At 47.8% G+C, this 71,766-nt stretch overlaps 1 protein-coding gene and 2 long non-coding RNA genes across 3 annotated transcripts; 2 read left to right on the top strand and 1 right to left on the bottom strand.

The window, feature by feature from the left end:
- Positions 1–6,155: 6,155 nt before the first annotated feature.
- Positions 6,156–15,516, bottom strand: LOC125107806 (uncharacterized). Its single transcript, XR_007129661.1, has 2 exons — positions 15,351–15,516; positions 6,156–6,864 (listed from the first exon to the last, which is right to left on the bottom strand). It is a non-coding gene; the product is annotated as an uncharacterized LOC125107806 (long non-coding RNA).
- A 307-nt stretch (positions 15,517–15,823) lies between these two features.
- Positions 15,824–35,830, top strand: ISX (intestine specific homeobox). Its single transcript, XM_047743236.1, has 4 exons — positions 15,824–16,979; positions 31,960–32,111; positions 33,761–33,874; positions 34,757–35,830. Exons 1-4 carry the CDS (start codon positions 16,787–16,789, stop codon positions 34,994–34,996), a joined length of 699 nt encoding a protein of 232 aa, XP_047599192.1. The 5' UTR covers positions 15,824–16,786; the 3' UTR covers positions 34,997–35,830.
- Positions 35,831–36,235: 405 nt separating this feature from the next.
- Positions 36,236–37,690, top strand: LOC125107807 (uncharacterized). Its single transcript, XR_007129662.1, has 2 exons — positions 36,236–36,492; positions 36,970–37,690. It is a non-coding gene; the product is annotated as an uncharacterized LOC125107807 (long non-coding RNA).
- The last annotated feature ends 34,076 nt before the right edge of the window (positions 37,691–71,766 follow it).

The following is a 71,766-nucleotide window of genomic DNA, read 5'->3' on the forward strand; positions in this document are numbered from 1 at the left end:
CAATTCTTGTGTGTGTCTTGTGGGTTCAGAGGAACTGCCAGGAGGTTTGTGCAGCTGCAGAAGGGGACCATAGGGGTCAGACTTCACAGGTACTCTGGGGCTACTAGTTCTCCTCTGGGGGGTGGGCAGGACAGGGGCTGGAGTAGGGACACCAGCCATGGTGTCTGACTGGAGTATACAGACTGGAGAGGAAAGGAGAGAAGCAGGGAACCTGATGCAGAGCTGTCGGGCACAGTTGGCTCCACCCAGAAGGCAGCCAAGGAGGTGGTGTGAAGTGTTGGGTTTCCAGACATATCTGAAAGATCTAACCAATAGGATTTGCTGATGGATTAGATGTGGGACATGAAGGGAAGGAGTTGGATAATTCCTAGGTTTGGGGGCTTTGGCCAGCTTGGGCTCAACTCTGAAGCCTAGATCGGTTCCCCAAACTGAAATGCTGCCCCCCAACTGGGCAAGCAAACAATGCCATGATGGGGGTCAGTGTCTACCACAATAGGGCCACCCACCAACTGCAGTCTTGAAACACAGGATTTTCTGTGTATTGTTTGTATGGTCTCATTTAACACTTGCAACAGGTCCGTGACATAGGCATAGTCGGTCCCACTTAAGAGAGGAGGGACACTGAGCCCAGAGATGTCACTAGACAAGGTTCAGATAGCTGGTAAATGCAAAATTAAGACATGAACATGGCATTGCCTGACTGGATAGTCTGTGTGTCCTAAGCCACTGGGTGACAGCTCATTTCTCCTCTCTGGCCTGCTGTCATATGTGAGAGATAACCTCTAAGGGTTCCCAGCTCTAGCATTTTCTATGCTATGAGATCAGGAGTCAAGAGACTCAGGTGTTGGCCGTCTTGGCTTTTCCCCTAACTGACCCTGGGACCTTGGAAAACTTGCTTCCTTCATAGGCTAAACTTTCCCATCTGAGCTAGATGGTCCCTCCAGGCCTTTTCTGCTCAAAACCCCTCTGTGTGAATACCACCATTTCCAGAAAGTTCCAGAGGGCACCATGGACCCTTTCAGAATGAGTAATGGACCACACTGCCCTTGACACAGAAAACCTCCCAGAGCAGCCCTGTGAGGCCACACACCCTCAGGGCTCCTCTCAAACCACCTCACGTGTGCCTGCTGAGCCCAGGCATCCACTCCCTTCCTCTCTTCTGTTTTCCCTTAATCAGACAATCAGGAAAAGAACAGCTCAAAGTCAGGGCTTCATTCCAACCACAATGAGGTCCACAAATGCAAGTCACCAGTGCTCCTACAACAGTCACACAACACGTCTTGGCTGGCTCTCACAACAACCAGGGAGGGAGAGTATTTTCATCCCCATTGGTGCTAGAGAGGTGAGGACATGATATGGGGAGTAGCCAGCCCAGAGCCCAGGGTCCTTAACAGATACATTCCACCTCCCTCCACCCAATACCCAGCTCCGGGCAAACTTTCTTCAGCCAAGCCCCACCCTCTGGGTTACTGTCCCCATCTCTATGACACCTCCTCCTCCCCATCCTCTCAGAGACTGCTCAAGTGCCACATCCTCCAGGAAGTCCTCCCTGATTTCCGGGAGGGGGGTGGGGGGACAGAATCTAATCTACTTGAGGTCACAGAGGTAATTTCATCTTCTTTTTTTTTTAAATAAAAATCATATATATTGAAGGTGTACAACATGATGACTTGATATGCATATACATAGTGAAATGATTATTAGCATCTAGAAAATGAACGTGTGTCCTCACATTGTGTGTGTGTGTGTGTGTGTGTGTGTGTGTGTGTGTGTTGAGAGCACTTGAAATCCATTTGGCTAGCATATTTCCGGTATTCGTGATGGTGTTATTAACTGTGGTCCTTGTGACGTACATCAGACCCCTCGACTCATCCATCCTATATAATTAGCAGCCCGGTACCCTTTGACCAACGTCGCCCCACATCATCTGCCTCCCCACCCCAGGAACCACCACTCTACTGTCTGCTTCTGCATTCTGTGTGTCCTCAGGATCCATGTGTAAGCGAGATCGTGCAGTTTCTTCTCTTTCAGCTTTCGTTTTTAGTAGGACAGCTGGAGGTGAGGTGGACTCTGTAACGAGGTGGGGCTGAGTTCACATCCCACCGCGCTGTTTCTTTGCCGGCAGCCTGGAACAGGATGCTCTCTGGACGTCCTTTTCTTTTGAGGCTTTCAGGGGACTTCAAATAACTGATCAGTTTAGGTACAGTGCTGGTTGCAGCAGCTACTATGACTGAGGACTTTCTGCAGGCCGGACACTGCCCCTTTATGTTCAGTCCTGGCGGCAGTCTGTTGACCCAAGATCTACCAATAAACCCATTTTACAGAAGAGACTGTCTGGAGAACAGTGTTGAAGTTACTTGCCCAAAGTTTCCTACCTCCTCTCCTTTGCTGTGTGGCTTTGGGCAAGTCACTAAACCTCTCTGATCTTGGACAAGTTATTTGATTGCTTTTGTGTCCTGGTTTCCTTCTGAAAAATCTCGCATGTGTTAATATTTAAAAACGGGATTTTCAAAATCATTATCACCTTCATCATCACTACTCATCACAATTGTACACTTACCCAAAGAGATAAGAGGGTCTTGATAAACATTAACAAAGGAGGGAGGGAAGGAAGGAATAAGTGAATGAAGAACGAATGCAGGAATGAATGACTCAGCATCATCCATCCAGAGAAAGCTCTGGAATGCAGAAGGTGGACAAGAGGGTGTGAAGAGTATTTAAGTGATACACCGACTGTAGATGGAGCCTGAGGCTGCAGAAAAGTCAAGGACCCACGTAGCCGTAGCTACTACGTAACCCTCCAGCCCTTGGCTGATACCTCCCTCCAACCCACAGAGCACGAGTCCTAGAGTTGTTTGTGCCCTGATGGATGGGGTGCAGGTGGAAATGTCAATTGATCATAATTGGTCCATGAATGGACCCCATAACACAAGCTATCACTTTCAGACCCCAGGGATGTGTTATTAATATTTCTAATTTATGGGCTCATTTGAGAAGTCATCGGGGATGACAAACCTAATAAATCGTGGGTTAAAAGGACTCCAGATAGCAGCGCATGGGGCCTGCCGCGCGATCGGTGGTAGCCGATGAACTTTTGAGACAATCATAGCAACTGTCACCAGGGAGACCGGCTGCAAAAGGGAGTCTGGAGTTGGCGGCAGTGACAGCTGGAAGCAGATTATCAAGAAAGGACAGCATTTCCTGGTCCAGCCGGGGTGGGAGGGGGAAGAAATCGCTAACAGTTGTGGTCCTACTCCACGCAGGCACTGTATTGCCTTGCCTCATTAAGCCACCACAAAACACACACATGCAGCGGCCACCCTTGTCCCCGTTTTATAGACAAGACAGGCGAGGCTCAGAAGAATTGTTTTTAATTTCTTTATTTTTTAAGATTTTATTCATTTATTTGAGAGAGAGAGAGAGAGAACATAATCAGGAGGCGCTGCAGAGGAAGAGGGAGAAGCAGGCTCTCCACTGAGCAGGGAGCCCGATGCGGGACTCGATCCCAGAACCCTGGGATCATGACCTGAGTTGAAGGCAGGTGCTTACCCGACTGAGGCCCCCAGACGCCCCGAGACTCAGAAGAACTAAGTCGCCTGCTCAGTTAACAGTCTGGGATCCAGAGGTAGGCAGCACCCACTCAAAGGTCTGTGCTCTTCATCATTGCGCTCCTCTGGCCACCGGGTCCAATGGCCCCATTCCACAGAGAGGGAGACTGATCCCCAGTGACACAGCCGCACACAAGCATGTCCACAACAGAGCTGGAATGAAGACTCTGGCACCTCAGTGTCTGTTCTCTCTCTCTTTCTGGTGGGTTTTCCTGATTCTCACATGCTTTCCCTCCCTTCTTGTCTCTGTTTTCTTTTTTTCCCCTTCAGTGCATTTCTCGCCTGCCATGCCTACATTTATTTGATTCCCAGCATGCTCACTTTCATGAGCCGAGGGTGTAAGTTGTTCAATTTTACAGCAACTTGTACCCCAGGATGAGGATGTGGGCTTGGTAAGCCACTGGTTATACTCATATCTCAACGGTATGGTCTTCCCAGTGGTACCAAAATAACCAAATCCTCCCTAAAATTCTCCCCCTGGCCACACTCCCTAATTCCATGGGTCAGGAATTGGTGGCACCGCCTGCATTTGCACTTGTATGGGCTTCCTCTGCCCCCGAGGGGGGGGGGGGGGCGGCTGACCAGCCACTTTCATACCCATATGTTCCTGACGGGTTACAGGCTTTGTGTCTCCCCTTGCCTCTTTGAACATATTTGCTTCAGTGATTATGTGTTCATAATTAAATTCGTCACCAAAAGTCCATCTCACTTCCTTTCTCCAGGTTTTTAGGGGACTGGCTCATCGTGGCTCCCAACCAAGAGCTGTAGTGCAAGCTACAGGCTATGTGCCCCATATTCACGCTTCCCTTTTTATTACCAATAGAATCCTGATTTTTTCAGGGTGGCGATATTCCCAGGTTTTTAAAGACTGCATTTCCTAGCCCTGCTTGCAGCCAAGAGGGAAGATTTAATGAGATAAAAGAGAAAGTCACTTTGTGAGGTTTCTTCCAGAAAAGCTCTGAAGAGGGCTGACTCAGATTAAAGACTGCTCCTTTTTCCTTTCTGCCTGGAATTTGAACCTGATGCCTGGAGCCCCAGCAACTGGTTTGGACTGTGAGGCAACCCTGACAATGGAAGATGATACTAAGTTTGTAGACCCTGATGACAGGGAGTCTGCCAAACATGGCGCTGGCCTGAAAACCCAGAGGTTCTATTCACATATCAGAAAAAATACATTTGTATTCTTTAAGACATGCATTTCTGTATTCCGTGACATACAGCCAAACATAATAACATAGTGTTAATGCACGAACACATGCATTTTCTTTTTTTTTATACTTTTTTTTTTCAGCGTAACAGTATTCATTGTTTTTGCACCGCACCCAGTGCTCCATGCAATCCGTGCCCTCTCTAATACCCACCACCTGGTTCCCCCAACCTCCCACCCCCCCGCCCCTTCAAAACCCTCAGATTGTTTTTCAGAGTCCATAGTCTCTCATGGTTCACCTCTCCTTCCAATTTCCCTCAACTCCCTTCTCCTCTCCATCTCCCCTTGTCCTCCATGCTATTTGTTATGCTCCACAAATAAGTGAAACCATATGATACTTGACTCTCTCTGCTTGACTTATTTCCCTCAGCATAATCTCTTCCAGTCCTGTCCATGTTGATACAAAAGTTGGGTATTCATCCTTTCTGATGGAGACATAATACTCCATCGTGTATATGGACCACATCTTCCTTATCCATTCGTCCGTTGAAGGGCATCTTGGTTCTTCCCACAGTTTGGCGACCGTGGCCATTGCTGCTATAAACATTGGGGTACAGATGGCCCTTCTTTTCACTACCTCTGTATCTTTGGGGTAAATACCCAGTAGTGCAATGGCTGGGTCATTGGGAAGCTCTGTTTTTAATTTCTTGAGGAATCTCCACAGTGTTCTCCAAAGTGGCTGCACCAACTTGCATTCACACCAACAGTGTAAGAGGGTTCCCCTTTCTCCACATCCCCTCCAACATATGTTGTTTCCTATCTTGCTAATTTTGGCCGTTCTAACTGGTGTAAGGTGGTCTCTCAATGTGCATTTTCATTCATTAGACCCTCCCTGAGCACCTGCTATGTGCAAACCACTGTGTTAGGTGTATGGTATGAAACATGAGGAAGTTCTAGTCCTTGCCCTACAAGGGTCTCACAGTGCAAGGGATTCCACGAGGAAACTAAGATATGATAATGGTGCCAAAAGGAAAACTGAGAGAGCTTTACTTGGTACGAATATTTTATTGGGCAAGAAACAAGCTGTTTGTGAGCAAGCATACATCAGACCCAAACCTGGTATGAAGCTCAAAGTCATGATGTTACAGGACAGCTTACAGAGCAGAAGCGAGGAAGTCGTTCAGCCTGTGCGGCAACTGGTTTTCACAACAGGGTTTCCAGAAGGCGTGTGTGTTTAAAAATGATTATCTCCTACCATTTCAGGAAGATGCCCTACATCTCTTTTATGATTATCAGAGACATTTACAAGTAATAACCAAAGTTAATTTTGCTCGTGTTCCTGAAGTAGACTAGATTTCGTTTTGCCCACGTGGCATAAGCGGTTTTGTCTGAGGGTTTTAAAGCCGTTTTGTTCTAATGGTTTGAAGAGCCGAGGGACACAGAGGGGTAACAGCATACAAAGGAGGGGACGTGACCTAGCCAAGGAGAGCAGAGAAAGGCATCCAAAAACGTTCTGCCTGCTCAAGAACAAGAAGTCATCCATGCAGGTTTGAGGCAGAGAGACGGAGGCAGATAATGGAAAGGTCGCTTGCTGGGCTGAAAGGTTTGTGTCTCCCCCTCCCACACCCAAGCCTACACTTACACATGCACACCTCACACACACACACGCATGCATGCACACACAGACCGCAGCTATGCTGAACCTCTTTGTGGTTCTTCCTATGACCCAGGCTCCCTCCTGCCCCCTGGCCTTTGCACAGGCTGTTCCCCCTGCTGGAATAGTCGCCAGTCCCTTCCCTCGGTGAGCCCCCAGGCGAGTGTGACTGGAGGTAACTGTCCTCCCTGGGTTGGGCTGCTGCCATCCCTCACGACGACGTACTTCCTCATGTAATTTGGCTCTTCACTAAAGTTTCACACCTTCTGCTGACTTTGGTGCTGCCTCTGCTGAGGTCCCTCAGGCTTCAACACCTTGAGTTTGAAGTTCACCAGTGTGTCAGAAAACCTATGGTTACATTTTGTCCAGGATGTCTAGGTGTTGGAGCAGGAATGTGTTGCCTCCACGACAGCTAACCTCTTCTTATTAAACTCTTGTGCCTAGTTTGCGGTCACCTAGGAAAACATCAGTGATGCCGTCAGGAGGCCCAGGACCCAGTCCTTCACTATACTCACCAGTTGTTTGAGGATGACAAATGGATTGTCTTGTTCCCCACACTAGTGTGTATTTACCTCCACTTGGAAAAGATTCTAAGGGACTCGTCCAAATACAGAAGACCCAGCACATACTTTATTTTTTTTTTTTAAAGATTTTTATTTATTTGTCAGAGAGAGAGGAGAGCGAGCGAGCACAGGCAGACAGAATGGCAGGCAGAGGCAGAGGGAGAAGCAGGCTCCCCGCCAAGCAAGGAGCCCGATGTGGGACTCGATCTCAGGACGCTGGGATCATGACCTGAGCTGAAGGCAGCTGCTTAACCAACTGAGCCACCCAGGCGTCCCCCAGCACATACTTTAGAGGAAGGAGTGGATGGAGAAGCCAGGGTGAGGGGAAGCAAGCCCGGCACACTCTAATGTCCAAGAAGCCAAATGAGTTTCTTAAACGCCTTCTTAGGAGCCACAGAGAAAGAAACACAGCCATGTGCAGGTGGTCAGGGTGACAGTGATTCTAGAAGTTAGAGAACTACACAGCTGCTCAAGAGACGCGGACTTTTTCTGACTTGGCAGTCAGAGAAGAATTCTACTGTGGGTTCTCATAAGGAAACACAAGGCAAGCCTCAGCAAGAGCCCCTTCCTCAGGGGAATTCTGGTAAAATTATTGCTCTCTATCTCTTTAGGTATGTGATGTGGACAGCAGACAGTTTGAAGTCACGGACTGTAGTAGGAACCAATGTGTGACAGAGACATTTGTTACCAGCTGAAGGAAGGTCTATGTGAGTTAATAATCAAGTGAACCAACCTCTGCATAAAGAGAAGCTGAGGGAACACCTGAGGGTACACCTGTGGCAACACCTGTGGCAAAACCTGAGGTAACACCTGAGGGTACTTCTGTGGCAACACCTGAGGAAACACCTGTGGCAACACCTGAGGGAACACCTGTGGGAATAATGCCATAGTTCATCAAGCTAATCCATAGTTATTTTAGTTTTAAAATTTTTTTCGAAGTACATTTTACAAATCTCCCAGGAAGGCCTTGGAAAAACCCTAATCTGCACCCCAGACACCTAATGTTAAACAAAATACCACCTCCTGGTGAGTCCCCCAAGTGGCTCAGTACGAAACCGTAGACCTACGTGACTAAATGAGTGAACGTAATTCACAGGTTGTTGAATAAAAGCCAACTCAATGTTGGAGGACATCTGCCAAAAATGACAATTGGGGGATTGGAGTAGTTCATTCTGAGCCATTTTTTTCTGACAGTAATGAGGCCATTCCTGATTCGTGACAATAAAACCATGTCATCTGCATAGAAAAGACTTTTAACTTTCTGCTCCTCACTGCAAAGGGCAATTCATTCAGCTCATCCAAAAATTCTTCCAAGCCTTAAACTACCTGTTAAAGGGTAAGATCATAACCTATCTCACCCTAAAGATAAGGAGCCAAAGCACATGGCTCTGGCATTGTGCTGGAAATTATGGTCTGGCTCCTCAGGACACAGCTTCTCCCTGGGCTGGCCCTCACTCCGCACTAAGGTGCATATTACGTAGAAGGGCCTGTGGAGGGATGGGGGTTAGTACCGAGTGCCCGTAATCTAGCCCGTAAAGGGTTTCTCTCCACATAATTAGCTTCCCTCCACCCAGTCAAAGGCCAAAATCAGTTATTGCTGTTGAAATTTTTATATTGTTCCTGACAAATTTTTGCACAAGTAACATAAAAAGGTCAAGAGTGGGGAATAAATGTGCTGAAAACCCAAGGGCTTCCTCCTACAAAATATCAGCCCAAGAAACCCAGACTTGTAATTTATAAAAGAGGAAATTGACAGATAGCTTAGATGGAATGTCAAGGAAACCAATCAGTCAATCCCTTGAGGGGGAACAGAAGATGGGCCTTTACAAAGTAAGATAATCCACCCTTTGGATCTTCCCAGACAAGACCATATAGGTAGAATTAAGGAGAGCGGCAACTTAGCTATTGAATACTTGAAATGTGGTGAATCTCAAGCTAAGATGAACTATGAGTGTAAACTACACATCAGATTTCAAACTCAGCACAAAAAAAAAAAGAATGCAAAATATCTCATAAATAATTTTATATGATTACATAGTGGATGTATTGGGTAAGTAAAATATACTATGAAAATTAATGCCATTAAATGTGACTACTAGAGAATTTTAATTAACTTGCATGCACACTGTGGTAGACATCTCCAGGATGGCCCCCCAATATCCCCTTCTCCTAATGCTCACCCCCTTGGGTAGTCTCCTCCCACAGTGTGGGAGGGTTGGTCTGTGTGACCAACAGAATAGGTCAGGAGTAATGACATATCATTCCAAAAGACCCTGCAATTTCTGCTTTGTTCTCTTCCTTGATACCAATCTCATTCTCTCCCTCTCTCTCTCTCTTTCTCTTTCTCCTTCCCTCCCTCCCTCCTTCACTCTTGTCACTTATTCCAGGGGAATTTAGGTTCTGTGTTGTGAGCAGTCCTATAGAAAGGCCTAGTGAGGAACTAAAGCCTCCAGCCAGCACCCATGTAGGTGAACCACCTTAGAAGCAAATCCTCCGACTTCAGCAGTCCAGCCTTCATATGGACCGCAGCCCAACCCCCATCTTGACAGCAGCCCCCTGAGAGACCCTGAGCCAGAATTACCCAGCTACATTATTCCTGGATTCCTGATACTTAGAAGTCATGTGACTTAACCAATACTAGGTCTCACATAATTTATTATACTACAGCAGATAACTAATACATGCATTATATTTCTATTAAATAGCACCAATCTCAAACTAAAAACTTGAAAAACAAACAAACAAAAAAAAATTGTAAGCCTGTAGAGCAGAGGTCCCTAACCCCAGTTGCACATTCAGATCACCTGGAGAAGTTGTTAACATTCCTGATGCCCCAGACTCACCCCCACAACAACTGAATTGGAGTATCTAGGGGTAGATCCCTGGCACTGGTGTCTTCTAACAGTGTTAGAAGTGTTGAGACCACTGCTCTGAGGAAATGCTTCTCCAATATCATGGTGCTTAATACCACCTATCACCCAGGTCCCAGCCACTCCTGGTGTGCATCCAAGTTCCTGGGGGCTGTTAGAAATGGCAAGTCTCAGGCCCCATCCCAGGAGCACTGAATCAGAATCTGCATTTCAATAAGCTCTGCAGGGAACTGGATAAACACGGAGGTTTGAGAAGCTCTGATTTTGGGATTCAGTTCAGAACTGATCATCAGAAACCACACACTCCAGATTCCTGCTAAGGGAACCATATTGCAGAATCTGACCTCCCATAAGCTTTTAGTAGGCACAAAGTTGTCTCTGCACTCCCTCACTAAGGGATTCAGACATAATTGATGCGGGTAGGCCCCCACCAGGGAGAATTCTGTGAAAGATCCCCTCTCGGGATTCTAAGTTACAGCCAAGGTTGAGAAGCACAGCCCAAGGCTTGGGACATGGGAGATGCCCTCAGCTGCCTCTCCGTGGGTCTTCCCAGAGTCTTCCCATCCTCTTCTCATGTCACCATGCCAGTGGGAGTTGGGAGTTTAAATATATTTTTCCATTCAACATGAGGCACATGTAAGCCAACTGCCCCTTCTAGAACCTACCTGTAGAAACAGCAAATTTCTTCCAACCCTAGAGAAAAAACATGCCACGCGGGTCTTACCCAGAGCCAGTTTGTACATCTCAGAAAGGTGCTTTCCCAAGCGAGTTTCAAGAATATGGAAAAGATCTGCCAGGCTCACCTGTATCACATCCTTGAGGTCTATCCCCCTATGTGATGTCCCACCACTATACAGCAAGATTTAAACTTTATAGTAGCTATTGTGGTTTCCCCCAAGTCCCCTCTTCACACATCAGCTTGCTTTCCTGGCCATGGTTTAAGACTTGTATTGTTTCTAAGATCATTTGGGTTTTTGTTGTTGTTGTTGCTTTCTGACAGTCTTTATCAAACCAGAAACCACAGTGACAAAAGCTACATTTACCCAAGTCAAAATGAAACAACAAAACCAATTTTAACTTGCCAGCAACCCGTTGATAATGGATGAGAAGGTAAATCCAAGGCATCTCTTGACATTTCAAGAGATTCTCAAACAAGCAATTTTCACCAATATGTAAGTCCCACTCCCCTCTTGGCAATAGCCCCAACCTTTGAAGTACAACCATGAGTCCTAAATGCCTCAGGCATAGCAATAACCACAGTTAAGGTGGGAGGAATATTATCACTTTGTCCCTGCCTGAAAATCACCTTCCTAAACATAGTACTAAATAAGGCAGGCTAACCATAATACAATTTACAGTAATTATTTTATCTATTTGTCTGCATTCTAATCATCTCTTCTCTCTGATCTAGAACTCTATCAGGCAGGAGTTGGCCTTCATATATTTCTCCTACCTAACCTCGTATCAACACACAGTAGGCACCTAATGAAAGTTTGCTGAATGAAGGATCAAAGGGAAAATTCCCCCAGATCCATGCCACACACTAACACCCAGATTTACTAGACTCCAAATCCATTGGTAAGGAGTTGTCCTCTTGCTGGATACAGCTATCTGTAAGGAGATGTGCTTTAAATACACGGAACGGTTACATATATATGAAACCATTTATCGACTCCAGAGTGATTCAAGCAAGACCTTACAAGACCTATGTCAGTCCTGGTATTCTGGTCTTCAGAGATTATGATGACTGGCTTTAAATATGTGATGTAAATGAAGGGTTTTAACCATCACCCACAACCCAAGGTCCAAGCAGACTCCACATACCCGACCAGGGAGATGTAACTCAACTTGACCCCAGGTCCAACCTCACTGGTTACCAAATCCTCAAGGGAAAGGGCTCTGTGGTTTATCCTGCATTCTAAGTGTTGCCTTCCCAATGCAGGTTGCCTCTAGGATCTGCCAGCCTGCTCAGAAAGACAAGTTCTCATCCCCAAGTAAGGAGGCCTAAGGACCTGATGGACTATGAAAGGGCTTTGAGTGCCCTCAACAGAATCCAGAATGAAAAGGAATCAAATGTGAGCTCAGAATGGCAGATCTAGGCATCTCCTTCCCCCACAGGAGGTCATGGCAGAAGCAAGTCTCAAGGGCAACTAGTGCAAGGATGAAGGTGGGAGGGGTCCACTAAGAACCCCTGATCTTCTCACCACCAGACCATCCCCGTGGCAGAACACCTTCATGTTATTGTCCCTGAACAGGCCCTCTTCTGCTCAGGAAGCCAGCACCACAGAGGGAAAGACCCAGAAAAAATTGCTCTGGAAGGAAGTAATAGAGCAGGGAGTCCCTCAGACCTCAAATCTCTCAACTACCAACCCACTAAGGTGTCTGTAGAGATGCTTCTTTGGGAATTCCTTCTAAAAACTCAGACTGTTTAAATAACTCTAGGAAGCTGTGTGGAGTGATAGGAAGAGATTGCATTCGGGTGACAGCAAGTTTACCTCCAAGCCATGACTCTGCCACTTGCTAGCAACTAACAGAGAGAATTTGCATGAGTCACTTCCCTCATCGTGCTTTAATCCCTTCAACTGCACAACAGAAATGACTCCCTGTTCCATGGAGGCTGGGAGCGGCAGACAGCGGAAAGTGGTAATGGCTTTGGGAAGGGTCTCACTGTGGATATGTCCAAGCTGCCCAAAGGGAGGGGGGTGGTCCTTCCTTCCTAGCTGCCTCTCTTCCTTTTCTCCCTGTACCCCAGGAGGGGCCTAGCCAATGTGCCGGCTGCTCAGGAAATGCTGTCCTTGCACACCTGGGTACACGCCCCCTCTTGCACAACCTCCCAAAGTAAAACCCACTTGACCGGCCACCCACTCCCCGAAGCAGACACGGCTGGCCTCTCTGTGACAGCAGTCACTAGTCCTGTGAGCATTCGGCTCACAGACCCCAGTCTGTGGAACTGAGCAGTAGAATGACCAGGAAAGGCAGCTCCAGCACCATCGCAGGGAGTGAACCCTGAATAAATTATCAGTCATGGCCACTTCCTTCTTTCTGGAAGGGAGTGGTTTAAGGTTGGGGACTCCGTCCTGGCCAAGGGGAAATAAAAGGAATCTGCTTGGAGGCTTCTTTGGAAAGGCTTTTCTCCATGAGAAGAAGAGTGGGGGATGGCAAGCCCATTTGTGTGTGTCTGAGGCCAGAAGCCTGGAGCTGCTGGAACCATCTACCAGCCACGGGGACAGGTAGAGAGACAAAACCAAAGCACTGGAGACGGATGGCAGAAGAGAAAGCAGGCAAGTGCCTGGCCCTTGACATTGTTATCACACCTGAATTAACCAGCCCTGGGTCCTCCCACCTGCACACATCACCAGGCGAACAAACACCTAGTGTTTACACCGCTCGTGTTAGGTTTTGGTCACTTACAGCTGAACACATCCTGATACACACTCCCTCCCAGACGTCAGCACACACAGCCTGTAACTTCTCTTCCTTTTGTCCCTGATGTTTGCCTTAACCCTATAGCTCGGTTCATGAACCACGGCTCACAGAAACACCCCTGGTTCTGTATTGGCCCAGGGGGATGCAGTTCACATCTGAAGAAACTAAAGCACCCTCCCCCACCTGACCACTCTCCCTGGCTCATCATCCTGTTTTATTTATAGCATCACCACGCATGGAAATTAGATTAGGCATTTATTCGTCCTCTCTAGTCTCAAGGTGAGCTCCTGGGAAAGAGGGAGCGTGTCTGTTTGGATCACGACTGCTGTTCCAGCCCCTGTAGTCACTGCCGGGCCCCTCGGAGCGTGTGCTTCAAAAATATCTGAATGGTGCATAAGTGAACCAACGGCTCCAACCTACTTTTCCAGCACGTTCTTCCTAAACGCCTCTCCAGGAAGTGAGATCCCTCTCCCATCAATGAAAGTAGGAAGAGTGTACTATGCAGGTGCCTTTATTTGCTTGTGTGTTTTCAGTAGAATAAATGACGGAGCTCCCGTGCCATGACTCCCCTGCCTCTCTGTTCTTCCACGTCATAGCTGCCTTTGACCCAGGCAGCCACCTAAGTTCTGTCTCCTCTGCAGTCCCACCAGAGCCCCTCCCAACTCCTAAGCACTTTCCGCGTTGTCTCATTGGCCTGCCTGCCCCGCAGCCCATCTCCCCTCCCCCACCCCAGACAGTGAGTCCCCCCAGGGCAGGTTCTGTGTCTCGTTCATGCACCCGTACCTGGTGGTTGGCACACAGTGGCTGCTCGAGGCACATGTGTGGAAGGAACACAGCATGAATGCCAGGGCTATGGCCAGCTGCGGGTGATGGACTGGAAGGAGGGCAAGTGTCCCAGTCCACGTGACAAGGGGTGTTTCCTTAATCTGCTGGGAGGCTCACCCCAAGAGAGGCAAAATATAAGGAAATCAAAGGACATGCTGAAAATGACAGGTGTAGTGTCTCCGGCAACTTCTCTCTCTGGGACTCTGGCCATCTGTACAATGACAGGGCTGGACCAGATGGTTTCTGGGGATTATGGCAAAGGGAGCAGGGTTTGAGAGCAGGACCAACTGGGTCTCAACACTGCTTCTTTGCTGGTTAGCTGTGTAGCCTTATACCCAGCACTCCACGTCTCTGGGCACATCTCAGCAGTAAACCGGCGTGGATGACAGCCGCTTAATAGGGCTGTCGGGTGGATTAGATCCGGCAATGGGTGCACAGCCCCGGCTCCACGGCCTCTCCTCCTGTCCTTACTGCCTCTGCTGCTTCAGCCCCTAAAGTCCCTGTCCTCACTCTTGACCCGCCTCCTCAAGCACCCTCACATCTTTCTCTGTCCCCAGTGGGGGGAAACAGGTCCTCACAATCAACGACTCCTTTAGTCAACCAACAGTGGCCTGACCACGGTGGGACTCTAGCCTCCTGATCAGCATGGTATACAGCAGGCATTTCACTGTGCATTCACCAAACTGGTTCATTTTCCTCCAGGCGCAGGAAGAACTCCATTTCCCAGCCCCCTTGCCTGGAGGCAGGGTCATGTGACTCATTCTGGCCACAGTATATGAGCAGAAGTTACATTAAGTCACACTTCCCACTTCTGACTCATTAAAATTCCTTCCTCTTCCGGGGAAAACTTGGAGGGCGGTAGCATCCCCGTTCGGAAGGACCCAGATGTCCAACTACATCAGGCTTTGGCATGGATGTGCAAGGATGCTCCGAAGATTGTAGAGTTGGCTGGTTACTGCCTCGGAGCCCAGGCTCCCGAGCTCCATCGAATAACCTGACCCTCCCAAGGGGCACCACTTCTAAAGCAGGACATGTGATCTCTACTTGCTCCCCATCTCGGGGCGAGTCCCTCGCTCTCTGCATTCATCCTCCACAGGGAGTGGGGGTTAGCCTTCCCCGCCCCCTCACCCTCTATGAGAAGGTCTGGCTTCCAGTGTCCCAATGCAAGTTCACCGTCTCTCCTAGGGCATCTGTCACTCTCATGCCAACTGAGTCTTGTGCCCAGCCCAACCTGGAGCTCCCCGGTGGACTACTCACATCAGACTGCCATGACATCCACTCCAACTCCTTGATCTGGGCCTCAGTTTCCCCACATACACCATAAGAACTCAGAAGCGTCTCCTACTCTGGTATTTGCAAGCCCAGGGAAGCATGTCTGACAGGGACACCCACAGCTGACACCCAACAGAGGGCATCCTGGCCCAGCCTCTAACCTCCACGTGACCCATAAACTCTCCTAGCTGAGCAAACACGTTTTACTGGGCCCAGGGACACTTCCTGTCCAGCCTGTTCCCATCCCTCATCCTGCTCCCACCTAGCCAGTTCCCCAGCATGGCACCTCCCCAGGCCCCCCTTGCCCACCCTTCAACTCCACTCTGCCCTCTGCCCCTTCCTCCCAACACCTGTGTCCCCGGCCTTAAGGAGGGTGGAGAGTTTCTTCTCTTATCAGCTCCTCCTCCCTGATTACACAGTAATTGGGAGCAGAATTCCCCATAAGGACAGGTGGATGCCTTGTCAGCAACCAGCCAACAGTTTACAGGACAGACTGAAAGGGTTCCCTCGGTGCTATCTCGGGGGACATGTAAGGGGCATACCAGCTGGGGAGAAGCAGGACACCAAAAAGGACACCAAAAAGAAGGGAGAGTCACGCTGGGCCTGGACCCTCTGGAGAGGCTTGTGAAGTGAGGCCAGGGAAACCGGAAGGAAGGCCAGAGACACCGGCACTCAGTCCAGCCCTGACACGGACAGCCAGCCTGCAGTGCTCAGATACTCTTACCTAAGCCTGCACCTGCCAGAAGGCAGAAGCCCAGGTGCTCTGGAAAGCCTATTCCGGAGTCCAGAAGCAGCAGAAATCGAAGTCCAAAGGGTTTCTGGAAACACCTTTCAAGGCTGCAGGTGGCCCGGATCAGAGTTGGCCTCCTGGGGCCCAAAGGTGGCACTTCAGCCTTCCAGAAGCTGGCCAGAGCCATCAGGCCAGGGCCACAAGCCAGAGAAAAGACAAAGGTGGACATTCCTCTTCCTTCCAGCTCTTTAGCTTAGATGGCAGTGACATCAGGGACCCCGACCTAGCCCGGGGATTTTGAAAGCAACCACCCCAGAGAAGACCTTTGGCAGTACAACCAAACCCAGCGTGGTCATGGCGGCTCCCGTGACATCAAGTCTGCAAGAGCTCTGAGCCCACGGGCCTAGGATACAGCCCACTCCAGCTCTCCCAATGTGACCTGCTTCCTTGGGGCAGGGGGGCAGTTAGAATAACCCATGGGAGTCCGTGCAGAGACAGACTCGTGCTTGGATAATCTGACATGAGGCTCCCCGTGCTCCACCTCCGCTTACCCTTTTGATTCCAGAAGTTCCAGGGGAGGAAGTACGCTACCGTCCACCAGCTTCACACTGGGCGCACACAAGGTCCCCTTCTGCCCCTCCTCACAGCCACCCACAGAGTGCCCCAAGGCAAGCCCTGCCCTCTGCAGGGTATGGAGAGCAAAAGCTCGGGGTGCTGTGGGGCCCCCAGGAAGCTGGGACTGTCCTTCTCTATCGAGGAGATCTTAAAGAGGCCCACCGAGAGGAGCCATGTGGTCAGGTCGGAAAGAGCAGGTGGACAGGACACTGGGCCAGCAGCAGCTGTGAGCTCCGGACCAGAGAGGCCCCCACAGGCCCAGCCCCAGGGTAAGTGTCTTCTGGTCATTTCTTTTCCATTCCCAGGGCCCCAAGAGCCAGCTGGGCAGGGAAAAGGTGCTCCATTTCCGTAGAAAAAAGAGCCCCCCAAATTAAAGAGAGGTCAGGTGCCGGGCCAGTCCCTTTCAGTCTAGCCAGGACTCGGGTTTTTCAGAGGCAGACCCCAAGGTTCCATCAGCGGCAGAGGCAGGAACACGGGCTTGCTCCCATCAGCAGGCCACAGCTAAGAATGCTGGTGTCCATTTATTCTCATGGCATCCCCGCGGCGGTAGGGGCTGTCCTGGAGTCTCCTCTTTCCTGACCGGAGAGAAGCATGATTATCGTAATTGACAGACAAGGAGACTTGGCTGCGAAAGAGACGAGGTGCAGGATGTCCTCACATCACACAGCCGGAGAGCGGGTCCTGGCTCTGGCTGCCCCCAACCACCTACCTGCGCAGTCCGACCCGGCCTTCTTCGTAAGCAGAGTCCAGCCCGCACATCTTCCCACAGCTGAAGCTGGGCCTGGGATCTGCCCACCCCGATCCCCCTCCCAGGCCAGTGGCCCAGCCCGGGGCCTGTCCCCACACAACAATGATGAGGCAGACCTCACAGCTGTCCTTGAAACCAGTTTGAGGAAGGGCAACAAGGTGGACACATGCACCTGCTGCGAGGCAGGAATCCTCCTCCGTGTCACTCTCCGGCCTGCCCCGGACTGCCGCCTGCCCTCGGGAAGGTCCCTTCCTCTCTGGTCTCAGATTCACCCTCAGGGAATCGGTTGAGTGAGGGAAGAGGAAGGCAGCTAGGGTGGTCACGAGGGTCTGCGGGAGCCTGGTTGTCGGTGAGACTGGAGTATCTCATTCGTGGGGTCCCCAGTTCTCTCTGCTTTCAACCCCTTGAATCCAAGGAAAGGCTGGAAAGGCAGCTCAAGGGAGCCCAGGATGCCTCCTCCTACCATCACCGAGCCCTGCTCCCTCCCCCAAGTTCAGTCTCCCAAGACAGGCTTGTGTTCAGTGCAGGCAAGGGGGAAACTCTGGAAGGCTGCCTGTCCCCTGGAGCTGAGTCTATCATGGGAAAAGTTCAGCTTCATTTCTGGAAGCTCACTAATATCTTCCAGTGAGCTGAATGAGCATTACAGACTAACCTGAATCTCTCCTGCTGCAGCTACATGAAATCTGTGAGTCCCCTCTCTGTCCTAGTGAGAGAGAGAGAGGTGGGAGCGGGGAAGGGGCAGAGAGGGAGAGAGAAGAAAGAGGGAGAGGAGAGGTCCGATCCCCCTACCAGGGAAGCTTCCCTTCCTCTAGTCTGAAAATGGCTGATGGCAAAAAGGGAGCCAGTCATTCTAAACTTCCCCCTGAAGATGCTGGCGTTCTCCACGCCCGCTATCCTGTTGGACGAAGAACAGACCATCTTGTAAGGGTTTGTCGAAATAGCACACATCAGGATGGGTAGTGCCTTGTGGCTCTCGCAGCACCCCCCTGGCTCTTTCCCACGGAACTGCCACAGTTGTGAGCCCCAACTTACAAATGAGGGACCCAAGAAGAGCAGTTACCCACAGAAACCACATGAGTGTTAGCACTAGAACTGAACCCCAGTGGCCTGCGACGGTCCACTCGAGACTATTCCCGAATGCGGCTGAAATCTGTACATCTCCCGCCACGAGCATTTCCAAAAAGCCAGTGAAGATCCTGCTGGTGGTTTCCAAAATGCATTTGGGGACTACGCAGATAGCTTATTTATGTCAAGAGTTCTGTAATGATTCCTACCCTCACCTTCCATTTCTGACACGTAACACCGGTTATCCGTTTATGGTCATGATGGGAGGTTTTCTTTTAGAATATATTTATTTATTTAGGTAAAACAAAAAGCCTACTTGGGAAAACGCTAAGCAGATAATAATACAGATGGGAGGTCACCGTGTCAGAAACCACAAAAGCAACTTGCAGACGTTGCCCATGAGCCTGAGACGTTGAGACTCTGGGCGTGGAGGATGGGGAGCCAGACTCCAGAAATCCGGCCTCTGAGAACCCATCTGGTACTGCTAATTCACAGGAGGACCTCGGGCAAGCTGCTCCCCTCCCCAGGCCCCTGTTTCCCCATCTGGAGCATGAAAGAGCAGGACTAGAATATTCTTAAGGTCCCTCCCAGCTCAAGCATGCCATGACTGATTCCATGGCAAACTGGTGGCTGGAAAGCCTCGGTGGTGTCACTCGTGGTCCTTTTCTGGCAGAGCCTTCCTCCCTGAAGAGAGGGGTGGAGGCTGTCCATGCCAGGCAGGAGCAGGGTAGCCAGGAGCTGTGGGCAAGAGGGCAAATGGCCTCCTCAGGATCTGTCCCCTCTTCCCTGCCGCCTTCCCAGGAATCTGCATCCTAGCAAACTCCCCCAAATGACCCTGATATAGGTGGTCTGAAGACCACTCTTGGGGGAGGCTGAGGCCCAGGGAGGCAAATAGCTTGTTCCGAGCTATGTGCATGTGTGGGGCCAGCTCGGTCACCCAGGCCAGGGCCAGTGCCAGGCCTCTCTCACTTCTCATGGAGGTGACCCTCATAAGGGTTTGGACCCTCCCACATCTCAAGCCAATGGAAAAACCCAAGAAGGTCTCCCTATTTGAAAGGAAGCCGAGCCCAGCTGTCCGCTCACTCCTGAGAGAGGCCGCGCCTCCACCCCCCAAGCCCAGGACCCTCCAAAGGCATGGGAGGCTCAATCACAAGGAAGCCAGACCCGGGGAAAAGAGAGGTCATCTGTGCCACAGAGGACACTTTGCAGGGAAATCGTGATGCCTGGGGCAAAGGGGAGGGAAAGATGAGAAAAAAAGCCACCCCAATGGGTAACTAGAACAGGGCTTCTGGCTGTGGGGGACTCAGCTCTGTTCTCATCCATCCTTGACCCGTTCAGTCCCTCCCCGGATGACTGCTGGGTACTTACCCCAGTGGGGCTGGTCTCTGAGGAGATGAACAAAGCCAACCCAGTGACCATCCCCCTGGAGCAGGGGTGGGGTCAGCAGCTTGAGAGTCCTGGCGACATCCCCTCGGGGCAGTGCTTGTGTGGTACAGCTGGCCAGGGGTAGATGGCATCCTTGGGTTTTGAGGGAACCCTATTGCCGTGGTCAGCAAAGGTTTTCTGCAAAGGGCCACTGGAATCTGCCTTCACAACTGAAAAGTCAACAATGTGTGACTTAGTGGGTGTGTTTGTGTTCCAGTACAACTTTATTTATAAAGCCAGGAGAGGGCCAATTGGCCTCGGGGTGCAATTGACCAACACTGAACCCCTTAGTGTGACAAAGTCCTTCACAGACCTGTCCTGCTGCCTTGGGCTCACCCTCCAGGCACACAGAGCAGACTGACTTCTGATTTTTCCCTCCCTTTAAATGCCTCCACACCTTTGCCCTTCAAAACTTCTGCTCCTCCTCCCCTTCTCCTAGCTCCTTTCCCGTTTCTTTCTGCTCCCTTCCCACGCCCACCCCTTCCTTTCCTGGTCCTGTTGTGGCAAATCACCACCATAGACAGAGTGGCTTAAAACAACAGAAATGGACTCTTATCGGTCTGGAGGGCAGAAGTCTGAATGAGTCCCTGGTTTTCCTCTTTTTCCTCTCTCTTTCCCATCCTCCCTCCCCAACCACCCCAGTCTGGAACCCAAGGAAGCAGCACTGCTCTGCTCCTGGTCCTGGGAATTGGGAATCCAGGCTCAGGCTGTGGCCAGACCCATGGGTGTCTCATTGCCTTATGATGAACAGCTCTGATACTCAGAGAGGTAGACCCAGGGGCTCCCATCAGAGCAGACAGGAGTGGTGCAGAAGGAGGAGAGCTAAAACCTAGAGTGCCCCAGGATAAGTATGGTTTTGGTCACCCCTCAGCCTCTCTCAGTCCCTGACACCAGAGCCTCACCCTAAGGAGACCATGGAGACACTCCTCTAGGGCATCGGGAGGCTGATTCTAGAATTGAGAACCTGGCTGAATGTTAAGCCCTGTAGCAGTACAAGGAAGAACAAGGCTTGGTCCCAGCTTGCAAAAAAGCATTGTCTTCCTGGGAGCTCCCACAAAAAACAGACCAGAAGGAAAAATTGGAGCACAAGGGGTTTATGTGGGACATGTAAAGACACAGCACGGAGGTAGTGAAATCACACAAAGAAGGCATGTGTGATTAAGCCAGTGACCACGGTGGGAAACTGAAGCTTAAATCCTTTGGGAAATGGAGCAATCATACTCCTCAGAATTATCTGAGCTTTTGAGTGCAGAAATACACATCCTGGCAGTAGGAAGTTGATCTGGAGCACAGAAAGCTCTGAGGGTTACAAGCAGGGCACTGAAAACACTACTCTAATGATAGGACACAGAACATCAGAACCAGGAGAAATCAGACCAGACAGAGGACACACAAAGCCCTGGCTGTCATTTAAATTTGATTTATCCATTGTAGTCCTCATCCAGGCAAGTGTCAAAGAGTGACTAAAATCCACCGGGTGGCTGGCATATCTACTGCTGCACAAGGAATTATCCCCACACTCAGTGGCTTAAAATAACAATACACATTAATTGTCTCACTCAGAGTCTGTGGACCAGGAATTTGGGAGTGACTCCATTGAGGAGCTCTGGCTCAGGGTCCCTCATGGGATTGTAGGAAAGATGTCGTATGGGCCTGCAGCCTCCTGAAGGCTGGGCTAGAATAAAGGATCAGCTTCCAAGGTGGGCACTCCACGGCTGGTGAGTTGGTGGCAGCTCAGTCGGCTGACCAGGAGACCTCAGTTTCTTCCTATGCAGGGCTCTCCCCCTCCCACTACAGTGTCCTCCCAACTGGAGGGGTCGTAAAAGGGCGTCCTTTACGTCCTTTTTACGTCCTTTTGTGTCCTTTTATGACCCAGACTGAGAAACTTGCTAGCAGTGTTGCCATTGCATTCCCTTTGCTCTGTGAGTCACTGAGTAGGGCCATGTTAAAGATGAAAAGAATTCCTGGTTTGAGAGCCACCCAAGAATTTGCAAACATATCTTAAAGCCACCAGAGGTGCTTAGTTGGGAATGGGACGATGTAGAGAACAAAACACAAGCCCAGCCTCTGCCCGCACACAGCTTCTAGTCTAGTAGGGACGACAAAGAGCCACCTGATTATCATAAGTGAAAGCAGAGTGACAGCTGTGCTAAGTGCCAGGGAGAAGTTGACATGGTTCTGAGGGCCTATGCCTTGAGACATTTAGTCTGCCAGCAAAGGCTTCCAGACGAGCCCATGGTTGAGTGCAGTCTGAACACTGAGTGGGGGGAAGGTGGATCCCCCCATTCCATGCAGAGGGAACCCCCAGGGCAAGGACTTGGTGTTGGACAAGATGTTCAAGGGAGCAAGGTGAGGGCTGAGAGCTGGAAAGGAGCCCAGCCATGCCGGACCATCAAGGACATTTCTGCTTTGTATCCCAAAAGGAATAAAGAGCCACCGTAGGGTTTTAGGCAGGAAAAGGTGCAATGATCATATGAATGAGAACTCTCAGTTCCAAATGACAAAAACCATCTTGGGTTTGCTGAAATAGAGAAGGAAATGTGTTGCTTTGAGGAACATTAAGAAGTAGTTTCTCATACTGAGCCAAGGGACGGGCAGGATCATAAGCAGGCTTCAGCCATGATGGGAGCCAGAATCAACACCACCATGTCCGTTCAGCTGCTTCTCTGCACTGTTCCCAGTGACACCAATCACTCTGAGAGTTTTATCAGCCTCCAGCGACATCCCTCAAGTTCTCTAAAGTCCCAAGTCCAGGAGTCCCAGAGGAAGGACCCACTGGCCGGGCCTGAGTGAGATACCCACCTCCAGACCAGTCAGCCGAGGCCAGAGTGGGTGGCAGAGAGAAGGGGGTGTGTTTGGGCCATGTCTGGAGGCTTCTTCTTGCTGATCCTCGTCTTCCCTCACACTGTTCTATGCTGGGATGATGGTTTCTCACTTCAGGGCCCTTATAAGCCTTCATAGGTCATCTTCAGTCTCCAGACCTGGAACTCTCTTAAGTGTTTCTGTTTGTCGCTGCTCTTTAATCACTGGTGTGTTCCCAAAGACTTTTGCCTCCCCAGATGTTCCTCAGAAGATAGCAGTTGTTAACCCATTTTCATCTAGAAACCGCTCTCCCTGCCGTTTACAGGGCCCATGGCTTTGCACACCTCTCATCTGAGCACCCTGCAGCCCTGCACTTGGGTTGGCCATGAAGAGAACAGTGAAATTCCTCACCCCTGCTTGGCAGGAAGGGTAACTAAATATGGATCTCCCCATTGCCTACGGGCTAGTTCTGTGACACTTCCTGTGTCCCAGCATGAAACACACTCCGGCTGCACAGCCCGTCAGGTCAGACTACGCCCCCGCATTGCCACTAGTACAGATTGAAAAGAAATGGCCACAGGAGGGGAGGACACATACGCAAGTTCTGAAAGCCCATGAAATTAGCCCCTTGCCGCCCTGTCCCAGTTCTCAGTACTCACACCATCCCCCTCCATGTGTGAGTCTCACCAGACCTACTACACACGCTGTCACGAGAGTCATGTCATGACAAAGAGAGACCATATGAACCTGACCAAGTGCTCCGAGAACAAAGACAAGGGAATAGTGAACTGTTCGAGGCCTTCCAGGAAGGCTTCAGAGAGGAGGTGACCTCTGAGATGGAGTCAGGCAGAGAAGGGGAGAGGACATGCCAGGCAGAGGGAAGCACGTGCAGCAACCCCAAGGGAGAAAAAGGAATTGAGAAACAGAGAAATCCAGCGCCTAAAAATCTGGCACCTAAAAATCCTGGAGCAATGGCAGAGGGCTGGAGGGAGATAAGGAGACTGAAGGTCAAGTGTGCCAAGCCAGGAACTTTGGTCTTTATTTACGCACATCAGCATCTTTAAAACCTATGTTTGGAGGAGTGGCGGGCTTCCAGAGATGCAGGGCCAGAGCTGCCTCAGACAAAGGGGAGCTGAGCAAGCTGCACTCCCGGGGTACCCCACATGCATCAACAAAGCAGCTCTGCCACTATCTGTTGTGTGGGGCTCCCCACACAATTCCCTTTAAACAAAGGGCACACCTGCTGTTAAAAAAATATATATATATACAAATGGAAAGTGCAGGGGAGTGAGTGTATGTGTGTGTGTGTGTGCGAGCGTGCACATTGGCTGAAATCCATACATAAAAAGCATGAATATAAGTCTGTGCACGAGAAAACTAACAACCCTCGCTCTGCTGGGAGAGCCCTCACAGGTCCTCCCTGGCAGTCGGCAAATCCTTCACCAAGAGGCTTCTCAGTGGTCTTCAGGCCAGTTGTCGCCCTTAGTGATTTCTTTATTTTCGTGTCTTCCCTCCCTGGCTGTATTCTCTTTGCTGTTTTTTATTCACACAAATAATCCATGTGTATTATAGGAAAAATAGAAAACACAGTTAAACAAAAAGAAGGTAAAAAATGTAGCTGTAACTCTACCATCTCATCATCTAGCATTAACCACCATTAACATTTTGATAGAAAGATACATATGCACAAAGAGAAAAACTAAGATAGATTTTTGTTTTTACAAATGCAGAGGCTGAGGGTGCAAGCCAAAAGTGCTCTTTACTTAAATTTATTTAAAAAAAAAAAAAACAGTTGTGTTTCTACAGAGATTCACAACAGACCTTGCAGAGAAGGAAAGATTGGATTGATTTGAGCTTGAATAGATGAGTATCTGGTGATGAGTGTCATCTGGTGATGAGTATTCACCAGACAAAGAAAGAAGACAAGTATTTTAGGCAGGGGGAGCTGTGAGACCAGGCACCTAGAGAATAAAAGGGCATGACCAATTTGTGGAATCTAGAAATGATCAGGTGGAAAGATGATGATTCGGGAAAGGGCGGACTTGAGGAGCCTTGAATGCCATGCCAAGGAGTTTTCCTTGTATGCTTCGAGCACCAGGGAACTGTAGGAAGTCCATGACCAGGCTAGCGAGAAAAGCCCAGCCCAGCTCTACCCTGGCAGGCTCCTGCCTTGTACCCCGCCCATCATGTCCAGGCAGTGTCCCCAGCCTGCAGGAAGGCTCCAAAGTGTGCCCTGGATCCCCTCCATGCTGCATCCACTGAACAAAGTCCATTTCCAGAACCTTCCTCCAGTGGCAAAGCCCCCCGGGGCCTTTAGCTGAGCAGCCAGGGCCAATTAGCAGACCGAGGAGAAGGAGCAATCAGGGAAGGGAGCCGAGCGCAGAGAAACATCGGTTTATAATTAGGTGGCCTAATCACCTGTGTAAGTTGTGTATTTCTTATGATCGATGTGCTAAACGGCTCAGGTTTAATTAAGTTCTGCTGACGCGTTCTCTTTGAAGACTCACTGAAGTGTGATTCACAGCTCACACAATTAATAACAGGGAGAGGAGCAACTTGAAAGGGGCAGCAGCCCTTGCCACCTTCTTCCACCCTCTCCCTGCCCATCCCCTGCCCTGCCCTGGTGCCCTTGGCCCACCGCAGTGGGTGGGCTGCGCTGTGATCACCGGCTCCTCAGCTTCCATGCCAAGAACATGGTCAGGAGATGCTGGGCCTGGACAGGAGCTTAAAGATTTTCTCACTCCCAATCCAGTGCTCCTTCCAGAGCTGGGAAAAGGGGACCCAGCAATCCCATCAACCTCCCCTCTGGAGCGTTTGGGACATCCCAGTCCTTCCTGATGATCAAGAACCTCATCTAGTGCCTAGGCCACTCTCACATTTAGCTCCTATTTCCAGCGTCTCATTGAATGAAGTTCCTTCTGGTTCCAAAATTCCACAGGCCAAGTTCTGTGTTCTACATTCTTCTCTGCTCCATATCTATCCATGCTGTTCTGACTTTTCTCACCTGCCTCCTCTCTCTTATCATCCACTGTGGTCTGTAACCCATGCCTGCCTTGCTGGTGCCTCCCACCCCTTTCCTGGAGCAGCTTCTGCATCTGGAGGGAAAACTGAAGAGTAGCCTTTCATCTCTCCTTAGTCAGCCTCTCAGATACTTCTCAGAGATGTGGGCCTGACAAGTCCACCCTTCTTCTTGTTTACCCTAAACTTCCCATTTCCCCAATGCCATCAGAATTGGTGCCCCAGGAAACTGAATTTTTATTTGTTTTATTTTATTTTATTTAAATAACCACATGGAGATGGTAGCTACCATCCTAAACACTGCAAACCTAAGGAGCTAAACTTTTAACAAAGTCTTGCCCCTGATCCAAACCTGTTTTCCTGAAGCCAGGTCCAAGTCTATCTGACTCCTCCCAAACTGCTCTTCTGGTTCAGTCTCATGAGTTAAATTTCAGGGAGCCCCAGTCACTGGGAGTGATCTCAGCCCCAGGACCCCTCCATACCTACCACTCCTTTTTATAGTCCTCCAATTTGAGGCCGTTCAGTCTAGACTAACATCACAAAAAGGGCTGGGGGACAATCAGTGTTGACTTATGGGCACCCCAAGAACCCACAGTCAGACTTGAGAAAGAAACTTTGGCACCCCGCGTCCTGCAAGGTGGTGGGTTTGAGGCTCAGCCTCCATCTCTCCACTGGTGTGGATTTGGGATGTGTCTGTTTATTCCCTGGAGAAGTCACTAGAGCCATTGGACACAGACACATGCACACACACACACACACACACACACACACACATTCATTACCATCATCATCACTATCATCAACATCATCATCATCAACATCATCACCACAATCATCACCATCACCATCATCACCATCATCATCACCACCACCGTCATCATTGTCATCATCATCACCATCATCAACACCATCATGACCACCACCATAATCATCACCATCATCACCATCACTACCATCATCATCATCATCACCACCATCATCATCATCATCATCGTCTCCATCATCACCATCATTATCACCATCATCATCACCACCACCGTCATCATTGTCATCATCATCACCATCATCAACACCATCATGACCACCACCATAATCATCACCATCATCACCATCACTACCATCATCATCATCATCACCACCATCATCATCATCATCATCGTCTCCATCATCACCATCATTATCACCATCACCATCATCACCATATCATCATCATTATCATCATCTCTCAAAGACAAACATCTGAGAATGTGTAGCTCAGAACTAATATGAAAACATATTTTTCTTTTTTTTAAAGATTTTATTTATTTATTTGACAGAAAGAGATCACAGGTAGGCAGAGAGGCAGGCGGGGCGGGGGGGGGGGGGAGCAGGCTCCCTGCTGAGCAGAAAGCCCGATGAGGGTCTCAATCCCAGGACCCCGAGATCATGACCCGAGCTCAAGGCAGAGGCTTTAAACCACTGAGCCACCCTGAAAACATATTTTTCTAACTGACCAGCAATTTGCCACTCTCCACAAAGTCAGAGGTCACTTATTATGCAGAAAAGAAGTAGATCCTTTCTTTCTCCAAATTATGCACTCCAGTCCTGCCAGAAATAGGGAAAAGCCACATATATCTTAAAAGTTTCTCCTTTAATTACACAAATGGAAGCATTGAAAAAATTATTCTATTAAGGAGTCTATTTTTAGTCATAAACCCTTGTTTGCCTAAGTTTCATTCTGGAGAGAATGGAGAAGGTGGCTTCTTTTTGTCATCATCTACATTGTTTCTAATCCCCTGTTCTCCATGGTGCTTGCTTTCCCATGTTCTGGTTTTGCACCCTACATTCTCTGTCCAGGATCCCCCATTCCATAGCTCTGTACTCCCAGAAGAATCCTAACTCCAAACTGTCCCAGACACCACAGTTTGCCCAGGAAACCTGGAATCTTCCCTCCTGTGAATTTTTTTTTTTTTTTGCAATGTCCCCTAGAACTGCACAGTATAACTATCACCTAAAATGCTGGCCTTGTGATTGAATGAGCGTGATATTGTCGTCATGGCTTGTTCGTTTTCGTACTCCTGCAGATAGGCCCCCAGTGCCTACGAGATGCTGGGCACAAAGGACATATTCCTTAAGACTCAGCAATGTGTTGACATTGCCATCTCCCTCTGTATCAATTCTTACTGGCTTCAGTTCTACCCTTAAACACACTGCTAGCTCTAAACATAGAATAAATATCTCTTCTTAAAAATTTTTTTTAAAGATTTTATTTATTTATTTGACAGACAGAGATCACAAGTAGGTAGAGAGGCAGGCAGAGAGAGAGGAAGGGAAGCAGGCTCCCTGCTGAGCAGAGAGCCCGATGCGGGACTCGATCCCAGGACCCTGAGATCATGACCTGAGCCGAAGGCAGCGGCTTAACCCACTGAGCCACCCAGGCGCCCCTCTCTTCTTAAAAATTTTTAAAAAGAAGGTAGACCTGGGAGGGCAAAAGAGATAGGGAAGGAGCTCTCTCAGGTCCTATCAGGTGGTTCACAGTCCAAGAGCTTGTTCTAGAAGGTGATAATGTTTGAAACCTCACTGTCTGTGACTCCCAAGAAGCTCCCAAGAGTTATCGAAATGAGTCAAAGTCCTCTGAGGGAAGAGAAAATTATTAACAACAAGCTTGAGGGGTAATAGAGAGGGATGAGACCAAAGGCAGACTATGAGATGCCATTTCTACCACTGAGGTCAATGGGCCTGGTTAATCCCAGAGACTGAGGAGTAGCTTCAGCTATAGGAGTAGCTTCTCCTCTCTGGACCTCGCCTTCCACCAAACAAACGGCTCCTGAGGCAAGCCCAAGGCAAGGTGTTTTAGGCCATCCAGCCTCCACGTGAAGAAAAAGAGAATTACAGGATGTCAGGGTGCATTTGACCTGCTCTCTTCACCCATTCCACAGATGGGGAGACTGAGGCCCAGAATGTAAATGAAATGTGGCCCAAGTTGTAGAGCTCAGGTCTCCTGATGTCCAGTTCAGTGGGTTTCCTTCTAACAAATATTAGGATAGATAACAAGTGTGCACACACACCACACACACACACAAGACATACATGCACACACACCACACATCCGCATACACATATACACATACCACACATGCATGAACACACACACACTCTTCAGTTGTTAAACAGTCACAACTAAGATCCACTCTTCACCCAATGTCTACTTCAATTCATAGCCTGTAGTGCTTTTACCTCGTCTTTTGAGGGGGGTGGGCGGGGTGGGAGAAAGGAGACCTCAGGAGGATTTCAGATCCCCACCCTCCCTTTTAGTCATCCCATCTGGCCTGTGACATCTGACATTGGTCCCCAAAAGTGAAGGGGAGGGGCGTTCTACCTTTCCCACAGTTCCTAGAATTACATCATGTAGACTTCGTTTGAAGTAAAACTAGGTTGCAGCCCTGTCCTTGGAAGTGCATGGTCAGGAAAACAAACCCACTACCACCTGATTCCATCCTTCCTCCATCATCTGTGACCCTTGTCCCCTTCAGGATGTACAGGGAAGGCTGCACATGGGAGATCTTCCTTACTCTTCATGCTTCCCTGGTCCTTCTCCAGAACAGCTGTCCCAAAACCATTCTTCATCCCTCCTGCCCTGACCCCTTCACCCCACTCACTCTCTGCTGGAGACCCAACTTCTGGTTCACCTGCCCCGAAACTCACATGGTACCCTCACCTGTATAGCGAGTGTCTCTGACAAGTCTATCCCACAGTTGTCCCTTCCAGCGCCCCTCCAGAGCCCTCTCTCTCCCCTTGGTCTCCTGACATGCTCCAGGCTACTGTCTGAAACTTCTCCCCAGCCTCCCCCGCCACCTTCTAACACCTTCTCAATATATGAATTCTTCTCCTACTTACTGCTGTCACTTCTCCCCAACCACTCACGCCTCAATCCACTTTAATTCAACCTATATTTGTCAGTCTCTAGGAAGTGTCAGACGCCACACTGGGTATGTTTGGGGTATAGCAAACATACGTCCTCATTCCTTGGCTTCTGCCATCATATTTCTACCCAAGTAGTTTTCCTCTGACCTTCAGTGTCCTCCTGAACACCAAATTCAGGACCACATGCCTCATATCCATCTTAGAACAAAATAAGCCAAATAAACATGCATGCATGAATGCAGGCCAAGGTCAAGGTCAGGGTCCAGCACCACACCGGGCACATAATAGGTGTTTGAACACACTGATGTTTTCTGACTTTTCTTCCTCTTCACCCTCACTTGTTTTTAATTCTACGGACACTCCTTTCTTTCCAAAGCTCTCTTTCCCCTGTTTCCTTGGGTACTGTTTGCCTCTGAGCTTCCTCTGGCTCAGATCAGCTTCCCCAGAAAACAGACTGACATAGAGATTTGCCGGAGAACATTTACTGGGGGCTTTTCATGATGTTATCCTGTCCTTTCTGTTTTAGTCCTGGGATCATACACTCTCTCTCCAGTTAGCAACTGCCATTCTTCCTCCACGTGCCCTGCACATCTTTGTGGACTTGTCTGCAGTGGCTGCCTCCCTTCAACCCCCTTTCACTGCCCACTGAGCCCTCACTGCCTATTCCACAGGACTGCTATGACCCTTCTCTGTCTCTGTTATAACTAATCTATCCCCAGCATTGACACAGCTGAGCCTCTTACTTGAGTTTTGTCACTGGGTGTCCTTTTCCTCCTGTCTCTGGGACCTGCCCGTTGTGGTGTCCTCACTGATTTTTTTCAGCTCCCTTATGGACTCCTGAGCCTCTGCTCAGTGGATGGGTCCAGGCTTACTCCCAGACCCCCCACTCTTCTCTACATCCCTTCCCACCTGAGTAATCTCAGCCAAATATGCACTGACCCTTCCCAAATTTGAACCACAGTCCTGAGACCCACTTTGAGCTCCAAACATATATTCATCTGCCTACTCGAGAGTTGTTTTGAATACCCAATAGGCATTTCAAAATTTATCGTGTCCCAGCAGAATAGCTGATTCCCCATCATACACACACATGCGCAGACCTGGCTTCCCGGGCCCAGGTAGGACCAGTGTAGTTGCCTACAGTACTGCACGGAGGCCTCACGCTTGGGGTTTTAATGTTTATGGTCATCTTGAAATTCTTAATAATTTTACGCATGAATCTGTACTTTGTAAGTGAAGTTCAGTGGGACCAGAAAGCAAGCACCAGGGCCCTGAAGACTTGACTCAATGCTCAGTGCCCCTCTTCCCAACACCCTTCCTTCCCAGTATGGGCTCTAGGCCACTTGTTTCCTCATCCCTACCCAGTGACGGATACTTCCTCCATCCTGTGTGATTCCAGTGATGGGAGGGGTTTCAGGGTATGGATGGGAGGAGGCTCAAGTTCAGGTACATGTACCCTGGTGCCAAGTCAATGGGTGGGCTCTGGTCCCTGTGAGGTTCCACGCTCACCCTATTAGTAACCCTGTGCCCAAGGGAGCATGACCTTACATGGCAAATTTAAAAACCTAAGCAAACAACAACAACAAAAAACCACACTGACAGGTCAAGAGAGACTGCAGAAGAAAATGAAAAGCTTTTTTTCCTGCTTTTTGAACAAGAGCACCACGTTTTCCTTTACATTGGGTCCCAGAGATTACGTAGTCAACCCCGCATGGACACAAGGCTGGACAGTTAGATTGGAAACAGGTTGTAAGGAACTGACTGCTGGAGTTCAGTTTTTACTTTGTAGATTAAGGCTGGCAAGTTTTTCCTGTAAAGGACCAGATGGTAATTATTTTAGGCTTTGCAGGCCATATGGGTACTGTTGCAACTACTCAGAGCTGCTTGCGAAAGCAGCCATAGACAATACATAAACCAATGGGATGGCTGTGTTCCAATAAAACTTTATTTACAAAAACAAACAGCGGGCCAGATTTGACCCTCAGGCTACAGTTTGCCATGCCCTGTTGTAGATAAAGGTGAGTCATTGAAGGCATCTGGACACCAAAATGACAATCATGGGAGTTTCTAGAAAGTTATCTTGACCCCACTGTTTAGGATCGATCAGAGGGCTGGACCAAGGGACAGGATTTCTATTGAAAAATATTGCAAAATTCTGAGCAGAGTAGCCAGTGGCCAAGATTCTGTAGTGCAGCAGGGGTCGAAAGAGTGAAATCAAGTAACACAAAAGCTTCATCAGGGTGCCAACAGCAAGATCACTAACCCAACTTGAGCCCTCTTTCATCCAGAGGAAAGAAAGAGCAAGCGAAGGGTCCGAACCACCTTCACCTCTGAGCAGCTGCATGAGCTAGAGAAGATCTTCCACTTCACCCACTACCCGGACGTCCACATCCGCAACCACCTGGCAGCCAGGATCAACCTCCCAGAAGCTCGGGTGCAGGTACAGCTGTCAGTCCCCACTCTCAGCCCCCAACCTCAATGCTTTGGGGTCCATGGGTGAGACCCCGTGGATCATGAACCCTCCAGGGCTGCCGCATCTGAAATTTCTCATTGCCTTTATCCCTTGAATACAGTCACATTTGCCAAATATTATTTCCAGGAAATGAGGTCACCATAGTTACAAGGCGGTGTCTGTCTTTGGGAGGTGGAAATGGAGCAGGGTGACATCAGTGATGGCCATTGGTCTGCTTCCTGCCTTCCCTCTCCCCCTGGCTGTAGTTCCAGAACATCGTTCACCATGCAGCCCCATTCACAAAATAGTTCTTGACAATCTAGACCAGTGGTCAGCAAAGACCAGTGACCTTTTCTGTAGAAGACCAGATGGTAATTATGCTGGGTTTTGTGAAGCCATACGGCCACTGTCTAAAACATTATTGATGAGCTCTACAATTTGAATTTTGTATAATTTGCATATGTTGCAAATATTCTTCTTTCTATCTTTTCTCCCAACCATTTAAAAACGTGAAAGCCATGCTTAGCTCATGGGCCATACAAAAACTGGTAGGAAGGCCAGATTTATCCTGCTGGCCTTAGTTTGCCAACCCCTGATCCAGATCCCATAGGTGTCACTTTGAAGGCAGCATAGAGAAATGGAAAGGGCCATCCATGGTCCAAGATCTACCTAATCGAGAATCTGTCATTTGTTCCCCTTGGAGTGTCTGTGGTTAGAGATATAGTTGCCCCTTGTCATTTACCAGGGGCATGTCCCGCCTCTTTGCACACTCCCAATTTTGCAAGTACCCCCCTAGCAAATCCAAAGCCAATTGTGGCACTGTTGGCTGGCTCTAAAACACTTCTCTACATCACTCTTTTTTTTTTCTTTTTCAATCAAATATGATGGACTCATTCCAAATTCAAAAATCTGAGCCAGGGCCCAGGTCAATATTTTACTCTTGATTTTATCCCATCCCACTTTGCTTCTGGCTATGGACCACGGCCGTTTCAGACTTCTCTCTTTCCCTTCCCACTTAGAATCAGTCAGGAGCTACATGGACAGTACCTGCAGGCTCTGTGAAGCTGTCTCGGCAGAATGGCCAAGGACAAATGCCCATGTGTCAGGGACAGCCAGGACACCCGTGAAGACAGGGAGCTGCCAATATTCAACCTATAGACGCCAAGGGGCCCACAGGGGTTGCGAGCCCATGGCCTGCCAGCAGGAAGCCGCCCACAGAGGAATTTTATTTGATCTGCACAGCGTTTTCAATCTCTAAAAATTGAGATTTCCGCCTTAGATACTGGGAAAGCCTGCGAGACCAGGCTTGCATTTCTACAGGATCTCTGCTGGCTGAAGCTGAGACACTCTGCCCTCCGGGCTCTGTTCCCCACAGACCCCACCACCACTCTTTATATGATATCCAGCTGCTCCACTCAGGCTCGAGCCCCCAGCCCCGCAGGCACTGAAGGTTCTGATCTCTGGTCCCCTCTCAGAGGGCAAACCTCCTGAGCCAAGGAAATCCTGATGCTCTGGAGCTTTCTAAACTGTAAAGTGCCAGTCCCTGGGAAAGCATCAGGATCATGCTTTTGTGGGGAAGGTACTGGGTAGAGAAAAACCCTGTGGCTGACCTCCAACCTGTTTTTCGCCCACCCCAGATCTGGTTCCAGAACCAGCGTGCCAAGTGGCGGAAGCAGAAGACCGGCAGCCCCAGGGCTCCGCAGCAGCTGAGTGAGGCCAGCTTGGCTCCGGCCATGAACCCGAACATGGCCGTGAGTGGCTGAGGCACCATGGGTGGCAGTGGGGGGCACTGTCTGCGAACGTCCCACCCAGACCCAAAAGCGAGGAACCCCAGGGATTCTGTGTACAGTAGAGGGTACAAGGGAGGCTCTTCCAGAAAGAGCATGGCCAAGACTGCTCTGGACGTCTGTGGGACGTGGGACAAGCCGCTGCCCCTCTCAGTCCCAACATCCTCATCTCTTGGGTGACAATCACTGTGCCTCTCCTTCCTGCGGGGACGGGCTTGTATTACTGGGCAAAACTTCAGAGTTTTAGGACCAAGCAAGCAGGGAGTAAGGGGCGGTGCCTGAGGTTGAGCAAGTAGGCCCTGGAGTCAGACTGCCCGGGTTCGAATCTCAGCTCTGCACTTAAGAGCAGTGTGGTCCGGAAGAGTCACTTCGCCCCTCCAAGGAGAGTAGTTATTCGATGAGGGTGAAATTGCTGAGACACAAAAAATCTTGGCACCTAGGACGTTCGCTCTGAGCATGGGCTGTCTGTAGGGTCCACGCATATGGGACAGTGTGTCAGACACAAAACGGCGGGCAACCAGCAGTACACAACATGGACAGTCCTGTGGTCCGAGGTTTATGCATGCCCTCAGTGACGCTATGAGGTAGGATGTCTTTATTTCTCCATGTTTTGCTAATGCAGAAACTGCTCACTGAGAAGCAAAGTGACTTTCTCACCTCAAACAAGTCCTATAAATGCCAGGATTAGGACCGGGTTTCCTGGCCCCCGGGGCACACATTTCTCCCCAACATGGTCCCCTACCCACCCTGAGTTGCCCAAGTCCTGGGGGAAAGTTTGGGAAGCCGCGGCACAGCTCCAGGTAAAGCCTAGGACTCACTTCTCGCCTTACCTTCCCCTTGTGACAGGGTCCCAGGCTGCCGCCCTCCACTCAGCCCCTGCTGGCTCTCCCCACCAGGTGCTATCCACCAGCTCCCAGCCAGCCGGTCTCTGCCTGGTGCCCTGGCCAGATCACCCTCCTGCCATGCCACCTGTGGGAGATGCAGCCTCTCCCAGGCCCTCTCATCCAGCAGACCTGCATCCCTGCTCTGTGCTGCCTTCCACCTGCGAACCCCAAATGGAACAGCCTCTGTGCCACCTCCACATAGAGATTGAATCACATCTCACCGATGGAGCCGCTCTCCCTCTCCAGGTCAAGACAGGAGGCAAGAGGGTGCCCAGGCCTCTGGAGGAATCCACCTCACCATCCAAAGATGGCCCATGGCCCAGAAAGCCTCTCTGAGCACACCCAGAGGAAGGTTGCTTCGGACTCAGCAGTAAATCGAGCAATACAGGAGCTCTCGTGGCTCCTCCCAAGGTTGCCCTCCTGGCTCAGGAGACAGAGGCTGTGTGGGAACCCCACATGAGTTCTGGACCAAGGAGGGCATCATCTTGCATTCCTTTTTCCTCTAACTCGCTGTGTGACCTCCAGCTGGTTACTCACCCCCTCTGGACCTCATCTCTAACACAGGCAGTTGGACAGGTGACTCCCAAGGGCCCTTCTGGCTCTTCCTCTGGTGAGGTGAACCACGGTGAGAACAGAGGCAGAGAGGAGGCCAAGGAGGGGTCTCCAAGGAATGTCTCTTCATTCATTCATGACACATGTATTGAGCACCTACTGAGTACTCTATAAATAGAACTGGATCCAGACACAAACAACGGAGGCTCGGCCCCCAGGAGTTCAGTCCAGTTGGCCCAAGGGGTTGTGCTAAGCTTCCCCTGCAAGCAGAATATGTGCTCGGTGACCTTGCTGTTGGCCCAGTGACCTTGCTGTTGGCCCATGCCTAACAAATTCTGTAGGGCTTTGATGTGAATGCACAAAGTGGGAGAGAAATATAGGGAAAAGTTTTTTTAATTTAAAACAGAATGTAGTGTCTTTGGTTATCCTGCTGGATTGGGGAGGGATGTTGCATTTCTGGTCTGAATAAAGAATACGACAGTAAGCTCTTTCCAGAGTTCATTTCCCAGGACTAGTGCAAGGGCCCAGCTAGCAGGCCAGCCTCCCTCCGTTGTAAGGAGCCTAAGGATTCTGCCGATTCCTTGCAGCAAGACCTTGGGCAAATCACATGCCCAGTCTGAGCCTCAGTTTCCACATCTGTAAAACAGAGGTAGTAAGCCCCACCCTGCTTTTCTCGAAGAGCAGTTGGGAGGTTCTGAAAGGGAGAGAAAGTGCTTCACCAAGGGTGAGGCTGGACCCACTGTTGTCCCCAGATCCCACCCAGAAAGGAGCTGCTTTGGGTCCCAGCCGTGGACTACGTCACCCCTACTCCCACGGAGGCCACCCCGACCTTCCCTGAGGCCTGAGCCCTGCTGAGAAGCCCCCTGTTGCGGAGGAGAGGGCTTCCTCCTAACTGGGCAGGCTGGACTGCCACCTCCGCCTTCTCACCTGTAAACTGGAGGCCGCCACACCAGCTCTGCCCTCAAGCACGCAATGTACCAAAATCCAACTACAGCCCACGAACAGGACTGTGCTTTGTAAACTGAGACATGCCGAATCGCTCAGAGCCCGTGAAGGTCATCACTGACAGACACCTAGTCTCCAGCAAGCTCAGGAGGAAAGGAGGCGACCAAGGGCTGGGGAAGCACAAGAGCCGATTAACAGAGGGTGAGCCTGGTGTTCATACAGACAACACCGCAGTGGCTGGAGGGAGGGGACATCTGCTTCCCAGCCGTCTCTCTCTGTCCCCCGAGGGGATCCGCTGGGTGCACCCCAGCCTGGCCGTGACCCCTCTGCCCTGGTGCTACATTCCATCCCTTTCCAGGGTTCACCCCACCTCCTCTGCCACGGGGCCCCCTCAAGTTATGAATGCCCCCAGACCCACTCTCGGGAGCTGTGGGAAAAGTAAACAGTCCCCCTCCCCCTCTGGGTCATGGAAACCCTAAGCCAGGCAGGGGACTCTCCTTTTAGACCTCCTGCAGCCATTTCTGAGGCCCTGGCTACATGAGGGTCACGGACAAGATAGCAGATGGCCCACCTTCCAGATGGAATGGAAAGACACAGGCCCGCTCGGCTCTGGGCTCCGCGTGTAAGTCTGGGTGCTCCAAAGAGACAGAGATGCATGTCTGTCTTTCTTTTCCTTAGAAGGAGGAGTTGGCCTCATGGTTATGGAGACTGAGAAGCCCCTTGATCTGCAGTCCCCAAGCCAAAGACCCAGGAAAGAGCAGACGGCACCAGCCCCAGTCGGGAGTCCGAAGGCAGGAGGAAACCGAAGTCTCAGTTCCGAGGCAGGCGGAGAGCTGGTTCTCCCTTCCACCACCTTTTCGTTCTGTTCAGGCCTCACGTTCACCCACCCTGGGTAGAGCGATCCTGGGTAGAGCTTTACTCGGTCTCCCGTTCAAACGTCAATCACACCCAGAGCTACCTCTCAGGCGCATTCCATAATGACACTGAGCCAAACATCCCGGCACCCCGTGGCCCCAGTCAAGTTGACATAAAATTAACCATCATGATCCCCCACCCCTTTCCCACTCACATACCCTCCTCCCCCTAGAATCCTCCAGAAACAGGGTTTCACCAACCATGAGAAGTTCAGGTGACCTGAACATCTCAGGTTCCGTACTGATTTAAAGTCGATTTGGGGGGAGCAAGCCTTCCTCCCTACGGATCTATGTTCTCCCCACAAAAACTATTGTATTCCCTTACCTTATATCTGTGGTGCAAAGGAATCACTTTAGAATCCACACCCGCTCTGTGACCTTGGGCAAGGGACATGTCCCCTCTTAGAACAGTTTCTGGTCTTTCAGGGCTTCTGTGACAATTTAATGAGTTAGCATAGTTTGGCACATGACAAGTATAGAGAAGGGGGAAAAAAAGCCATTTTCCCAACTCTCCCTTCTACCTCTACTTCTGATCTTGAGCAACTACCCCAGACTCTATCCTAGGAGTTTTGTTTGTGCCGGGTTTTCTTTCTTTTTTATTGTTTGTTTTGTTTTGTTTTTTGAGAGAGAGGAAGAGAGAGAGAGCATGGGGTTGGGGTGAGGGGGTGGGGGAGAGGAAGAGAAAGAATCTTAAGCAGACTCCAAGCCCAACGAGTGGCTCAACACGGGGCTCGATCTCACGACCCTGAGATCATGACCTGAGCCGAAATCAAGTCGGACGCTCAACTGACTGAGCCACGCAGGTGTCCCCATCTTAACAGTTCTTAAACCAGTGTCCCAGAGGCCAAGGAACTCTCAAAAGAGCATGCAAAATGGTGTGTGTCTGTTTCTTTTTCCCAGGGAAAGGGTCCATTGCTTTCATCAGCTAAAAATAATCCTAACAAAGAATCCCCGTCAGACATCCCTGAGTCAGATCCTGACAGGTTGTGTGGACTAGAAACTTGAGAAAAGTTAAAGGATCACTTTTTTAAGGTAAAATCGTACATACGAATATAAAATGAGCAAGTGCCAACGCTTTATTTAACTCACGGACGAGGGAGCCAGTAAGACGTCATAGAGGCTCCAAGGAGAGCAGAAAGAACAGAGACACACGTACAGACAGGCAGGAAGTCTGAAAGGAATGACAAATCGAGACAGAGTGCCCATCACCATCAGGACAGAATCAATGGCACCTCCGCCAGACAATTCATTTGCGTGTCTATGGACAAGAAACATTTGCATTAATATCAGTTTCCTGCCATTTCAAGAGTTGAAAGGGAGCTCAAAGACAGGGGAAGGTGCTGATATCCCGGAGACTGTGCTAGACAGAACACTTGTAACCTTTTCATGCCTATTTCAAGTGAAATAAGTCAGAGTATTTTGTGATTCCTCCCCACCGAAAGGCACTGAATCTTGGCATCTCACCTTCCTCTACCATTAAATCGGTGGGATAACAAACTTGCCTCGAAGTCAGTTGTGGAATTAGAGTAGAAGATGTCCTTAAAGCATCTCATACTTGTGAAAGACTTTATGAATGCACAAAATTATTTTCCATTGCTTGGCAAACTCCTCTAGAACTCAAATTTAAAAGTCTATATCTAGACGTTGTTTAGAAAGATGGTAACATTTCTTTAATATCCATTGACCTTGGGCACTTGGGTGGCTCAGTGGCTTGGGCCTCTGCCTTCAGCTCAGGTCATGATGTCGGGGTCCTGGGATCGAGCCCCACATCGGGCTCTCTGCTCAGCAGGGAGCCTGCTTCCTCCTCTCTCTCTCTGCCTGCCTGTCTGCCTGCTTGTGATCTCTGTCTGTCAAATAAATAAATAAAATCTTAAAAAAAAAAAATCCATTGACCTTTTACAGCCCAATTCTTAACAAGATTTAACAAACCATGGAAAATGAGTAAAGAGTGGAAATAAGAGATTCATAGGGAAGAAAACACACAAATACATACGAGACACATAAAAATACGCTCAACCTCATTCATAATTTAAAAATGCAAATAAGGAGGAGTCAAGATGGCGAAGAAGTAGCAGCTGAGACTACTTCGGGTAGCGGGAGATCAGCTAAATAGCTTATCTAAAGATTGCAAACACCTACAAATCCAACGGGAGATTGAAGAGAAGAAGAACAGCAATTCCAGAAACAGAAAATCAACCACTTTCTGCAAGGTAGGACTGGCGGAGAAGTGAATCCAAAGCGACGGGAAGATCGACCGCGGGGGGAGGGGCCGGCTCCCGGCGAGCGGCGGAGCAACGGAGCAAAATCAGGACTTTTAAAAGTCTGTTCCACTGAGGGACATCGCTCCAGAGGCTTAACTGGGGTGAAGCCCAGGCGGGGTCAGCGCGGCCTCAGGTCCCGCAGGGTCGCAGAAGGATCGGGGGTGTCTGAGTGTCGCAGAGCTTACCGGTATTAGAACGGGGAAGCCGGCTGCAGAGACAGAGCCGAGGAGTGACTCTCAGCTCGGGGTTGCCTTGAACCGGTCGCAGGCTCGGTCAGCTCGGAGCGCGGCCGGAGGCCAGGGTGGCGGGAGTCATTGGGCGTGTTCTCTGAGGGCGCACTGAGGAGTGGGGCCCCGGGCTCTCAGCTCCTCCAGGCCGGAGACCGGGAGGCCGCCATCTTCATTCCCGTCCTCCGGACTCTACGGAAAGCGCTCAGGGAACAAAAGCTCCCGAAAGCGAACCCCAGCGGATTACTCAGCGCGGCCCCGGGTAAGGGCGGTGCAACTCCGCCTGGGGCAGAGACGCTTGAGAATCACTACAACGGGCCCCTCCCCCAGAAGATCAACGGGAAACCCAGCCAGGACCAAGTTCACCTACCAAGGAGAACGGCGGAATTCCAGAGGAGAAGAAAGCAAAGCACGGAACTCATGGCTTTCTCCCCATGATTTTTTAGCCTTGCAGTTAATTTAATTTTTTTTTTCTTTTTCAATTTTTTTTTCTTTTTCTCTTCTTCTGCTGAATTTTTTTTTAACTTTTACCGTTTTCTTTTTTTAACGTTTTTTAAATAGTTTATCTAATATATATATTTTTTTCCTCTTTTTATATTTTTTCTTTATCGGCTTTCTTTTTTTTAATAGTTTCTTTTTTTTTCTTTCTTTCTTTCTGAACCCCTTTTTATCCCCTTTCTCCCCCCTCACAATTCGGGATCTCTTCTGATTTGGCTAAAGCATATTTTCCTGGGGTTGTTGCCACCCTTTTAGTATTTTACTTGCTCCTTCATAAACTCTTATCTGGACAAAATGACAAGGCGGAAAAATTCACAACAAAAAAAAGAACAAGAGGCAGTACCAAAGGCTAGGGACCTAATCAATACAGACATTGGTAATATGTCAGATATAGAGTTCAGAATGATGATTCTCAAGGTTCTAGCCGGGCTTGAAAAAGGCATGGAAGATATTAAAGCAACCCTCTCAGGAGATATAAAAGCCCTTTCTGGAGAAATAAAAGAACTAAAATCTAACCAAGTTGAAATCAAAAAAGCTGCTAATGAGGTGCAATCAAAAATGGAGGCTCTCACTGCTAGGATAAATGAGGCAGAAGAAAGAATTAGCGATATAGAAGACCAAATGACAGAGAATAAAGAAGCTGAGCAAAAGAGGGACAAACAGCTCCTGGACCACGAGGGGAGAATTCGAGAGATAAGTGACACCATAAGACGAAACAACATTAGAATAATTGGGATTCCAGAAGAAGAGGAAACAGAGAGGGGAGCAGAAGGTATATTGGAGAGAATTATTGGAGAGAATTTCCCCAATATGGCAAAGGGAACAAGAATCAAAATCCAGGAGGTTCAGAGAACCCCCCTCAAAATCAATAAGAATAGGTCCACACCCCGTCACCTAATAGTAAAATTGACAAGTCTTAGTGACAAAGAAAAGATTCTGAAAGCAGCCCGGGAAAAGAAGTCTGTAACGTACAATGGTAAAAATATTAGATTGGCAGCAGACTTATCTACAGAGACCTGGCAGGCCAGAAAGAGCTGGCATGATATATTCAGAGCACTAAATGAGAAAAACATGCAGCCAAGAATACTATATCCAGCTAGGCTATCATTGAAAATAGAAGGAGAGATTAAAAGCTTCCAGGACAAACAAAAACTGAAAGAATTTGCAAATACCAAACCAGCTCTACAGGAAATATTGAAAGGGGTCCTCTAAGCAAAGAGAGACCCTAAAAGTAGTAGATCAGAAAGAAACAGAGACAATATACAATAACAGTCACCTTACAGGCAATACAATGGCACTAAATTCATATCTCTCAATACTTACCCTGAATGTTAATGGGCTAAATGCCCCAATCAAAAGACACAGGGCATCAGAATGGATAAAAAAACAAAACCCATCTATATGTTGCCTACAAGAAACTCATCTTAAACCCGAAGACACCTCCAGGTTTAAAGTGAGGGGGTGGAAAAGAATTTACCATGCTAATGGACATCAGAAGAAAGCAGGAGTGGCAATCCTTATATCAGATCAATTAGATTTTAAGCCAAAGACTATAATAAGAGATGAGGAAGGACACTATATCATACTCAAAGGAACTGTCCAACAAGAAGATCTAACAATTTTAAATATCTATGCCTCTAACGTGGGAGCAGCCAACTATATAAACCAATTGATAACAAAATCAAAGAAACACATCGACAAGAATACAATAATAGTAGGGGATTTTAACACTCCCCTCACTGAAAGGGACAGATCATCCAAGCAAAAGATCAACAAGGAAATCAAGGCCTTAAATGACACACTGGACCAGGTGGACATCACAGATATATTCAGAACATTTCATCCCAAAGCAACAGAATACACATTCTTCTCTAGTGCACATGGAACATTCTCCAGAATAGATCACATTCTTGGTTCTAAATCAAGTCTCAACCGGTATCAAAAGATTGGGATCATTCCCTGCATATTTTCAGACCACAATGCTCTAAAGCTAGAACTCAATCACAAGAGGAAATTTGGAAAGAACCCAAATACATGGAGACTAAACAGCATTCTTCTAAAGAATGAATGGGTCAACCAGGAAATTAAAGAAGAATTGAAAAAATTTATGGAAACAAATGATAATGAAAACACAACGGTTCAGAATTTGTGGGACACAACAAAGGCAGTCCTGAGAGGAAAATATATAGCGGTACAAGCCTTTCTCAAGAAACAAGAAAGATCTCAGGTACACAACCTAACCCTACACCTAAAGGAGCTGGAGAAAGAACAAGAAAGAAACCCTAAACCCAGCAGGAGAAGAGAAATCATAAAGATCAGAGCAGAAATCAATGAAATAGAAACCAAAAAAAAAAATAGAACAAATCAACGAAACTAGGAGCTGGTTCTTTGAAAGAATTAATAAGATTGATAAACCCCTGGCCAGACTTATCAAAAAGAAAAGAGAAAGGACCCAAATAAATAAAATCATGAATGAAAGAGGAGAGATCACAACGAACACCAAAGAAATACAGACAATTATAAGAACATACTATGAGCAACTCTACGCCAACAAATTTGACAATCTGGAAGAAATGGATGCATTCCTAGAGACATATAAACTACCACAACTGAACCAGGAAGAAATAGAAAGCCTGAACAGACCCATAACCAGTAAGGAGATTGAAACAGTCATCAAAATCTCCAAACAAACAAAAGCCCAGGGCCAGACGGCTTCCCGGGGGAATTCTACCAAACATTTAAAGAAGAACTAATTCCTATTCTCCTGAAACTGTTCCAAAAAATAGAAATAGAAGGAAAACTTCCAAACTCATTTTATGAGGCCAGCATCACCTTGATCCCAAAACCAGACAAGGATCCCATCAAAAAAGAGAACTACAGACCAATATCCTTGATGAACACAGATGCAAAAATTCTCGCCAAAATACTAGCCAATAGGATTCAACAGTACATTAAAAGGATTATTCACCACGACCAAGTGGGATTTATTCCAGGGCTGCAAGGCTGGTTCAACATCCGCAAATCAATCAATGTGATACAACACATTAATAAAAGAAAGAACAAGAACCATATGATACTCTCCATAGATGCTGAAAAAGCATTTGACAAAGTACAGCATCCCTTCCTGATCAAAACTCTTCAAAGTGTAGGGATAGACGGCACATACCTCAATATTATCAAAGCCATCTATGAAAAACCCACCGCAAATATCATTCTCAATGGAGAAAAACTGAAAGCTTTTCCGCTAAGGTCAGGAACACGGCAGGGATGTCCGTTATCACCAGTGCTATTCAACATAGTACTAGAAGTCCTAGCCTCAGCAATCAGACAACAAAAGGAAATTAAAGGCATCCAAATCGGCAAAGAAGAAGTCAAACTATCACTCTTCGCAGATGATATGATACTCTATGTGGAAAACCCAAAAGACTCCACTCCAAAACTGCTAGAACTTGTACAGGAATTCAGTCAAGTGTCAGGATATAAAATCAATGCACAGAAATCAGTTGCATTTCTCTACACCAACAACAAGACAGAAGAAGGAGAAATTAAGGAGTCCATCCCATTTACAATTGCACCCAAAACTATAAGATACCTAGGAATAAACCTAACCAAAGAGACTAAGAATCTATACTCAGAAAACTATAAAGTACTCATGAAAGAAATTGAGGAAGACACAAAGAAATGGAAAAATGTTCCATGCTCCTGGATTGGAAGAATAAATATTGTGAAAATGTCTATGCTACCTAAAGCAATCTACACATTTAATGCAATTCCTATCAAAGTACCATCCATTTTTTTCAAAGAAATGGAACAAATAATCCTAAAATTTATATGGAACCAGAAAAGACCTCGAATAGCCAAAGGAATATTGAAAAAGAAAGCCAAAGTTGGTGGCATCACAATTCCGGACTTCAAGCTCTATTACAAAGCTGTCATCATCAAGACTGCATGGTACTGGCACAAAAACAGACACATAGATCAATGGAACAGAATAGAGAGCCCAGAAATGGACCCTCAACTCTATGGTCAACTCATCTTCGACAAAGCAGGAAAGAATGTCCAATGGAACAAAGACAGCCTCTTCAATAAATGGTGTTGGGAAAATTGGACAGCCACATGCAGAAAAATGAAATTGGATCATTTCCTTACACCGCACACGAAAATAGACTCAAAATGGATGAAGGATCTCAATGTGAGAAAGGAATCCATCAAAATCCTCGAGGAGAACACAGGCAGCAACCTCTTTGACGTCAGCCGCAGCAACATCTTCCTAGGAACATCACCAAAGGCAAGGGAAGCAAGGGCAAAAATGAACTTTTGGGATTTTATCAAGATCAAAAGCTTTTGCACAGCAAAGGAAACAGTGAACAAAACCAAAAGACAACTGACAGAATGGGAGAAGATATTTGCAAATGACATATCAGATAAAGGGCTAGTGTCCAAAATCTATAAAGAACTTAGCAAACTCAACACCCAAAGAACAAATAATCCAATCAAGAAATGGGCAGAGGACATGAACAGACATTTCTGCAAAGAAGACATCCAGATGGCCAACAGACACATGAAAAAGTGCTCCATATCACTCGGCATCAGGGAAATACAAATCAAAACCACCATGAGATATCACCTCACACCAGTCAGAATGGCTAAAATTAACAAGTCAGGAAATGACAGATGCTGGCGAGGATGCGGAGAAAGGGGAACCCTCCTACACTGTTGGTGGGAATGCAAGCTGGTGCAACCACTCTGGAAAACAGCATGGAGGTTCCTCAAAATGTTGAAAATAGAACTACCCTATGACCCAGCCATTGCACTGCTGGGTATTTACCCTAAAGATACAAACATAGTGATCCGAAGGGGCACGTGCACCCGAATGTTTATAGCAGCAATGTCTACAATAGCCAAACTATGGAAAGAACCTAGATGTCCATCTACAGACGAATGGATAAAGAAGATGTGGTATATATACACAATGGAATACTATGCAGCCATCAAAAGAAATGAAATCTTGCCTTTTGCGACGACGTGGATGGAACTAGAGGGTATCATGCTTAGCGAAATAAGTCAATCGGAGAAAGACAACTATCATATGATCTCCCTGATATGAGGGAGAGGAGATGCAACATGGGGGGTTGAGGGGGTAGGAGAAGAGTAAATGAAACAAGATGGGATTGGGAGGGAGACAAACCATAAGTGACTCAATCTCACAAAACAAACTGAGGGTTGATGGGGGGAGGGGGTTGGGAGAGGGGGTGGGGTTATGGATATTGGGGAGGGTATGTGCTATGGTGAGTGTTGTGAAGTGTGTAAACCTGGCGATTCGCAGACCTGTACCCCTGGGGATAAAAATATATGTTTATAAAGCTGTAAAAAAAAAAAAAGAAAGAAAGAAAGGATGAATACCCAAGTTTTGTAGCAACATGGACGGGACTGGAAGAGATTATGCTGAGTGAAATAAGTCAAGCAGAGAGAGTCAATTATCATATGGTTTCACTTATTTGTGGAGCATAACAAATAGCATGGAGGACAAGGGGAGATGGAGAGGAGAAGGGAGTTGAGGGAAATTGGAAGGGGAGGTGAACCATCAGAGACTATGGACTCTGAAAAACGATCTGAGAATTTTGAAGGGGTGGGGGGTGGGAGGTTGGGGGCAGCAGGTGGTGGGTATTGTAGAGGGCACCGATTGCATGGAGCACTGGGTGTGGTGCAAAAATAATGAATACTGTTATGCTGAAAAAATAAAAAAATTTAAAAAAAAATGCAAATAAAACAGTAAGGAAATATGGGGTTTTTTTCCCTTTCAGATTGGCAAATATTTAGTGTTGGTAAGGGGTTTGTATAGACCCTAGCTCTCACACATAAGGAAGTACAAATTAGGAAATCCTTTTGGAAGATGACTTGACAAATATTAAAATTCTAAATGCAAAGCTGTTTGACCCATATTCATATTTGCAAGAACTTCTCTGATAAATACATATGGGTATAAATGCTGTATATAAGAATGTTCACTAAGGCTTTGTGATCACAAAAACCAGAAGCCACCGACACAGGATACTGGCTGGGCTGATTGCGGTATGTTCGTCCAGCTATTAAAAATAATGAGAGAGATTGAAATGCACCACGTGGGAAATTGCCATTAGACGTGTCATTAAGTGGAAGAAGCAAGATGGAGAAGGGCATTATGATCTCATTTGAGTAGAAAAAGGGTAACGATGTCCTGATACATCAAAACATCACCTCTATGTTGAGAATTTCTGCATATTTTGGCTTCCAATCCGTAAGAAATGACTCCAAAACTTGGTTGCTTGAAATAACAATTTCTTTGGCTCATGGCTCTGGCTAGACCAGTTCTTCTTCATGTCTGGGCTGACTGGGCTCGTGTCAGCCTGGACTTGCCTACGTGGCTGGGGTCAGCTGGCCAGTGGATGACCACCGGTTGATCTGAGATAGTCTTGCTCACAGACAAGTCTTGGGGTCTGGCACGCTGTCTCCTGGGAGACAAGGTGACCCAGCTTTGCGTCTGTCACTGGGCTTCCAAGTATAGTGGTCACACGATCCAAGGCTCTTGAGGTTTGGGCTCAGAACTCATAGGTCCCTTCTGCAGCATTTTATCAGTGAAAGCAAGTCTCAGGACTAGCCCAGATTCAAGGGGTGGAAAACAGACTCTTCTTGACAGGAAGAGCCGCAAAGTGTGTGGCCACGTCTACAATCCACCATAATCCCCGAATGGCGACCTCATCAGATTTTTCCCTGCATTCTCTCCATACCACACCTCCTGAATGTGTAATAGGTACCCCAAGCTTAATGTGTCTAAAACCAAGCTCTATTTCTACCCACCCCAAACCTGCTTTTTTCTTGGTCTTCCTCCTCTCAGCTATGGTGACAGCTTCCCGCTAGTCACTCAGGCTAGGGTCCTGAGAGCACTGTTGACCTCTCTCTTTTCTCATGGAGCAGCGAATCCAGCGTCGGGCTCCCCCTCCTTGATGCCGGGCTCTATTCTTCACTCGGCACACAGTGACCCTGGGAGAATGTGAGTCGGATCACAACTTTCAAAAGCCTCAAGTTCTTTTCTGTCTCACTTGGAAAAAAGTCCAGGTCCTTCTTGTGACCAACATGAAAGGTCCTGCCTCCTGCCTCTGTCCCCAGTGCTCTCTGTACTAGCCGCCCTGGCCTCCTACCAGCTGCTGCTCCAAGGAGCCAAGTACAACCTGCCCCAGGGCTTTTGCACTTACTGTCACTCTGCCTGAGCTGCCCCCCTCCAGCTATTTGCTTTACTCCCTCCCTTACTTCCTCCCAGTCTCCACTCACAAAGCACCCACCAATCCACCCCCACCTGACCATCCTATCAACAACAGCACGCACGTACACAGCCTGTCACCATGTAGCCCCTTGCCACCATTTTATTAGCTTTATAACACTTATCAACACCTGATCTATTATACATTTGCTTATTGTCTATCTCCTGACACTAGAATGAAAGCACCATCAGGTCAGGGACCTTAACTGATTTGTACACTGCTCTGTTCTCAATAATCGAAAGAGGACTTGGTACATAGTAGGCACTGAATATTTGCTATACATGCATGAGCATCACATGCGCGCGCGCGCACACACACACACACACATTATATATGCAGAGATAGTTTCTAGACAGATACACAAAACATAACAGCAATTACTTCCAGAAGGTGGCTGGTGGTATCACGTGATGGAGAGAGAAATGTTTCTTTTCCCCACTGCCCCGCGGTGTGTTCTAATGTTCGAACTATTTGTCCTGAGTATGTAATTTTGTAAATTAAAATGTTAATAAAAAACAGAACAATAAATGCTTTTTCTCACTTTTCCTGTGCTTTATGATTTCCATTCTGTTATCAAAGAAAATGTTTTTTTTGCCTCCTCTGGTGTTGGAAGGATCCCGTATGGGGACAGGGGGTCACCCAATGAGTCAATGCTGAAAATCAGAGGAGGGAGAAGAAAGGGCTGGAACTCAGTCTCTGGTGTGGGGAGGACAGACACAGGGGACAGTGAGAAAAAGTGGACAAAGGGATCTGGGACTTGATAAAAACAAGGAATATCAAGTCCATTCACAGAAAACAGCACACGAAGCAGATGGGACCAGAATCTGAGAAGAGAAAGTACCTGGCGAAGACCCTTATGTGTAGGATGGATTTTTTTAAATGATTTTATTTATCTGAGAGAGAGAGCAGAGCATGGGAGAACATGAGCAGGGGGAGGGGCAGAAAGGGAGGGAGAAGGAGACTCCCCGCTGAGCAGAGAGCCCCATGGGAGGCTCCATCCCAGGACCCTGGGATCATGATCTGAGCTGAAGGCAGCGGCTTAACCAACTCAGCCACCCAAGTGCCCCCATGGGATGGATTTTTAGTGTCATCTCAGGGAGATAAATGCAAAAGACAGTCATGTAGGAAAACACCTTATGGTAAGTAGGCCAAAAAGCTCATTCCCTGCCTCTCAATCTGGCGAGAGGGCAGATCCACATAGGAAGAGAAACAACACCTTGAGCTAAGTGCGTGGGTAAAGGTCTGAACAACACATTATCGGAGATCCGAGGATAAAGAGCCCGAGGACTGGCTCCTGGGGGTCCTGCCATAAACAAAGTATCTACAGAATTCGGCCAAATGTGGCACTCACCTTTGACAAGATGTTGAGTCCCTGCCCTGTGCTCAGAGCATTGATTCAGGGCTACCTGGCCCCACCCAATCACCTAGTCTGGACTCCTGAAATGAATGCAAGTCAGCAGAAGTAACTGAAAATTCTGAGTGGTGCTGGATCTAAAACTCAGTCGTGTCTCTGGGCCTCAAGCACATCTCTCCACGCTGCTCCCGTCTGCACCAGCCAGACTCTCCGGTTCACATCTGCTCAATATTCTGACCAACCCTAGCCGGGAGACAGAAGTAAAGCCAGCTGCACCAAAACCACATGGATGGAAGGAAGAGAAACAGGAGCTCCTCCTGGGAAAGTTGGGATGCTGGTACCAGAAGAAAGGAAAATGGATTCTGGGTTGACAAACAATCAGCATTTGCTATAAAACTAAAAATGTTATCTAATTTAAACACATAGGAATGCTTTCAGTTGCACAAAAAATAGAAACCCAGATCAGTAGTGGCTTACACAAATATGGACTTAAATTTCTCACAGAATAAGAAACCTGAAGATAGGACCAGCATGTCAATAACTTTCTTGATCTTTCTCTCATGGCCATTGAGTGACTGCCTTAGCTCCAGCCATCACATCTGCATTCAAGTTAGGGGAAGCAGAGAAAGCAGTGTCAGTGGCATCTGATTCTTCTATTAGGAGAAACAAAGCTCTCCCAGAAACCCCTTAGCAGATTTCCATTCTTTACGGCTCTTAATCCAAGACTGTCACAAAGCCACATGTAGGGTCAAGCAACACAAAAATCAAGTATTTAGATTTTCCAAGCATCTATAGTGGAGGCTAGCAATGGGGTAGGAGGTTGGGAATGGGTGTCCACCAATCAAAAATGACTCCATCAGCCACACAGGCATTGTGGTAGTTACTTGCTGGGGTGAGAAGGTCAGAAAGTGCAGAGCCAGATCTTAAAACCTTTGAATCCAGAATCACAGCTCTCTCTCCTTTGCTATGATTTCTCTGAAACCCAGCCTGGGAGCCAAGAGCAGCCAAGTAAACAGATTATGTTTCTTTTACACAAAGGAGGAGAATTACTTCATTAAAAGATAACAAGCCTAAAGAAGGTAGAGAAGTTGAGTGGCAGTCATCTGCTTTTCTCTTCTTCTCCCCCGCTGGGGATCTGTTAAGACCTAACCTCTTCCACAATGGGTCCCTAGGTGTTCTTTATTCAGACTTTCATGGTAGAAAATAAACTTCTGCCTGGGAATCCAGGAAGCTTGAGTTGGGTCCCATCCCTATCCTGTGTGGCTGTGGGTCAGTTTGCTCCCACTTTCTGCAACTCAGTGTTCTCATCTGTAAAACAATATTGGTCAGGATGGCCCCTGAGATCTCTTCTGGTTCTGATATTCTTTGTTCCTCAGAAAGGCAGGGTCTGAGCCCAGACATGTTGCCTGAGTTCCCAGGAGACATTGACAGACTTCCTTTATGATCCCCAGGGTCCTAGTCAGAAACTGGCTCAAATAAGCATCTGACCCCTTTTCTCCAGAAAGGCAGAGATCAAGATTAATAACTGTGGTTTGCCATGAGCCACAGGCTCTGCCGAGAAAGGTTCCAAATGGAAGCTATTACTAATGTTTCTCTGGGGTCACCGCTAACAAAATGGTCCCCCTAGGGTCTGAGTCACTCCAGCCAATTGTTTGGTTCCCTGATCTAGAGTGAAAAGCAGTGACAAAGCAGAAGGAGCTCATACCATCAGACAATAGGGTTTTTCCACTCCTTACAATAAAGCCCTACCCACTGGTATCATCTTGGGAAGCTGTGATTCTCTGAATGTGTGTGTGTATAGTAGAGAAAGGTCTGTGACCACTATCTATCTTTACTCTTTCTCCTCCCTACCAGGCATGTTCCAGTTTCATAGAGCCTGGTTTGACCTTGACTCTGACAATGGAATGCATAATCTCCAGATTGAAACAAGGATTTCATTTATCCCATAAACATTTACAAAATCCTCTCCTGTCTTCTTGGTCCCAGAGAAACAAAGACCAGGGTTGCTGGTCTCACAAGTAGATAGTCTAACAGGAGGGGACAGACCCTTAAGCAGAACATCAGGACCTGGGGGAGTAGGAGACATATGGAACCACATGCAAGCACTGTACTGAGGTGATTCAATCTACCATGGCAAGCCAGAGAAGACTTCCCAGAGGAAGGAACATTTGACTTGGGCCTTGAAGGTTGAGTAGGAGTTTGAAAGGTAAAGAAGTAGGGGGAAGAGCACTCTGGCTGAAGGAATGATTGTAGACATGGAAACAGAGCTGGATTTACAGAAAGCTATGAAGCTTAAGCTTCAGGGCCCTTCCTTGCACAGGCCCCTTCCAAGATCTAATTTTGCATTTTCTTGCTTTTAAAGGGACCCCCAAATTGCTTAAACATCAGGCTCCACAAAACTGTATCTGCTGCTGAATGTAAAAGATGGTACACAATCCCAGAAATAAGGATGTCTGGGTTGCATTTTTCTTCTATGCCAAGCATGATCCCCAAATCTCCCTTGGTGTGATAAGGTAAGGGCCACCTACCCAATCCAGGAACCTATTCAGACAATACCTGAATGGGTTCAGTGGTCCCAGACAACAAAAGGATTGGCTGCAGATGGCAGACCCCACACACAACCTTGAAGGAGAACTCAATGGAACTTTCTCTGCAGACTTTGACTCCAAACTGTTGAGGGTAGCCAGCATTTCCTAACAACAATGCCAGGCTATTTGTACTAAACCCTGGTGAGGATCCTCAAAGCAGTGTGACTAAGAAATGGAAATCTGGTTTCAAGTATCCTGTGTGTCCCATATCAGCTCAAACCATGCTATTTCATATTGGGTCACCCTTTCCTTATTTCCAGGCCTCAAAAGCACGCCTTGGTCTTTCTTGGTTCATTTGCCTAGAGTCAAGTTTGAAGCCCTGAGTTTATATTGAAGGATTTCAAAAGAAGAATCTGCTTGGAGATGCCCCAAAAGTCAGCCCTCTGCAGTCCTTGTTCATGGAGGAGCAGGATGCAGACCATTATCCCGGTGCCTTGGTTACCCAGGCTGCACTCTGTGTCTGCATCTTTGCTCTGGGGGTCCTTCCCCATCAGACCCAGAACTCCCAGAAGACAAACACCTGTATCTAAGTGCCCGTAGAGCCCATTGGAACATTGCTTGAGAATGTTCCATTGGCCAAAGAAAGTCACATGGCCACACCCAGCGCACATGTGGGCGGGGACTACACAACTGAAGGAAGATCCAGTAATGAAGTTTACCTCGGTCATCTGAGTAACCATGGCACATGATCCTGAGCAGCGGAATTAAAAACAGGAAATTTCTCTGCACTTCACTTCCCTCAGCTATAAAGTGGAGGACCTGAAATCATGCTCTTGGCAGTCCCTCCTCCTATCAGCCTTCCTATAATGACAAAATTACAATGGAAATTAACCTTGAAGATTGGCCTGAAACAAGACAAAACTTCACTCTGAATAATGTAATATAGATATATGTAAATATCATATATAATATATATAAAATTTTCATATCTATATGTAATATATAGAGATAATATAAATATGCAATATAAATAGAAGGTTTCCTTGGATCCAGAAAACCAACCAGGAAGAGAGGTGGCCTGGCAATGGTCCCTGAGGAAAAGGTGTAGGTGGTTTATTCAAAGGTGAGCTCGGTGGGAGTTAGCAGGGTTCTGCAGCCCCCAGATGAATTAATGGAGCCTTCAGCTGCATGAGTAGAAGCATTAGGTGCAGACTGAAGGAGGTGATACCCTTCTCTAAATCTAACCCCAAGGGCAGTGATGCATTCCCTTCCTGGTGCTTCCTCTTAAGAGAGTAGACCAACTGGACTCTGTTCAGCAGTGATGACCTGTGGGGAGATGAGGCTGACACTGTCTGAACCCCCAGCAGCCTTGGTCTCACTAAGAATGAATCAACCTGCCATTGTGTGAATCTTGACATAAGGCAGAAGGGACCACACGGCGCCATCTGTGAGTTGTTCTTGTCTTAAAATTTGCACCCAACTCCAGTCATGCTCCAGACTTAACTACCTATTTACAGGGAGTATAGAGGATGGAAGAACAAATTAAATACCACAAGTAAGCCATCAGCCATATTAGGAATATGAGCTCTTCAACAGGAAAAATGATTCTGTTTCTCCAACAAATCTACGACAGATGGGAAAAAAATGGGGACAGAGTGTTACAGAATAAAAGAAGCTTAGGAGATTCAACAAGCAAATGCAAGATGAGACTCTTCTTTGCATTCTGTTTTTTAAAAACAGCCATAAAAAAATCTTAGATACCATCAAGAATTCTGAATATAGACTGAGTAATAGAAAACACTGAAACTCTCTATTAATTGTGTTGATTGTCAAAACAATATGGTCTGGTTTTCTAACGTCCCTTTTTGTTAGAGACTAAATCTTGGGATTTGCTTGAAAATGGTTGGGATTTCTTGAAAACACTCGAGCAAACAAATGCACAAGCAAAAGAGGGGAGGAGAGAGTACAGCAAACATGGCTGGAGAAATGTCAACCGTTGTTGAGACTTATTGACATGTGGGAGCACGTGGGGGTTCATAAGCTATCTTCTCTACTTTAGTATATGCTAGAAAATTTCCTTAATAAAAATATTTTAATCCAGAAGCCATTCAACTATCTAAAAATCAAAAGGAAGAACAGAACCAAAAAGAAAAGAAGATCTAGAAGGCACAGCTTCTCAAAAACAGGTCTCCTGAGGGTGGTGTGAAGGAACCAGGGATCCTTGGGGGGAGATGAGGGATTCTGGGAGACTTAAGAGTGCGCTCAAGTGTTTGAAGAGCTTTTTTGGATTAAGAAGGAAGGCCTGCTCTGTGCAGCCCTGGTGGGCAACAGTGGGACCTATGCGGAAATTATAGGAAGGGAAGTTTAAGGTCAATACAAAAAACTAAAAGACAAGGTTTTCCAAAGGTCCCTTCTCTGCCCCCCCTCCAACCTCTTCTTCGAGCACAAGCCTTCAGGAGCCCTTTGTGTCAGACACATGACATCATGTGAGACTCCCAGTAGGCACCAGGTTCATTCCTATCTCACGTCCTTTGCCCTGAGCATTCCTTGACCAGGAATGTCCCCACCCCCTCAACCCACCTATTGGAATTCTACTCATGCTTCAAGGCCCAACTCAACCTTGCCCTCCCCCATTGCCCTCTATCTCCCCCTTTGAAATAATAAGATCCTACAAGTGCTTAGAACACACTGGTGGCTGTTATATGCATGTGACTTAGAAGTTTAGAAAGAGCCTGTCTTATCTTTATAGACCAGTAACAAAGATCAGTTATATCTTATCCTTTATAATGGATCTTCCTTTTTACTCCCACAACATGGTGTACCTTATTATGATAACAGTGGTTCCCGTGTGTTCGAGGACCTACTGTGTGCCAGATGCTTTCATTCTCACACCGGTCCCATGGCATAGGCTTCATAAGTGTCAGAGGGGGATGCAGTTTATTCCATGACACATAGCAGACATCTCATTTAAATTCCAATTTGCCTTTGACCCACTGCGATGAATACAATATTATTCATCTTATGAGTGGACCAATGGTATACGCAGGCATGTATAAATCTATAGAAACACACATGTTGCCCAGCATATGGTAAATGCTCAGTAAATATTTGAGAATGGGTGATAGATGAACAAATAAATCCTGTGTTAGGACTAGTTTTGCATATGCTTTCCCCCATGATGCCCCCCACTATGGTAGACTTGTGGATAGTCAGGATAAGTCAACAGGGCTGGTCTCCAGGACTCCATATGGAGTGGAGGAGCAGTCCTTACAGATAAGTGTGTAGACTCAGACAGTGGCTCCTGCCACTGGCCACCTGGCAGGATCCCTGGGAAGTCAACGGAGTGACAGAGGGAGGGGAGGAGCCAATGAGGTCCCAATGGGGTCACCTCCACCAGCCCCGGCTGCTCCCTGGCACTGTCAGAGAGTGAGTGTTTGGGAGAAAAAGGCCTCTCTCCTCTTCCTCAGCTGCCAGGGCCCTGACCACTGTGTGACCCTGGGGGTGGGGACCTGTAATCCTCAGGGGAGGAAGGTTACAGCCCCGTTATCTCCAGGAGGCAGTAAAGTCATTTTGTGGTAATTAGAATCCTAACCAATTTAAGTCATTTTACAACTCTCAAACAATTACCTGGTGGTTCTTATCTCTCTAAGAATCCTGAGATGTTCATTGAAGGGGGTCATAAACTAAGAACCTGGTTGGGGGATGGGGAGAGACAAGGGAAGACAAGGAAAATGGTTGCCCTTGGTGATGCAAGAAGAGAAAGATGTAAATGCCCCATTAGTGGACCTGCCCCTTCATCTGACGGGGACAAGGCAGCCCTCTCCTTGTGGATTTAGTAGGAGAAAAATTCTCTATCCCTAGCTGGCTCCTCTCCAGAATCAAGAAATCTCAGAGCCAGACAGGCTAAAGAAACATCTAGTAATGTATCTCCCAAATCAGAAACCCTGTATAGATCTATGGTTCATCAGATGTTGGTAGGTGTTGGATGAAGAACATTCCGAGAGTGAATCCATTTGGGAAATCTGGAACCCGAGTCCCTCAGAGAGAATTAGAGACCTCATGGCATCTCAAAGTTTCTGGAAGATCTACAGAAAAGAAACAGGATTTACAGGAGAGTTGAACTCAGTAAAACCCCATGTGTCTCAGACTTTGACCACTGAACCTTTTCACTCCCACAGGAAATCTATTAATAACACAATAAACCTCTAGAAACATGAACCTATTTGTCCAAGTTTCTTTCTCATTCCTGGGCCGAAAGACTGAGTGGGTTTCTGCTCCATGACACTATAAGCTCCTGGTTAGGACAGGTCATTGCACTTAGCAGTTGGCAGTCCGCCATCAGTGGATACTTTCAGAAGATAAAGTGGGGCGGGGAAGAGGCACAACCTCCATTTTTATGTCTTACCTGAAAGGCCAGGTGAAGGGTGGAAAAGGAAGGACAAAGAGAAGCTTTTGACAAACCAAAAATGGGACCACCAACTAAAGCTCATCTCCAAAGGAAATAGGAAGAGATTTATTCTGTGGGTACCAAAGGGGCAGAACTGATCCAGTTAAAGAAGGAACTTTCTAACAGTCAAAGTCATAGATAGCAGAGCAGACGGCCTCAGGAAGTGAGCACCCTGGTAGCATGTGTGTCTGAGCTGTAGCTGAACGGGCCCTCAGGAGTGTAGTATTCAGTCAATTAGTAAATATTTGAGAATCTATATCATTCAAAACACTATCTGTAGGTGAAGGTAGAAAAAACAATAGTAAGCAAGTTAAACTCCCTTCTGAATTGGTGTTTATATTCTGATGGGGAGGAAAGACAAACAGATAAGAACTGAGCAGACAAAAATAAACATAATAATTTCAGAGAACTACAAAGATTTTTAAGTGAGTGATGTGATAGTAACAGGACAGGGGCTAACTGAGTTAGGGTGAGTAACTAAAGCCTCTCTGGGATCAAGACACTTGAGCGGAGGCCCGAGCCATGGGAGGAAGGCAGTTCTGAGACGATCAGGGTGGTGTCCCCTGCATACAGTTCAGCAAGTCCACAGGCTCTGCAGTGAGAAGAGTTTGGGCATATTCGCAGATGCAAGGAAGGCCAGAGTGGTAAGTGATGAGTGGGGTGGGAGAACACTGTGGAGGAGAGCAGAAAGGTACAGCATATTCTAGCATCCAATGGCCTACAACCCTGTGCACCCTTGTGGTTCTAAGAATCCACGATTACTCCCCTGATTGAGTAGAAAGAGATGGCAGAAGTCTCTCTCCCTCTCTTAGGCTCAGGCCTTAGTCCCTTATCTGACAATCGAAAGCCGTAAGCCTAGTTTGCAAAGTTGCTGCATGGGTCAGTGACTATATAGTTATCTATGAAGCAAAGGTACAGTACTATGTGCCATTAGAAGCACTTTATAAATATTACTCATTGATCCCTCCTGATAGTCCTAGTAGGTAGACACTGCTACTAGTCCTACTATGTCAATGGGAAACAGAGGCACAGAGAATCCCCTAGCACCATCTGGTACATAGTAGATGCTAAGTACGTCTTAGCTAGCATATGCTTATGTTAAAAGTTTCTAGGAGGTGTAAGGTCTTTGTGTTCCCTCACCCCCTTTTCCAAAGCTCTCAGTTGGGAGCATCTACACATTCTTATAAATTCTCAGTAGGATATTACTCAAATGAATCACGTGGCATTGGTATATATAGCCTACATCTACAGCATGAGGATAATCAAGGGTCTTGCAGTCATCCCAATCAAAATTCCAATAGCATGTTTCACATAAATAGAAAAAAAATGATCCTAAAATATGTGCAAAAACACAAAAGATCCCAAATAGCCAGACCAATTCTGGCAAAGAGGAACAAAGCTGGAAGCATCATATGATCTGATTTTTAACTGCATTACAAAGCAATAGTAATCAAAATAGTGCGGACTGGCATAAAAATAGACACATAGACCAAGGGAACAGAATAGAGTCCAGAAAGAAACCCACACATATGTAGTCAACTAATCTATTACGAGGGTCCCAAGAATACACAATGGAGAAAGGATAGTCTCTTCAATAAATGGTGTTGGGAAAATCGCATAACCACATGCAAAAGGATTTTCATTGAGCCCTTATCTTACACCACTCACAAAAATTAACTCAAAATGGATTAAAGGTTTACATGTAAGACCTGAAACCATAAAACGCCTGGAAGAACACAAAGGGAAAAAAACGTCCTTGACATGGGTCTTGGCAATAATTATTTGGGTATAACATCAAAAGCACAGACAACAAAAGCAAAAATAAACAAGTGATTCCATCAAAATAAAAAGCTTCCTCACAGCAGAGGGAACCATCAACAAAATGCAAAGAATGGGAGAAAATATTTGCAAACTTTGTATCTGATATATATATAAGGAACTCTTACAAGTCAATAGAAAAAGAAAAAAAAAACAAAGAACCTAATTTTAAAATGGGCAAAGGACAATAGACATTTTTCCAAAGAAGATATACAGGGACAAGTACACGAAAAGGCATTCAACATCTCTCATCATCAGGGAAATGTAAATCAAAACCATGATGAGACATGACCTCACACCTGCTAGGATGGCTCTCATCAAAATGGCAATAGACAGCAAATATTGGTGAGGGTGTGGAGGAAAGGGATCCCTTGTACACTGTTGGTGGGAATGAAAATTGATGAAGCCAGTGTTTTTCCATGCTGAAAAACAGTATGGAATTTCCTCAAAAAATTAAAAATAGAACAAAATGAATGGGCCTACAGAGTATTATGCTAAGTGAAATAAGTCTGTCAGAGTAAAACAAATACCATATGACTTCATTTATATGTGGAATCTAAAAAACAAAACAAATGAATAATAACAACAACAACAAAAAAACAGAAACAGACTCATAATTACAGAGAAAAACTGGTGGTTACAAAGGGGAGGTTGGGGCATGGGCAAAATATGTGAAGGGGATTAAGAAGTAACAAAGCTCCAGTTATAAAATAAACAAGTCACAGCTATAAAAAGTACGGTACGATAAAAACAGACACATAGACCAGTGGAACAGAGTAGAGAGCCCAGATATGTACCCTCAACTCTATGGTCAAATAACCTTCGACAAATCAGGAAAAAATATACAGTGGAAAAAAGACAGTCTCTTCAATAAATGGTGCTGGGAAAATTGGACAGCTCTATGTAGAAGAATGAAACTCAACCATTCTCTTACACCATACACAAAGATAAACTCGAAATGGATAAAAGACCTTAACTTAAGACAGGAATCCATCAGAATCCAAGAGGAGAACATAGGCAGTAATCTCTTCGATATCAGCCACAGCAACTTCTTTCAAGATATGTCTCCAAAGGCAAAGGAAAGAAAAGTGAAAATAAACTTTTGGGACTTCATCAAGATCAAAAGCTTCTGCACAGCAAAGGAAACAGTCAACAAAACAAAAAGGCAACCCACAGAATGGGAGAAGATATTTGCAAATGACAGTACAGACAAAAGGTAGATATCCAGGATCTATAAAGATCTTCTCAAACTTAACACGCACAAAACAGATAATCATGTCAAAAAATGGGCAGAAGACATGAACAGACACTTCTCCAAAGAAGACATACAAATGGCTATCAGACACATGAAAAAATGTTCATTGTCACCAGCCATCAGGGAAATTCAAATTAAAACCACATTGAGATACCACCTTACACCAGTTAGAATGGCCAAAATTAGCAAGACAGGAAACAACATGTGTTGGAGAGGATGTGGAGAAAGGGGAACCGTCTTGCACTGTTGGTGGGAATGCAAGTTGGTGCAGCCACTTTGGAGAACAGCATGGAGATTCCTCAAGAAATTAAAAATAGAGCTTCCCTATGACCCTGCAATTGCACTACTGGGTATTTACCCCAAAGATACAGATGTAGTGAAAAGAAGGGCCATCTGTACCCCAATGTTTGTAGCAGCAATGACCATGGTCCCAAACTGTGGAAAGAACCAAGATGCCCTTCAACGGAAGAATGGATAAGGAAGATGTGGTCCATATACACTATGGAGTATTATGCCTCCATCAGAAAGGATGAATACCCAACTTTTGTAGCAACATGGACGGGACTGGAAGAGATTATGCTGAGGGAAATAAGTCAAGCAGAGACAGCCAATTATCATATGGTTTCACTTGTTCGTGGAGCATAACAAATAACACGGAGGACATGGGGAGATGGAGAGGAGAAGGGAGTTGAGGGAAATTGGAAGGGGAGATGAACCATGAGAGACTATGGACTCTGAAAAACAATCTGAGGGTTTTGAAGGGGCGAGGGGTGGGAGGGGGGGAGCCAGATGGTGGGTATTATGGAGGGCACGTATTGTATGGAGCACTGGGTGTGGTGCATAAACAATGAATTCTGTTATGCTGAAAGTAAATAAATAAATAAATAAATAAATAAAAAGTACAGCACAGGGAAAATGGTCAGTAATATTGTAACAACAGGTGGTGGGTGACTACACTTGTGGTCAGCATTGTAATGTTGTAACATTATAACATTGTAATGTTACATTGTAACATTGTAATGTATGGAATGTCAAATCCCTATGTTGTGTACCTGGAACTAATATAACATTGTATATCAACTATACTTAATAAAATAAGAAGAATAGCTGAAGGCATGGGGACAAAAAATACATTTTAAAATTTAGGAAAAAATAGAACCATGTGATACAGCAATCCCATTACTGGGTATATATCCAAGCAACATGAAATCAGTGTCTCAAAGAGATGTCTGTATTCATTGCAGCATTGTTTACAATAGCCAAGATATGGACACAACCTAAGTTTGTCTATAGACAAATGGATAAAGCAGATATGGTATATATGCACAATGGTATATTATTCGGCCATAAAAAGAAGGAAATCTTGCCATTTGCAATAACATGGATGAGCCTGGAGAACACTATGCTAAGTGAAATGAGCTAACTGGAGAAAGATACATACTATATGATCACATTTACATGTGGAAACCTAAAACCTTGAACTGGTTGAACCAGAGGATAGAAACATGATTACCAGAGGCTGAGAGTGGGTAGGGAAAATGGGGAGGGGTTAGTCAAAGGTACCAACGTTCAGTTATAAGATGAGTAAATACTGGGGGTCTAATGCACAGCATGGTGACTATAGTTAATCATATTCCTAAAATTTGTTATAAGAGTAAATCCTAAGTGTCCTCACAAGACCCACCCCCCAAAAAAAAAACTAAATGGGAGAGGTGAAAGATGTACCAATTAGTTTGACTGTGGTAATCACTTCACAGTGCATGTCAAACCACCATGTTGCACACCTCAACTAACGACAATCTTTGATTGAAGGGGGGGTGTCTTTCAGTCCAAAGAGAGGATACTGCTGTGTATAGTTACACAGGTTGTGCACAGGATAGAGGACCCCAAGAGAATCCGTATTTGTTTAGCACCGGCTCCGTTAACCCTCTTCACACCGCCCTGTTAGGTCAGATTAAAATCCCTATGGTATGGACTGGAGGAAAGGAGCTTCAAGAGTCAATGGTCACCTAGAGGAAAAAGAGCTTCATAACCCCAAAGGGCTTTCCTGTGACTCTGTACCACGCTGACTCCCTGGGGTTGGGCGAGGGAGCAAGGCTCTCGGGGAGGGACATCTAACCTTCATGAGATTTCCTGATGGGGGTTTCCTTGGACCTGGGATTTAATACTTCCTGATCAGGAAAACCAAGCAGTACACTTCAGCCTAGCTGTGGCCTCACAGAGGGAGAAATGAGTCTGTGTTCCCTCCTATGTTGAAAAAAAAAAGTTATCTTTACTACAAAATACATTGTTCACACATTTTACCATGTTAAAAAGCTTTTAGGGGCACCTGGCTGCCTCAGTCAGAAGAGCACATATTTCTTGATCTCAGGGGTTTTGAGTTCGAGCCCCACACTGGGGTGTAGAGATTACTTAAATAAGTAAAACTTTTTTTTAAAGTTTTTAAAGGCCTCAGAAAAAATCTTGTAGAGCAAGCAAGGGTACTACTTAATACACTTCCATTTAACCTTAATTGCAGTCAATTCATTCAAAACACTAAACTTTTTGGAGCCTTTGACTCAAACTAGTATCCTGTTCCACACCCACACCCTATAGACACGTGCCCTTGTATTTTCAGGGAATTCTAACTCCACTGTGGTATCTCCCGCCACTTGTGACGGCAGACAACGAATCAGTGGGGGATTCACACTACCTGGGACTTTGTCCCCACAGACGATGTCTGTCTGTCTGTCTCTCTCTCTCTCTCTCATTGTTGCAAATACCTCAAAAGAGCGCGTTAGTAAAGAAGACCACGGGGGTACTACAGTGTCACTAACAGTTTACTGTCTTGACAGCTGAGCCTCAATAGGATCGGTTTCCTCTCAAATCCTCTGTATTTTAGTTCATCCGTCCTGAAAGCATCGTCCAGCGAAGGGGCCGAAGGATTCGGTAGCTCCAGAAAGGGCAGGACCCGCCAGCCTCGGGGCTGCCCTGTTCGGGGGCGGGAGCTCCCACCGCTGGAGCCCACGGGAGGCTCTCTCTGTGGCCACTGCGGTTGGGCATCTCTCGGAGCACCGGTCGCGAGGTCTCAGAGCACCGGTCGCGCCTCGCCCCTACTTCATCCTTGCGGCTGGAAGACCGCCCTGCCTCACTGCGGCTGGCGTCCTGCCCGCAGCGCGCCTCTCCACACCTGCTCCGCCCGGTTACAGCTTGAAGAGCAGGGACAGCGCCCGCGTCTGGGGCCCTTCAGAGGGCGGCGGTCTGGAGCTTACGTGCTGATAAACTGCAAGTTTACCCCCAAAGCCAGGATGAGGCTGCATCTGCAGAGTCCCTCGGCCGCAGTGAGCCCAGCTCCCAGACTCCCGTCGAGGGGAACGGCCTGCACTCTGCTAACGGGCTCACATTCCCCTCCAAGCGGAGCGCAAGACCGTGTCCGAAACACTTCGCGTGAGTTTCAAACCGAAATTCAAGATGTTCCATCGGCTTTAGTGAAAGCTTCTCCTTGAATTAGCTCACCCAGATCTTCAAGCACGCTGTCCTCCAGGGGAATTTGGGCGATGCTTTGCCACCTAGATGTTCACTAGGGGTTGGGGGAGGTCCCACATATCAGATTATATGGGGGGGTTCCAATTTAGCAATTTTGCTTTCCTGATACCCATCCGCTGCTCATTCTCCGCAGTGTTTCCAAAGCCCTCTCAGAAAACGCAGCCCAGGGCCGAGAAAGGAGGATCCTGGGCTAGCCGTGGCAGATTCTGGATTCAAACCCAGACTTTCCTCACCTGCTGGATGCCTCTGGACAGTGGCCCCCACAGCCCTGGACCTCGGTGTCCCCATCTGTAGAATGAGAACAGATGATTGGCTAATCCTTTTCTTTGACGACTTGGGTACCAACATCAAAACCAGAGCAGGGGGTGGGGGTAGGGAGGGTGGGCAGGGATTGCTGCCCATGACCAGTGCTACAGAGCCCACATCCCCCTGCCATGAGAAGGAGCCCCTTCCTGGAGACAGAGGTCCAGGAGTCTTCAGCCAACAGTCCAGGAAGTGCAGGGGGCCCAGGGCTGTGCTCAGTGATAGGTCTGCCTCTTGTTGGGTTGGAACCTTCCTCACAGACATGCTTCCTTCTGGGTCCCACTGGGTCACTGCCATGCTGGCACCCGGTGAGGAAGGCTGGCCAAGGAGCCCTCTGGGAGCAGCAGATAGGTGACTGTACTTGTCATTCCTGCCTCCCCTGAGGGGATCCTGGGAGTGAGCATGCTGACAAGCCTGTGAGGACAAGCCTGGGAGGGGTGGGGAGTCACTGCCTTGAAAAGTCTCTCATGCCAACTCTTCCTTTACAGCAGGGGGTGGGGGACAGAGAGGCAAAGGGCCTTGCTCAGGAGCACACGATAGTGTCAAGAGAACTAGAATATAGTCCCTCTCTCCCCATTTTTATTTATTTTATTGATTTTTTTAATTGCAAAAGGATGGCATGTTTGCTGCAGTGACTCTAACAACACAGAGGTGGTGTGTGAAGGCAATTATCATCTCCTTCCCCACACCCCTCAACCCATGATGAGCCTATGCTCCTCCCCAGCCCCTGTCCAGGAAGGGGGCAAAGTCACCTGCATCTCCTTGACTGATCCCAAAAGGCCCAGGAGAGGAGTTGGTGGGGGCTCTCTCCCTGCTGTATTCAGATGGTTTCTTCTCTCAGCCCCACTGAACTGGAAGAGAAAGGGGCTGTCAGTCTTTTCTCCCTAAGGTGGATGCCAGTGGGGATTTCTGGATTTCTTTAAACACAAGGCCCTTTGACATCACACAAAAGGCCATCCTTCCTGGCCATTCTGATTCCCTCACCTCCCGCCTTGTGGTTGGTCTCCCAGCTTCCAGAATCATCCACTCAGTACCTTTCTACAACACTACTGGAGTGAGCCTCCAAAACCACCCATTGTTGAACACCTTTGAGTGCCTCTGTGACCCCACCATGTGCCAAGACATCCAGACAGAAGGTCCAGAACCACCCCCCAACACACAACCTTTTGTGATCTGTCCCCAGGAGACCTCTCCAGTCTCACCTCCAGGAAAGCCTCCTATGCACCATTTCTTTCCAGCCACTTGAAATTTCTCACAATTCTTGGAATAGATTATGCATTTTTTAACTGAACTTTCTGTTTGGGGATCCATGTATATTCACATGAAGTCATAAGAAATAACATAGAACCATCTCAGTTTTCCTTTACCTGGTTTTTCCAATGGTGACATCTGGAAATGCTAGAGTACAGGATCACAACCAGGATACCGACATTGACACGGCCAAGATACAGAACAGTCCCCAAAGCACAAAGATCTCTCATGGGGCCCTTTTACAGCCATACCCTTCCCTCCCCCATCACTCCATCCTTAACCCCTGGCAACCACTCATCTCCTCGCCAGTCTCCAACTCTGTCCTCTCGATAATTTATAAGAATGAGATCACGCAGCTTGTATCTGCTGGGGTTGGCCTTGCTCACTCAGTGTTGTTCTGAGACCCACCCAAGCTGTGATGCATCAGGGTAATCTGCTCCTTCTGTGGCCACGTACCTTTCCGTGGTACGGATGCGCCATGGTTTGCTTGATCGTCCATCCACTGGAAAACATTTGCATTGTTTCCCTTTTGTGGCTATTGCGAATAATGATGCTATAAATATTTGAGTACAGATTTTGTGTGAACCTAACTCTTCATTTCTCTGGGAGCACTGCCCGGAATGCAATGGCTGGGTTGCATTTTAGTTTTTTAAGAAATCACCAAGCTGTTTTCCAGCATGGCTGGGCCATTTTACATTCCCACCAGCAGCAGATGGGCAATCCAGTTTCTCCACATTCTCACCAACCTTTGGTGTTGTCACTATTTTTAATTTTAGCCCTTATGATCGGTATATAGTGAAATCTCATTGTGGGTTTCACTTGCATTTCCCCGATGGCTAATGACGTTGAACGTCTTTTCTTGGGCCTGCCATCTGTGTATCTTCTCGGGTGAGATGTCTTCATCTATGCCAGTCATGTTCCAACTGAATCGCTTGTTTTTTTTTTTTTCACTATCAAGTTTTGAGAATTTTTTATATAACTAGCATGAAATGGGAATAACTCATTATCAAAACTAATGACTCTTAGCACTTAGTGAGTACTTAGTAAGGGATGATGTAAATTGCTTTACCTCCTCAATCTCGTTTAATTCTTAAAATAACCCAATGAATGCTAATTGCAATAAGTCAGACAGAGAAAGACGGATACTGTAAGATATCACTTTCCTGTGGATTCTTAAAAAGCCAGACTCAGAAAAAGAGGGCAGAATGGCGGCTGCCAGGGCTGGGGAGGTGGGGGAAATGGAGAGATGTTGGTCTAAGGGTACAAACTTTCATCCAGAAGAGGAATAAGTTCTGGGGATCCAGTGTACAGCAGGGTGACTATAGTTAATGATACCATAGTATATACTTGAAATTGCTAGAAGAGTAGTTCTCAAATGTCCTCATCAAAAACAAAGAACAATGCTGATGATGATACAAGGGAATGCAGGTATTAACTAACGTTAGTGTGGTCATTGTTTTGCACTATAGACCTGCATCCCATCATCACAGCGCACACCTTAAGCTTACACCACATTGTATGTCAATTTTATCTCAATAAAGCTGGGAGGGAGGGAAGAAAAAATAGCCCGGTGAGATGAGTTCCGTTACTTCCACTGCCCATGTAAAGAGCCCAGGGCTCCATGAGGCTGGTGAGGTGCCCATGGTTACAGAGTCAATGTGAGGTCAGTGTAGGCTGCGAGTGGGACCCTGACCTCTCTGCCTGCGGCACCCTGTGTCCACAAGACCTTTCTCCTCAACATAACTTGGACCAATTCACAAACCCCTGTGGGAGGGGCGCCTGGGTAGCTCTGTAGGTTAAGCCTCTGCCTCCAGTCCAGGTCATGATCTTGGGATCCTGGGCTCAAGCCCAGTATGGGACTCCCTGCTCAGCAGGGAGTCTGCTTCTCCCTCTCCCTCTGCCCCTCCCCGCGCTCATACCCATTCTCTCTCTCTCTCTCTCTTTCTCTCTCTCTCAGGTAGATAAATAAAATATTTTTTAAATTAATTAACTAAAAACAAGCAAACCACTGTGGGACATTCATTATAAGCTAGGAGTTGGAGATTTGTTTAAATCCTCACATTTTTACAAAGATCACAGTCAAGTTCAGATGATGACTTGAGAGGTGCTTTAAGCCTTGAAAGGGAGAGGATGAGAGAGGGAATCACTGTGTGTTGGGTGTTCCCAGCGGGCCAAGTGCTGTGTGCTCCCCTCCCTCGGAGCATCGCCTGTGGTCCTCTCCACGGCCCTGAGGGGCGGCTACTGTTGTCTTCACTCTGCAGAAGAGGGACAGAGCTCTCGAGAGGAGAAACAGCAAGCCTGAGGTCCAAGGGTAGAAAACAGCGAAGCCAGTTCTGGAGCCCAGGACCTCTTGTCCCCAAAGCCCTAGCTCTTTCCAGGTGATGCTGGTTAACACCTGTGTCCCCTTACATAATTATCACTTCTGTTTCCTCTTGTTAAAGTGGCCAAAGTCCAAGAAATGAAGCAGCTAGAGGACAGGCCTCGTCCCGTCGATTCCTGTGGGTGCGAGCCCATTAAGGGTGACACATGTTAACAGCCAGACCCTGGAAGTCCCGAGCTTGTGTCTGGTTCAACCACCCCCTCCCAGCTGTGCAAGCTTCTGTAAATGTCCTCACCTACAAGGTGGGGGTGATAAGAGAGATGTGGGCCCGACAAGGCAATGTACAAGGCCACCTGGCCTGGTCCTCGGCACACAGGGAGCATTCGAGGGTTAGTGCTGAGAGCCTCCTGCTGAGTTTCCGTGCACCCCACCCATGCCACACTCGGAGATTAGAAGGTGTGACACAGGGCCTTCAGGACATGTGGCCTCTACTTGAGGAAACAGACAATGAAACAATTAAATCTCAAAGTAAGGGTCTAAAAGCGCGGCAGGGGTGCCCGTGTGGCTCAGTCAGTTAAGTATCCGACTCTTGGTTTCAGCTCAGGCCATGATTTCGGTGTCCTGGGATTGAGCCCCGTGTCAAACTGGGAGTCTGCTTGGGATTCTGTCTCTCTCTCTCTCTCTCTCTCTCTAAAATAACCAGGAGATTATGCTGAGTGAAATAAGTCAATCAGAGAAAGTCAATTATCATATGGTTTCACTTATTTGTGGAACATAAGGAATAGCATGGAGGACATTAGGAGAAGGAAGGGAAAAATGAAGCAGGGCGGGGGAATCGGACGGGGAGATGAACCATGAGAGACTATGGACTTCTAGAAACAAACTGAGGGTTTTAGAGGGGAAGGGGTTGGGGGGATGCGCAAGCCTGGTGATGGGTATTAGGGAGGGCATGTATTGCATGGAGCTCTTGGGTGTTATACGCATACAATGAATCATGGAACACTACATCAAAAACTAATGGTGTCCTTTATGGTGACTACCGTAACATAATAAAATAAAATTTAAAATAAATAAACAAACAAAAAGCAGAAGTGATCCTGCTGAAGGACTTCAGTAAATGAGGAGAGATGAATGTATGCTTTGAGAGGCCTTAAAATGTTTCACGCAGCTGCTGAGAGAGATGGAGATGGAGAGAAATGGAGGTCTGGCTTTCCAGCAGGGGCATCAGCGTGAACAAAACCCCAGAGGCAGGAAGAGAAGGCGGGTGGGCAGGTGGCCCCCAACCCTGGACTGGAACAGATTGTCGAGAAGCACTTGGGTGTGAAATCCCAGGGCCTCTGACTCTCTGGGTTTGAGTCCTTCCTTGAAAATTTCACAACGATGCAACAGATGTGGCCGAGCCCCGGACAAAGTTGTTTTCTTATCCAGCAGGGGATCTCCAAAATTGCATTTACGGCTCCAAAGCAAAGTTCAGTTTCAACTTGCAAATTACCCTCAGGAGTGAGAAGTGTATTCACTGTAGGGGCCAAGGGCTGGCTGCCCCCAAAATGTGCCACTGTGGCATTTTCCTTCTTTTATTTATTTATTTGAGAGAGAGGGAGAGAGCACAAGTGGGTGGTGGGCAGCAGAGGGAGAAGCAGGCTCCCTTCTGAGCAGGGAGCCCAATGTGGGGCTCAATCCCAAGACCCTGGGATCATGACCTCAGGAGAAGGCAGACGCTTAACCCACTGAGCCACCCAGGCGCCACTGGCATATTGATTCTCTTAAATAAAAGTCACTTAAGAGAGGGTCGATGCAGGAAGGGCACTCAGACCCTCCGCCATCACCCTGGAAGCGGGAAATAAATCTCCCAAGTGAAAGGTACCCTCCACATAACAGGAGAGACATCCCCTCAGACTGGGAAATTTAGAGCCAAGAAGGCTGTAAAAATGCCCGTTACTTTTACTAATGTACAACTCCCCCCAAATGCCATTGAGAATTTTTCACTAATTCAGCCTCCTAAAGTTACAATCTTACCTGTGACTTCCTCACAGAGGTATTGTCTCCTTGTCTAAAAAGTATACAAACCTCCGGCCATGATCCTTTCTTTGGTCTCAATTTCATTATTGGGCTTCCCTGTGCATGTAAACTCTGGCTTTTTCTCCTGTGCATCTGTCTCTTGTCCATTTTACTCTCAGTCCAGCTGGAAGACAGTCAGGGGAGAGAAGACTCTTCCTTCCCTTCACCATTCATTTAGCACCTACTGTGTCCCAGGAGCCCCGCCGGGGCTGGGGTTTCAGCAGCAGACAAGACGGACGCCACTGGGCTTTCTGGCAAGACCAGCGCAGAGGTCCCACAGGGAGCCAACCTTCACCCCACGCTGCTGAATGCAGTTCCCCGCGGGCCCCTCTCAGGACTCTGTGCAAAGAGCCAGCCCATTCTTACGACCCCAGAGGACGGTCAGGAAGCCAGGACCAAGGATAAGAACAAGAACAGGGAGGCGCCTGGGTGGCTCAGTGGGTTAAGGCCTCTGCCTTCGGCTCAGGTCATGGTCCCGGGGTCCTGGGATCGAGTCCCGCATCGGGCTCTCTATTCGGCAGGGCGCCTGCTTCCCCCTCTTCCTCTGCCTGCCTCTCTGTCTACTTGTGATCTGTCTCTCTCTCTCTCTCTGTCAAATAAATAAATAAAATCTTTTTTTAAAAAAGAAAAGAGAAAGAACAAGAGCGGGGATGCAGGTGACTGCCAAAGGAGGGCTGGCTGGGCCCAGACCCCCTAGGGGAATCAGGGTATCTAATTCCTGTAGCAGCTGCCTCATCCGGAAGAAACTCCTTCACCTGTGAGTTGCATGCTGGCAGTAATCCTTGTTGACCTCAGTTACAGACCAAGGAAGGAATGCCCGGAGGCTCTTAGAGCGGGCTCTAAACCACACAACTAGTGACAATTTCAGAATTCAAACCCGGGGCCATCTGCCCAGCATTTGCCCTCTCCTGCCCCACGCTGTGACCCCCGGGTCACATGGGGGGAGCAAAGAAACGGGTCCTCACTCCAGCAGGGTCCTGGCCCCCTTTTGCTGGCTCAAGCTGAGATCTCTGCAAAAGTCTCTGGACACTCTCCCTAGGGGACCCCCAGGGACGAGCAGCCCCCTGGATTTGGTGGGAATTAGAGGAAGGAAGCAGGGAATCCTCTGCTGAAGCCGCAGGCTCACGAAGCCAGTGCTGGCCCTCCACTAACACACCTTCTTTGACGACAGGAAAATGCTCTCAAATGACTCGCACAAGGAGGTGTCTTTATTGCTCTTTTTAAAATTTTTTTATTATGTTATGTTAGTCACCATACAGTACATCATTAGTTTTTGATGTAGTGTTCCAGGATTCATTGTTTGTGTGTAACACCCAGTGCTCGACGCCATACGTGCAAGGAGGTGTCTTCTGTGACATCCCGAGCTTGGGCTGCATTATTAGAGAGAAGGCGGGGTCTGTTACAGTCCCCAGGTGTGCGCAGCAGGCCCTGACCTGAGCGTCAGGAGCAGTGGAACCCTGAGGACTCTGAGCACGATGGAGAAGCCAGGAAGCAGCTGGCAGGGCTCTGAATTCCCAACCTGAACCTGCCTGTTCCAGCCATGGGAACTTGAGCCCTGCAGCTGGGAGCCCTTACGCATTCATTCATTCAGCATTTACTTCCACAAATACTTGCCCAGAGGGTTGCCGTGAGGCTTGAGGGGATCGGAAGTTGTGGCTCCAACCGCAGAGCATCTCATACCTGGGAGGCACAGCTGAAGGACCATTTCCCCCTCTCTGGTGTGAGCCCTGGGTGAGAACAGCCCTGAGCTAACCACTGACCCTAGGGTGCCCTGACCCTAAGAAGCCGTCCCGGGGCACGTGGCCGTGGGCAAGTCACTGGCCCTCAGCTTCCTCGCCTGTAAGATGAAGGGGGGCCGTGCAGTGGAGCGCAGATCACTGCCTCCGCCACTCCCCCCACCCAGATGCCAGGGTAAGGGTTGCAAACGTTTTCTGTAAGAGGGGGAGTAATTAATTTAGGCTTTATGGGCCTTACCGTCTCTGTAGCAAGGACTCAACTCTGCTATTGTAGCTCAAAAGGAGCCGCTGTGTAAATGAACGGGCACGTCTCTTTCCTAGAAAACGTCACCCCCCAAGGCCAGGCAGCAAGCCACCTTTTTTCCCCAGCCCATCCTTTGCTAACCCCTGCCTTAAAGGGACCCCTTTAAGCTGAATCTGGTGGTGATAAAGAAGATTTGAACACGAAGGTCTCTGTGACCGGACACTTATCTGGACAACCCCACCAAAGCCGTCATGCAGCAGAGATGTGATTCTTTTAACACCAGGGTAATCCCCACAAGGACACACAACAAGCACCTTCCTCTATCAGATCAGACTCCTAGTTGGGTGGTGCTGGCAGAGTCCCCCACTGTTCCAGGCCTCATCCTCCCACCTGTGAGCTTTCCAAAGACCCCCCTCTAGGACAGGTGTAGCAGCCAGTGGGGTGTCCCGGTGAACAGCCCCAGAACACTGGTACCAAGATCTACCCCCCACGAAGGTAGACACTGGGACTCAGAGAGGTGAAGCAATTTGCCTGACATCACAGAGCCAGGAAGTTGTCCAGACTGGGGCTGGAACCCAGTTCTTGGGCACCAGAGGCCAGAGTGCCTGTCTCCACCCCACACATCTCTCCTGGGATAATTCCAAGGGCCCTTTGGATCCACTTCTCTGAGTCCCCGGAGGCTGGAGGACCCCGAGAGTGAGATGTGAAGGACGGCAAAGGGGATTCTGAGTTGCCTCTCCCATTCCACAGCTGTGTGCCAGGCTGTGATCTCAGTTATGGGAGGTTAAACAGACTAGGAATCGGGCCCAGAGAGGAACAGAGACTTGCCCGAGGCCTCACAGCCAGTAAATGGGAACCAGGACATGAACCCAGGCCTGCCGGGCCCCATGCAGAGGTTTTGGTTGACTTCTCTGGCCGTGCTATTCCCCTTCTTTTTTGTGCTCAGAGAGGGGCAAAGCCAGAGAAGACACAGTCTGCAGGTGGCATACGGGTGAGACCCCAGAAGGTGGCATCCCACCCCTGGCACCCCCCCCAGCCCACAGGTGTTCGTGAGTCCAAGCTGAGCACCATCGACAGCGGGCCCCCTTGTTCACACGGGGAGAAGCCTCTGCCACGGGGACCGCGGAGCTGGTCCACTGCCCGGGGAAGTCCTCAGCTGCCAGGAAATGCCTGGAGGTCTTGAACTTCTGACCCCTCTCACCTCCACCTGAACCCAACGAAATAGGCTCTTGGCTGTTACGACTTTACAGCCTTGATTGTAAATTGTCCCTTGATCCCACTTTATGGCCGCAGGGTGAACACAAGTGCCAGGGGCGTAGCCGTGGGGGAGCTTTATAAAGTGGCGCAGGGCCCAGCTGCCAGGCTTCCCAGGGCTGCCCTGGCAGGAGCCCTCCATGCTCCCCAGGGATACAGGCCCCTGGCCCAGGCTGGCCCCCAG

The sequence above is a fragment of the Lutra lutra genome, chromosome 8, assembly GCF_902655055.1.
Source record: "Lutra lutra chromosome 8, mLutLut1.2, whole genome shotgun sequence".
NCBI classification, from domain to species: Eukaryota; Metazoa; Chordata; class Mammalia; order Carnivora; family Mustelidae; genus Lutra; species Lutra lutra.

Excerpts from the sequence above, each read along its gene's own strand:
- ISX (XM_047743236.1), top strand. The coding sequence starts at position 16,787 with ATGGAGAGCAAAAGCTCGGGGTGCTGTGGGGCCCCCAGGAAGCTGGGA. Across the intron at positions 32,112-33,760 it reads TCCCAGAAGCTCGGGTGCAG|ATCTGGTTCCAGAACCAGCG; the intron begins GTACAGCTGTCA and ends CGCCCACCCCAG. Across the intron at positions 33,875-34,756 it reads CCATGAACCCGAACATGGCC|GGTCCCAGGCTGCCGCCCTC; the intron begins GTGAGTGGCTGA and ends CCCTTGTGACAG.